This window comes from Panthera onca, chromosome B2 (genome assembly GCF_046562875.1).
Source record: "Panthera onca isolate mPanOnc1 chromosome B2, mPanOnc1 haplotype 2, whole genome shotgun sequence".
Classification (NCBI taxonomy): domain Eukaryota; kingdom Metazoa; phylum Chordata; class Mammalia; order Carnivora; family Felidae; genus Panthera; species Panthera onca.
In genome coordinates, this window is record NC_138343.1 from 2362648 (window position 1) to 2434736 (window position 72089).

Genomic DNA, 72089 nt, shown 5'->3' on the forward strand with positions numbered 1-72089 from the left:
TTCTAGGGCTGAGAGGAAATAGATGAGTCCAGAGCATCTTATGGTTTCAGAAATAAGTAGTTCAAAAACAAACACAAAACAAACAGTTAAAACCAAAATGATGAGTTACATCAAAGTTACTCAGGAGCCAAGTGAACTTCCAATGGCAAAACCTGCATAATTTGAGCAAAAAGCTAAGTGGTTTTGGATTATAAGCCAAAAGATAAATATCCATGAGCACATACTGATACAAACAAATGATTGGATAAATAAACAAATGGCAGAAGATAAGCAAATGTCTTGTGAAGAATAATTAATTTATGCAGATACTCTGCTCTCTTTAAATGTGGTTGTGTGTAAAGACTTCCTGCCCACAAGCACAGTAGGAAAAAGGAGGAAGAGTACCTTGACAGTGGAGAAACTTGACAAACACTACTTAAGCCATCTGATCAAAGTTAATATCAACCGTGATATGTCATGTTGATACTATATGCCCTTGAAACAATGTGGTAAGGATGGCACTTTACCTCTGTGGTCTTCGTTCCAAAACACCATAGCTCCATTCTAATCATGAAAAAAAAACTCCACATGATATAAATCCCAGTAGATGGACATTCTACAAAACACCTGCGTAGTACTCCTCAAAACTGTAAAAACAAGGAAAGTCTGAGAAACTGTCACAACCAAGAGGAACCTGAAGAGCCTAATGTGGTATCCTGGATGGGGTCCTGAAACAATACAAAATGTTATACAAAAACTCAGGGACCCTGAGTCAAGTATAGACTTTATTTAATAATAATGTGTTAGCATTGATTCATCAACTACAACAAATGTACCATACTCTGTAAGATGCTAGTAATAAGGGAATCTGATATACAGGAAGTCTTTGTAATTCTTCTGTAACTCTAAAACTATTCTGAAATAAAAAAGTTAAATAAAAAATGTGCTCTTTGTTTTAATATTCCTTTTTTCATAAAGCAATTTTATTTCTCTCAAGACATTTGAGGTTTATATTTTCCATTGCCATCTCAAATTTTAAGCCTGGGGATTGTTCATCATTACTTAAACAGGAACTCTATGAATAAATAAAATCCCATGTCAGTGATATCAGGAAGATTCTCATAGAAACTGTAACAAAGATTCAAGTTTGGAAAAGTCAAGGACTATGAAATGTCCTTATTCAGAAACAGCTAAATCATAGGAAGGACAATTATCAGCAATCTTTCCCCCATATTTCAAATTAACAACCATCATTAGTGAGAGTTCCTATGGAAAAGGCCATGACAGTGATTACTATGAATAAATTGGTACAGTTTTGTGGAGTGCTATTTGATAATATATATTCAATTTGTCCATTGACCCAGCAATTACATTTGGGGGAAATTCCTGCAGATATATTTGAACATTTTAAACATATTGCATGTATAAGATAATTCATTGGAGCATTTATGACAAAAAATGGAAACAACCCAAAAGTCCATCAGTAAGGGACTGGTAAGAGACAGTCCATACAATGAACTACTGTGGAGTGACTCCCTTTTTTAATTTTTAAATTTAAATTTTATTTTAATTAATTTATTTTTAAATTTACATCCAAGTTAGTTAGCATATAGTGCAAAAATGATTTCAGGAGTAGGTTCCTTAATGCCCCTTACCCAGTAACCCCGCACCCCTTCCATAACCCCTCCATCAACCCTGTTTTCATTCTATTTGAATCTCATGTTTTGTCCCCTCCCTGTTTTTATATTAAATTTGCTTCCCTTCCCTTATGTTCATTTGTTTTGTATCTTAAATTCCTCATATGAGTGAAATCATATGATATTTGTCTTTCTCTTACTAATTTTGCTTGGCATCATACCCTTCAGTTCCATCCATGAAGTTGCACATGGCAAGATTTCATTCTTTTTGATTGCCAAGTAATGCTTCATAGTATATATTTGCCACTTCTTTATCCATTCATCCACTGATGGACATTTAGGCTTTTTCCATACTTTGGCTATTGTTGATAGTGCTGCTGTGAACATTGGGGTGCATGTGCCCCTTTGAACAACACACCTGTATCCCTTGGATAAATACCTGGTAGTGCAATTGCTGGGTCTTAGGGTAGTTCTTTTTTTAGTATTTTGAGTAACCTCTATACTGTTTTCCAGAGTGGCTGCACCAGTTTGCAATCTGATCAACAGTGCAAAAGATATTCTTTCTCCACATCCTCGCCAACATCTGTTGTTGCCTGAGTTGTTAAAGTTAGCCATTCTGACAGGTGTGAGGTGGTATCTCATTGTGGTTTTGATTTGTATTTCTCTGATGATGAGTGATGTTGAGCATTTTTTCATGTGTCTGTTAGCCACCGGATGTCTTCTTTGGAGAAGTGTGTATTAATGTCTTTTGCCCTTTTCTTCACTGGATTATTTGTTCTTTGGGTGTTGAGTTTGATGAGTTCTTCATAGATTTAGTATACTAAAACTTTATCTGGTATGTCATTTGCAAATATCTTCTCCCATTCTGTCGGTTGCCTTTTAGTTTTGCTGATTGTTTCCTTCGCTGTGCAGAAGCTTTTTATTTTGATGAGGTCCCAGTAGTTCCTTTTTGCTTTTGTTTCCCTTGCCTCCGGAGACGTGTTGAGTAAGAATTTTCTGTGGGTAAGATCAAAGAGGTTTTTGCCTGCTTTCTCCTCGAGGATTTTGATGGCTTCCCATCTTCCATTGAGGTATTTCCTCCATTTTGAGTTTATTTTTGTGTATGGTGTAAGAAAGTGGTCCAGGTTCATTCTTCTGCATGTCGCTGTCCAGTTTTCCCAGCACCACTTGCTGAAGAGACTGTCTTTATTCCATTGGATAGTCTTTCCTGCTTTGTCAAAGATTAGTTGGCCATATGTTTGTGGGTCGATTTCTGGGTTCTTTATTCTGTTCCACTGATCTGAGTGTCTGTTCTTGTGCCAGTACCATACTGTCTCAATGATTACAGCTTTGTAATACTTCTTGAAGTCTGGTATTGTGATGCCTCCAGCTTTGGTTTTCTTTTTTAAGATTGCTTTGGCTCTTTGGGGGTCTTTTCTGGTTCCATACAAATTTTAGGATCGTTTGTCCTGGCTCTGTGAAGAATGCTGGTACTATTTTGATAGAGATTGCATTGAATATGTAGATTGCTTTGTGTAGTATTGACATTTTAACAGTGTTTCTTCTTCGAATCCAGGAGGATGGAATATTTTTCCATTTTTTGGTGTCTTCTTCAATTTCTTTCATAAGCTTTCTATAATTTTAAGCATATAGATTATTCACCTCTTTGGTTAGGTTTATTCCTAGGTATTTTATGGTTTTGGTGCAATTGTAAATGGGATCAATTCCTTGATTTCTCTTTCTGTTGCTTCATTATTGGTGCATAGGAATGCAACCACTTTCCCTGCATTGATTTTATATCCTGTGACTTTGCTGAATTCATGGATCAGTTCTAGAAGTTTTTTGGTGGAATCTCTTGGGTTTCCATATACAGTGTCATGTCATCTGTGAAGAGTGAAAGTTTGACTTCCTCCTGGCCGATTTGGATGCCTTTTATTCCTTTGTGTTGTCTGTTGAGGCTAACTAAGCCTTCCAATACTATGTTGAATAACAGTGGCGAGAGTGGACATACCTGTCATGTTCCTTCCCTCTCAGTTTTTCCCCACTGAGGATTGTATTAGCGTTGGGTCTTTCATATATGGCTTTTTTGATCTCAAGGTATGATCCTTCTGTCCCTACTTTCTTGAGGGTTTTTATAAAAAAAACAATGCTGTATTTTGTCAAATGCTTTCTCTGCATCTATTGAGAGGATCATGTGGTTCTTGTCCTTTCTTTTATTGATGTGATGTATCACATTGATTGATTTGTGGATATTGAACCAGCTCTGCATCCCAGGTGTAAATCTCACTTGGTCATGGTGAATAATTCTTTTAATGTATTGTTGGATCTTGTTGGCTAGTATCTTGTTGAGGATTTTTGCATCCATGTTCATCAGGGAAATTGGTCTGTAGTTCCCCTTCTTAATGGGGTTCGTCTGGTTTTGGGATCAAGGTAATCCTTGCCTTATAGAATGAGTTTGGAAGTTTTAATTCCATTTCTATTTTTTGAACAGCTTCAAAAGAATTGGTGTTAACTTTTTAAACATTTGGTAGAATTCCCCTGGAAAGCGATCTGGCACTGGGCTCTTATTTTTGGGGAGATTTTTTATTACTAATTCAATTTCTTTGCTGGTTATGGGTCTGTTCAAATTTTCTATTTCTTCCTATTTCAGTTTTGGTAGTTTATGTTTCTAAGAATTTGTCCATGTCTTCCAGATTGCCCACTTTATCAGCGTATAATTTCTCACAATATTCTCTTATCTGTTTTTATTTCTGCTGTGTTGGTTGTGATCTCTCTTCTTTCATTCTTGATTTTATTTATTTGGGTTCTTTCCTTTTTCCTTTTTCTTTTTGATCAAACTGGCTAATGGTTTATCAATTTTGTTAATTCTTTCAAAGAATCAGCTCTTGGTTTCATTGATCTGTTCTTTTTTTTTTTTTTTTTTTTGGGTTCGGTAGCATTAATTTCTGCTCTAATCTTTATTATTTTCTGCCTTCTGCTGGTTTTGGATTTTATTTGCTGTTTTTTTCCATCTCTTTAAGGTGTATGGTTAGGTTGTGTATCTGAGACCTTCCTTCTTAGGAAGGCCTGGATTGCTATATACTTCCTTCTTATGACCACCTTTGCTGCATCCCAGAGGTTTTGGGCTGTGGTTTTATCATTTTCATTGGCTTCCACGTACTTTTTAATTTCCTCTTTAACTTCTTGGTTAGCCCATTCATTATTTGGTAGGATGTTTTTTAGTCTGGAAGTATTTATTATCTTTCCATTTTTTTTTCTTGTGGTTGATTTCAAGTTTCATAGTGTTGTGGTCTGAAAATATGCACGGTATGATCTCGATCTTTTTGTACTTGTTAAGGGCTGATTTGTGTCCTGGTATGTGATCTATTCTGGAGAACGTTCCATGTGCACTGGAGAAGAATGTGTATTCTACTACTTTAGGATGAAATGTTCTGAGTATATCTGTTAAGTCTATCTGGTCCAGTGTGTCATTCAAAGCCATTGTTTCCTTGTTGATTTTCTGTTTAGATGATATGTGCTTTGCTGTAATTGTGGGTGAAGTCCCTTACTATTATGGTATTATTATCAATGAGTTTCTTTGTGTGTGTGATTAATTGATTTATATTTGGGTGCTATCACGTTTGGACCATAAATGTTTACAATTGTTAGATCTTCTTGGTGGACAGACCCTTTATGATATAATGCCCTTCTTGATCTCTTGTTACAGTCTTTATTTTAAAATCTAGGTTGTCTGCTATAAAAGTATGGCTACTCCGGCTTTCTGTTGGTGACCATTAGCATGATAGATGGTTCTCCACCCCCTTAACTTTCAATCTGAAGGTGTCTTTAGGTTCAAAATCTGTCTCTTGTAAACAGATATCAATGGATCTTGTTTTCTTATCCATTCTGTTACCCTATGTCTTTTGATTGGAGAGCTTAGTCCATTGACGTTTAGAGTGAGTACCGAAAGATATAAATTTATTGCCATTATGTTGCCTGTAGAGTTTGAGTTTCTCGGGGTGTTCTCTGGTCTTTTCTAGTCTTTGTTGCTTTTTTTTTTCTGTCTTTTCTCCCCTCAGGGAGTCTCCCTTAAAATTTCTTGCAGGGCTGGTTTAGTGGTCACAAACTTCTTTAATTTTTATTTGTCTGGGAAACTTTTTATCTCTCCTTTTACTTTGAATGACAGCCTTGCTGGATAAAGAATTCTTGGCTGCATATTTTTCTGATGCAGCACACTGAATATATCCGGCCATTCCTTTCTGGCCTGCCAAGTATCTGTAGATAGGTCTGCTGCAAACTTGATCTGTCTTCCCTTGTAAGTTAGGGACTTTTTTCCCCTTGCTGCTTTCATGATTCTCTCCTTGCCTGAGTGTTTTGTGAATTTGACTATGATATACCTTGTTGATGATTGGTTTTTGTTGAATCTGATGGGAGTCCTCTGTGCTTCCTGGATTTTGATGCCTGTGTCTTTCCCCAGGTTAGGAAAGTTTTATGTTATGATTTGCTCACATAACCCTTCTACCCCTGTTTCTGTCTCTTCCTCTTCTGGGACCCCTATGATTCTGCTGTTCCTTTTTAATGAGTCACCGATTTCTCTAATTCTTTATTATTTATTTATTTGTTTTTATTTTTATTTTTTAATTTATTTTATATTTTTTTCTAATTCTAAAATTGTCCTCTTTTGCCTTAATCTCCCTCTTTTTTTCTGCTTCATTATTCTCTATAAGTTTGTCCTCTATATCTCTGATTCTCTGGTTTGCCTCGTCCGTCCTTGCCACCGCTGCATCCATCTGTGATTGCAGATCAGTTATAGCATTTTAAATTTCATTCCTGCTATTTTTTACTTCTTTTATCTCTGCAGAAAGAGATTCTAATCTATTTTCAACTCCAGCTAGTATTCTTATTATCGTGATTCTAAATTCTGGTTCAGACATCTTGCTTGTATCTGTGTTGGCTAAATCCCTGGCTGTAGTTTCTTTGTGCTCTTGCTTTTGGGGTGAATTATTTCGTTTTGTCATTTTGAAGGGAGAAAAGGAATTAATGAGATAGAAAAATTGAAATAAGAAAAGAAAATTAAAAAAGTGTTAAAATTAAAAATTAAAACACGCACACAAATCGAATAGATGATGGTAGATCCTGGGTGTGTTTTCATCTGGGTGTTGAAAGTGGTTTGAGAGATTAGAGAAAATAAAGGGGGGGGGGAAGACATAAAAAGGAAATCATTTGAGAATTTGAAAAAATGAATACACTGAAGTAGACTAAAATGAGATGATGGGGGTAAAATAGAATTTGAAAAAATATATACAAAAGTAAAGAATTTAGAGGGAAAAAATTAAAGAAATATATTTTTAATAAAAATTAAAAATAAATACGAATTTTTTCTTTTCCTGTATTTAAGAAAAAAGAAAAGAAATGAAAAATGGAAAAAAGATAAAAAAAGAAAAAAGAAAAGAAAAAAATAGAAATCATTTGAAAATTTGAAAAAGTGAATACACTGTAGTAGACTAAAATAAAGTGATGGAAGTAAAATACAATTTGAAAAAATTTACATAAAAGCAAAAAATATGGTAATAAAAATTAAATAAAAATATTTAATAGAGATTGAAAGTAGAAATGAAGTTTTTCTCTTTCTGCATTCAAGAAAAAGAAAAGAAATGAAAAAGAGAAAAAAGAAAAAGAAAAAAAGGAAATTGCTTGAAAATTTGAAAAGGTGAATACACAGAAGTAGACTAAAATAAAATGATGGAAGTAAAGTAGAATTTGAAAAAATTTACACAAAAGTAAAAAATATAGTAATGGAAATAAAATAATATTTTTAATAAAAATGAATTTTTTCTCTCTATTCAAGAAAAAGAAAAGAATTGTAAAAGAGAAAAAGAAAAAAAAGAAAATTGAGTAGATAAACATGCTAACAGATTGAGGTAGGACTGAAATTGCTTCGTTTTGCTCTATAAGTCAGTCCATGTAGGTCTTTATAGTCCATAAATTAAGCCGGTGGTGAGGTTTGTGTTCTTGAAGAGCGAAGTTGGCTCAGTTGGGCGGGGCTCAGTGTAACAGCTCCACTCTCCCCTAGATGGCGCTGTTAGCCTACTGGGGTGGATTGCTATGGTGCTTGTAGGTGCGTATACGCCTGCGCGGTAGCGGTGAAAATGGCATCACTCACCTACCTGGTCTGTTCTCCCGGATCAGCAATCGCGCACCCGTCCTCCGTCTTCAGCCCTCGTCCACTCCCTGCTTTTTCACTCTACGTAAACAGGCCCCAGGCAGTACCTCTCTCCTGAGTTTTGTCTCAGATGTGGCTGTTTTCCTCGGCCCCTTACTTCCGAAGGACTGCGGCTTTGACCCGTTCAGCCCCTCTGCTGGAGGGTCTCATCGAGCAATGGCTGAATGAGCAGTGGCCGAATGTCGGCTGCACCCAGGAACGCCCGCTGGACCCTGCTGCTGCCGGTGCCCTGAGACTGTGGCCAGGTGCCAGCCCGCCACAGAGAAAGTTCCCGAGATAGTATAGCAGCAGCGTTTCAGGGACTATGGAAAATCACAGCACACATCTGGCACCAGGCTTCACCCTTAACGACCTTGCCCCAGCACCAGCGAATGTGGCCACCTTCCAGGGTCTGCTGGGGCCAGGTGGCCTCAACATTCTCTACCAAATGTCCTTCCAGCAGTGGAACCACTTTTCCCCGTGTGGCCCAAGAACCTCCTGGACCCCATTCTGTTCCTGGGGATTCTTCCTTCCCACCAGAGCACCGCCAGGTATCTAGCCGCGGAGTTTCACACTCTGTGCCCCACCCTGTTTATTAAGTCTTGATGGAATTTAAACCCTTTCCTTTTCCTTTCTCCCTTTTTAGTTTAGACCCTGCGGCTGTTTCCAATTTTCCACTTTCTCTCCAGGTGCCTTCCCATATTCTCCCCCGTGCCCCCCCCTCCATGTCCCGTCTCCATCCTCTCTCTGCCCGCAAAACGAGCTCCCTGCCTGCTGCGGCTTCTCGCTCCCCAAGTTCACCTCTCCGCGCCATGTACCTGCTGATTCTGTGGTTCAGGTTGTGCAGATTGTTATGTTAATCCTCAAGTCAGTTTTCTAGGTGTGCAGGATGGTTTAGTGTGGGTCTGGCTGTACTTCATGGATGCGAGACATGCAAAAAAACTTCCATGCTGTTCCACCATCTTGGCTCCCCCTTCACTTCTCATTTTTATCTACCAACTTTACTAAGGAAGAAAGAGTATGTTGGGGCTTCTATTTACTCAAATCTTTTCTATTATCTGGCAATAAAATTCATTCCTCTGCTTCCATATATTTTAAAATTTCTTCTTTAACTGTCTAGTTGACCCATGTATTCTTTAGTAGGATGTTCTTTAACCTCCATGCATTTGCATGTTTTCCAATTTTTTTCTTGTGGTTGATTTCAAGTTTCATAGCGTTGTGTTCTGAAAATATGCATGGTATGATCTCAATTCTTTTATATTTATTGAGGGCTGTTTTGTGACCCAGTACGTGATCTATCTTGGAGAATATTACATGTGCACTCGAGAATAATGTGTATTCTGCTGTTTTTGGATGAAAAGTTCTGAATATATCTGTCAAGTCCATCTGGTCCAGTATAACATTCAGGGCCTTTGTTTCTTTATTGATTTTATGCTTAGATGATCTGTCCATTTCGCTAAGTGAAGTATTAAAGTCACCTGCAATTACCATATTCTTATAAATAAGATTGCTTATGTTTGTGATTAATTGATTTGTATATTTGGGTGCATGCAAATTGGGGGCATAAGCATTTATAATTGTTGACTTTTCTTGATGGATAGACCCCATAATTATGATATAATGCCTTTCTTCATCTCTTGTTAGTTTCAAATCTAATTTTCTGATATAAGTATGGCTACTCCAGCTTTCTTTTGACTTTCAGTAGCATGAGATAGTTCTCCATCCCCTCACTTTCAATCTGAAGGTGTCCTCAGGTCTAAAATGAGTCTCTTATAGACAGCAAATACATGCGTCTTGTTTTTTTATCCATTCTGATACCCTATGTCTTTTGGTTGGAGCATTTAGTCCATTTACATTCAGTGTTATTGTTGAAAGATATGGGTTTAGAGTCATTGTGTTATCTGTAGGTTTCATGCTTGTAGTGGTGTCTCTGATACTTTGTGGTCCTTGCAACATTTCAATAAATGTTTGAACTGCAACAAACGTTACAGTTATGATTTGAAACAATTGAAGTGCAGGCTCCTAGGTGAGTCAGTTGGTTAAGTGTGCAGCTGGCTCAGGTCAAGATCTTGCAGTTCATGGGTTCAAGCCCTGCATCAGGCTCTGTGGTGACAGCTCGGAGACTGGAGCCTGCTTTGGATTCTGTGTCTCCCTCTCTCTCTGCCCCTTCCCTCCCTTGTACTCTATCTCTCTCTCAAAAATAAACATAAAAAAGAAAAAATGATTAAGCATTTTATTTATTTTTCTTACCAACTTTAAAGAGATGTTTTGGATAGTATGACTTAATATATGGGACATATGGCATATGGGCTCTAGGTGATAACACGGACACAGAAAACAATCTGTTACATAAGCTATGAGTTCCAAATCAAAGATCACAGAGGCATATGCTCTGAATTGCTGGTGTGGTTGCTTCTCCCATAGACACCTCTAAATAACAGCACAGACTTTAAGTTTAAAAATGGTTAATAGTCTTCCAGGTAATTCTCTGCAGACCATCATGAAGGTTTATACAGATTTCAGAAGGATGATATAAATGCTGCTTTTCACACAAGGGATAAAGATAGGTTATAGGGAATTCATATGATACAATTACAAAATGTGACTAAATATAAAAAACATTAGGGTAAGAAATAACAACCGATCCCTCATTCCTCACAATCCCTCATGTGGACACTTCACCCATTCAGATTAGTTTATTCAGTACATTTACTCACTCACACACACCATGCTCCTTCTTACCTACAAGGCTTCCTTAATGGATTTGGCATATTCTCATTGTTTCTATGTAAAAATAAAATTGATTTCTATTTCTTTGCAACTAGGACCCAGACCAAGTGTGGCTTGTCTTGAACTTTACCTGACCTCTTACACCCTCATCAATATCTTTTCTCTTTAACCTCTCATTGCAGTTATGATTTAAAAACCTTTATTATACAGTAATTTTATTCTCTACTGTTTTTCATGCACAACAATGTGGTTACATCCCTCCTGCCTACTCTACGAAGGCAGGCCTGGGGGGAGGTGCTCCATTCTGCACTCCCCATGTATGTTTCCGTGTTGATCTGAGCCATCTGGAAGTTCTTAATGATGCAATTGAATGTTGATTTCATATTTTTTACTGTGATTTTCAGGGACTTTATTGTCCACATGTTTGCCAACAACAGTAATACCTTTGGGAGCTCAAATAGATAAATCCTGTGATTAGGTAACAAATTTAGGTCGTTGCCAACTTTAGTTAGGTACTTGATAACAGCTTTGTAACTGTGACTGGAATATCAATGATCTCATGAGGACTTGCCTCCTGTTTAATGCCTTTCAATCAGTGCAAATTACTGGGAGAAGATTTTGGTCTGGCTCACAGCTTTCTTTAATGCCCCCTTTAGCTCATTGTTCCTTAGACTGTATATGAAGGGGTTCAACATAGGGACTACAACCATGAAGACCACTGATGCAGCTGAGTCTTTTTCAGTTGAATGGTTGGATGAGGGACTCATATAGACCCCTGTGATTGTTCCATAGTAAAGAATGACCAAGGCAAGATGAGATCCACAGGTGGAGAAAGCTTTGAGTTTTCCTTGGGTGGAAGGGATTTTCATCACAGCAGAGATGATGAGGCTGTAGGATGCCAGGATACACCCCGAAGGTACCACAAAAATAAGCCCCACTGCAGCCAGAACTATGAACTGATTGAGACTGGTGTTGGAGCAGGAGAGGGGGAGGAGAGAGTTGATATCACAGAAGAAATGGTGGATGATGTTGTTAGAGCAGAAGTGCAGACGGGCGAGCATAAGGGTGTGCAAGAGGGGATTCAAAGTGGCAAGGATCCATGGCACAGCCACCAGAGAGGCACAAAGGCACTGGGTCATGATGGTGGAGTAACGCAAAGGATGACAGATGGCCACAAAACGGTCATATGCCATCACTGTGAGAAGGAAATCGTCCATGTTGGCAAACATCATACAGAAATACATCTGAGCCAGGCAGCCAGGATAGGAGATGGTCTGAGTCTGTGCCCGGATGTTCAGCAGCATCTTGGGAACTGTAGATGAAGGCAGGCAGAGGTCTACTGCAGACAGATTGGCAAGGAAGAAATACATGGGTGTGTGGAGGCGGTGGTCTGAGACAATAGCCAGCAAGATGAGCAAGTTTCCAAGCAGCCCTGTTAAGTAGAGGCACAGGAAAAGTACAAAGAGGAGAGCCTGCCACTCTGGCCATCTTGAAAAGGCCAAGAGGAGAAATTCGGAGGCACTGGTTTGGTTTCCTTGTTCCATTGCTTGGGTATCTCTGCGTGAAGACCCAGAAGATGAAATATTTTTGACATAAAAAAAAATTTCCCTTTTTATTTTTTGTCTACTCCCCTAGTCCCGTTTACTAAATATTTTCTCTTTAGGCCATCCTGCCTCCTCTCTGGTAGTCTCCCCCGAGCTTCACTGATCATGGATATGTTCTTCCATTTTATCAGTTGACTTTTTATTTATCCTCCCTTGCCAGGTGCTGCCTGGCTGCCTGCTGTGTGTTGGAAAACATCGGTGAGTCTGACACACTAAGTAACTCTGTGTTGAACTTTGAGATTTAATGAGAAAAATTTTCCAGATATTTATCCAACACCCTATGAACCATCCCTCTTGAAAACTAGTCAGGCATAAACACTTAGGATTTATAAGAAGAAGGTAAACCATCTTATCTTTTTAAGATTCAAAAGAAAAATATGGTAACATGGTTGACAAGTGTAAAAAGTTAAGCCTCCTAAAAATAGTTGACATGAAGGCTATGAGCAACATAGGAAAATATTTACAAGTAAGGTAAAAGTTCTATAACACATGTAGTATAACTACATAATATAAGTGGATAAAACTAAAAGATAACAGAGAAAAAGTTATGGCAAAATACAGGGCAGGTTTAAAAGAGTCCTTTTAATGGTTTTGTATTATTTTAACCATAGCTACAAAAAAGGGGGTTCATGTTTGTAACGTATCATGATTACTTTGGGTCCTGTTTGTCTTGGAGTTGTAGAACACACAATGGAATGGGAGGATTCCTGAAACTTGGATCAGGATGTGGACAAAAAATACTATCCTGGACACCAATTAAGAAGACAAACATTGGGGGGTTCCTGGATGGTTCAGTTGGTTGAGCATCCAATTCTTGATTTTGGCTCAGGTCACGATCTCATAGTTTGTGAGATGGAGCCCCGTGTCACGCTTTGTGCTATGGCACAGAGTCCCACTTGGGAATCTCTTTCTTCCTTTCTCTCTGCCCTTTCCCCCACCCCCCACAGGTGTGCACATGCTCTCTCTCTCAAATTAAATAAATAAATAAATAAATAAATAAATAAATAAGAAGACCAGCATTCACATACACAGATGAGATAGTTGCACAGAAATGGAGGGGCTCCTTGGGAGACAGAAAAGGTCTTGTAGTGTGTGGGCTCTGGTTGGCCCAGCTGGAACCAGATCCAATCATTTCAAGGCTGGAACATTTAGCCACTGCAAATCTTAGTTCTCCCCTGTATAATAATAGCACCTGCTTTAGTCCTAAGAGGAAAATATGTTGCCATCCAGGCCTATCTTGAGAAGCAAGATAAATCCCAAATACAAAACCTAACCTCACACCTAAAGGAACTAGAAGCAGAGCAGCAAAGAAGCTCCAAAGCCAGCAGAAGAAGAGAAATAATAAAGATTAGAGCAGAAATAAACAATATAGAATCCACCTCCCCCCCCCCAGTAGAACAGATCAGATTCTTTAAAAAAATTTTTTTAATGTGTATTTTTGAGAGAGAGAGACAGAATGCGAGCAGGGAAGGGGCAAAGAGGGAGACACAGAATTCAAAGCAGGCTCCAGCCTCGGAGCTGTCAGCACAGAGCCTGATGCGGGGCTCAAACCCACGAACCGTGAGATCATGACTTGAGCCAAAGTCGGACGCTTAACTGACTGAGCCATCCAGGCACCCTGCAGATCAATGATTCTAGGAACTATTTTTTTGAAAAAAATAAACAAAATTGATAGACCCCTAGCAAGACTTCTCAAAAACAAAAGAGAGAGAACCCAAATAGATAAATTCACGAATGAAAGAGGAGAGATCACAGCCAACACCACAGAAAACACCACTATGAAAAATTCTGTGCCAATAAACTGGACAACCTTGAAGAAATGGACAAATTCCTAGACACCCACACACTATCAAAACTCAAATGGGAAGAAATAGAAACTTTGAACAAATGCATAATCAGTGAAGAAATTGAACCAGTTATCAAAAATCTCCCAACAAATAAGAGTCCCGGACCAGATGGCTTCCCAGGGGAATTCTACTAGACATTTAAAGCAGAGTTAATACCTATTCTTCTCAAGCTGTTCCAAAACATAGAATCAGAAGGACAGCCTCCAGACTTATTCTATGAAGCCGGCATTACCTTTATTCCCAAACCAGATAGAGAACCTACAAAAAAGGAGAATTACAGGTCAATATCCCTGATGAACATGGATGCAAAAATTATCAACAAGATACTAGCAAATTGAATTCAACAGTGCATTAAAAGAATTATTGACCATGATCAAGTGGGATTCATTCCTGGGCTGCAGGGCTGGTTCAATATTCGCAAATCAATCGGTGTGATACATCACATTAATATAAGAAAGGATAAGAGCCATATGATCTTGTCAATAGATGCAGAAAAAGCATTTGACAAAATTCAGCATCCTTTCTAAATAAAAACCCTCAAGAAAGTTGGGATAGAAAGAACATATCTTAACATCATAAAAGCCATATATGAAAAGCCCGCAGGATATATCATCCTCAATGGGGAAAAACTGAGAGCTTTCCCCCTGAGATTAGGAACACAACAGGGATGTCCACTCTCACCGCTGCTGTTTAACATAGTGTTGGAAGTCCTAGCCTCAGCAATCAGACAACAAAATGTAATAAAAGGCATCTAAACTGGCAAAGAAGAAGTCAAACTCACTTTTCACAGATGACATGATACTCTACATGGAAAACCTGAAAGACTCCACCAAAAAACTGCTAGAACTGATACATAAACTCAGCGAAGTTGCAGGATACAAAATCAATGTACAGAAATCGGTTGCATTTCTATACACCAATGATGAAGGAACAGAAAGAGAAATCAAGAAATCGATCCCATTCACAAATGCACCAAGAACCATAAACTACCTAGTAATAAACCTAACAAAAACGTAAAAGGTCTGTATGCTTAAAACCATACAAAACTTATGAAGGAAATTGAAGAAGACAGGAAGAAATGGAAAAACATTCCAGGCTCATGGATCGGAAGAACAAATATTGGTAAAATGTCTATATTGCCCTAAGCAATCTGCACATTCAATGAAATACCAATCAAGATTGCACCGACATTCTTCTCAGAGCTAGAACAAACAATTCCCAAATTTGTGTGGAACCACAAAAGACCCTGAATAGCCAAAGTAATGTTGAAAAAGAAAACCGAAGTGGAAGGCATCACAATCCCAGACTTTAGCCTCTACTACATAGCTGTTATCATCAAGATAGTATGGTATTGGCACAACAACAAGCAATAGAACAATGGAATAAAATAGAAAACACAGAATTGGACCCACAAATATATGGCCAACTAATCTTTGGCAAAGCAGGAAAGAGTAACTAATGGAAAAAAGTCTCTTTAGCAAACAGTGCCAGGAGAACTGGACAGCAGCATACAGAAGAATGAACCTGGACTGCTTTCTTACACCATACACACAAACTCAAAATGGATGAAAGACCTAAATGTGAGACAGGAAATTACCACAACCCTAGAGGAGAAAACAGGCAAAAACCTCTCTGACCTCAGCTGACACATCTATGAAGGCAAGGAAACAAAAGCAGAAATGAATTATTGGGACCTTATCAAGATAAAAACTTCTGCACTGGAAAGGAAACAATCAACAAAAATGAAAGGCAACCGATGGAATAGAAGATATTTGTAAATGATATATCAGATAAAGGGTTAGTATCCAAAATCTATAAAAACTCACTAAACTCAACACCTGAAAAACAAGTAATCCAGTGAAGAAATGGGCAGAAGACATGAATAGACACTCCTCCAAAGAAGACATCCAGATGATCAACAGACACATGAAAAGATGTTCAACATTGCTCATCATCTGGGAAATACAAGCCAAAATCACATTTGGATACCACCTCACACCGGCCAGAGTGGCTAAAAGTAACAACTCGGGAAACAACAAATGTTGTCCTGGATGTGCAGAAATGGGAACCCTCTCGCAGTGTTGGTGGGAATGCAAACTGGTGCAGCTGCTCTGGAAAACAGTGTGGAAGTTCCTCAAAAAATTAAAAATAAGTTACCCTACCACCTAGCAAGAGCACTACTAGGAATTTATCCAAAGGATACAGGAGTACTGATGCAAAAGGGCACATGTACCCCAATGTTTATAGCAGTGCTATCAACAATAGCCAAATTATGGAAAGAGCCCAAATGTCCATCAACTGATGAATGGATAAAGGAGATGTGGTTTATATACAGAATGGAATACTACTTAGCAATGAGAAGGAATGAAATCCTGCCATTTGCAACAACATGGATGGAACTGGAGGGTATTATGCTAAGTGAAATAAGTCAGTCAAAGACAGATATCCTATGTTTTCACTCATATGTGGAACTTGAGAAACTTAACAGAAGACCATGGGGGAAGCGAAGGGGAAAAATAGTTTCAAACAGAGAGGGAGGCAAACTATAAGAGACTCTTAAATACAGAGAACAAAGTGAGGTTTGACTGGGGGTGGGGTAGAGGGGAAAACGGGTGATGGGCATTGAGGAGGGCACTTGTTGGGATGAGCACTGGGTGCTGTTATGTAAATGATGAATCATGGGAATTAACTCCTGAAGCCAAGAGCACACTGTATACACTGTATGTTAGCTAACTTGACAATAATATATATCAAAAAAAGGAACGAAAATAATAGCACCTGCCTTAACAGTTTTGTGAAACTGAAATGAGTTAATGTGTGCAAAACTCTCAGCAAGTAACGGTTACTCAATAAATGCAAACTGTTGGTGATCAGGCCAGAACTGGTAGGTCAGGTTTCCTCCTTAGTCTCCACAGTGGCTGTTTTAAATTTTCCCTTCTTGAATGTCCAGCATGTGCCTTCACATCACTTCCCCTATTTTCACAGAGAAAATAGAACCAGGGTTTAATGGATGTGTCCAACTTTCTGCTATCAGTGCAAGAAACTTACCTGTGCCTCCACTCATCCTTCCTTCTTTCCTTTCGTTGTGCCCCACTTCTCCAGAGCCTCAGCTGCTCCTTTTTTTTTAAAATAGGTAAACTCTACCGCTAACGTGGGGCTCTGACCCACAACTCCAAGATCAAGAGCTGCATGCTCTTTGGACTGAGCCAGCCAGTCACCACCAGCTGCTCCTTTCTGTAACTTAAATGTTTTCCTGCTCTGTTGGATCTTGACTTTCAGCTGACGTCTCTCCTTCCTTTGGCTTCCCTTTCCAGATACATGTCTACCTCTGGCCATCCTCCTGATTCTCTCTCCACTGCCCAACCCCTCACAGACTTCATTTCCTCACACCCCCATGCCAATTTGCTGTTGCCCCAGCCACTCCAATGAATTGCTATTTGGAGTCTTGAAAAACCCAATGTTCACTTCTCAGTCCTTATGTTTTTAGAATTCCTAGAATTCTTCCCTTGAGAAACTCTTTTCCTTGGGTTTATTTTCAGATTTCCTCACATCTGTCTGGCCATTCCTTTTCAATTGCCTTTGCAAAATGCACTTCCTTTGACAGCCGGTTAAATGTTGACATTTCTCTGTTTCTTTGGTTTGTTTTTATTGTTGTTTTGTCTTATGCTTTCTTTCTTTTAATGTTTATTTATTTATTTGAGAGGAAGAGCACTAGTGGGGGCGAGGGGCAGAGAGAGAAGGGGACAGAGGATCTGAAGCAGGCTCCACGCTGGCAGCAGACAACTCGATGTGGGGCTTGAACTCACAAACCATGAGGTCATGACCCCAGCTTAACCAACTGAGCCACCCAGGTGCTCCTTATGCTTTCTTTTCTTTTCATCCTACACATGTTCCTGAATGATTCTATTCACTCCCATGGCTTTCATACTATCTGTATGCCAATCTCTCCTAAATTATTTCTCTAGACTCATTCCTGGTGCTGTCTGGATGTTTCTACTTGGATGTCACAGACATCTTATGCTACTACTTCCCAAACTGTATCCATCACATTCTCCTCCCTGCTCAAAGACCGTTCATCCCTCCATGTGCCCTTTATCAATGAACAGCACCACAATGTATCCAGTCGTTCAAGAAAAGAAAACTTGGGAGTCAGCCCAGACTACTCCCTCTCCTTTACCTCTTTACCTGCACATCCAGTCAATAATTAAACCCCAGCGATGTTATTTTTTGGGAGTCAGAATATTATTATTAAACAAATAGATTCTTAAAATCTACCATGAAAAAAATAATAAAATTTATCACCATGAAAGCGACTGTTTTAGGCATTGAGAACAATGAATAAGAGAGACATGGTCTCTACCCTTGAGGAGCTTTAAATCAAAGCCAGAAACTTTAGAGTTATCCTTGACTCATCCAGTTCATGACCAAGCCCTGTTGATTCTGACTTTTCTCACACCCATACTGCTTTTCTTTGTTCCTGATTGTAATGACTGTGTCAGACCCTCATCATGTCTTGTGTGGATACTTGCAATAACCCTCAAATTGGTCTTCCTTCCTACAGTTTTCCCCCTTTCAGTCCTCCTTCATACTTATTAAAGAATTATCACTCTAAAACAAGAATTTCCTCCTTCCCTTAAAAATTTCCAAAGGTTTCAATTGCCTTTAACCCAAATTCCCAGTTATCATGGCACACAAGTTTCTTCATTACCCCTTTCTTACCTGTCTAGTCTTATCTCTTGCTGTGACTAATTTCCCACCCTTAGAAGTTCCTGACACAACTGAAACTTTATGATTCTCTGGCTTTTCTCACTTTGAAATACTCTGACCACCATACCTAAAGCTTCTCTTAAGACATTCTCTACTGCATTGCCCTGAGGCCATATAGCATTTAAGAATACATACATAGATAGATACAAATATTTATAATTTTTTTCTTGTTTTGCTTTCATGGCTCTTCCTTGCTTACAAGTTATTTTGGAGAGCACATGGACTAATGACAACATGGGGTAAGAATGAATCTTATTCATCTTTGCGTAGGGAAACCCAGTTTTATGAACAACGATTTATATTTGCCTGTGAATACAAACTGATTTTTTAGGCGCGATGAACTGCATGCCAGAGGATGCAAGACAATACGAACTGGGATTCTATTCTTGCTTCTACACCTAGCCCTGTTGTTCTGTATGTTAGCTGAAGTGGTGGAGAGTCTGGTGGAAGAAACAAGAAAATGGAGGAAATCTGTTGGACTACTTTTCCAGTGACCAGATAACAGAAGCGTGAAAGTGAGTGGAAGAGAAAGGCATTCTACACACTAATGCGAATGAGTCCTGGGTTCTCTGGATCCAAAGTGCCATGACTTTCTCCACTTTGCACAGAAGTTTTCGAATGCCTCTCTCTCTGCCTTGACAGTTATTACTAGTGTATAGGTCTTTCATTTCTACCTAAAGAGAAACCCAAAGAGAAAATGGCCCCTGTAATTTCTTCTCTTCTTCCATCGGAGTTTCTGCCCTGTCACTTTCAGTAGCTTTGGAGGTGGTGGGGAAATGGCCAGGTGAAGTGACTTAGTTCTTGGACATAGGAGATATAAAAATTTAGAACGGGGCTATTGCTACTTTATGCTATGTGGACTGAATAACAAAGGAAACCTGTTTGCAGAGAGGGAAGAATAAAGTAGATTTTCAGAAAAAGGGGGAGAGTCACATAGTACTTGCTTTACTTCAACTTTGACTTATTTCTTAATTGCTTTTACCATCTAAAAGGATGTCCCCTATTTATTTTCCCTTTCACCTTTGCACCTTCCATACCTAGCAATTCTTCCTAAACTCAGTTCTGAAGACACAGATTCCTGCTTTTTTGTTCCTACCTTGGGCCAAGTTCATACCCTTTGGCATTTTGGTCCTCATTTATCCAACCCTTTGCAGGTACATATTTTTTTAGGATTCTTTCATTTTGACCCAAGCCTATTGTTAACGGTTATCCTAAGCTCTTTATATGATTCTGATAAAGAACTGATCTGAATATTGAAACATTCATTTATAGAAAATATACGAAAGAATATTCCAGAAAATAGATATTCTGGAGGGAGCAGAAAGAGCTTTTCAACAATATATAGGAGACATAAAGAAGGAGTTATGGGCATGTGAAAATATACTCTGGATGCATAACCATAGATTTTATTGATTTCATCCATGCATGAAGGTGGGGCAGTGGTGATAATGTTGAGGACCCCATCCCTCCCTGCTTTGATAGGACCAAATGTTTTCACTCTTGGAAACATCATAAAATGATGAAAAGTACATGAAATCAGCTGAGTAAATTCTATAATTTTGTAAAAATAATACAATTTTCATAAAAATAGAAAAACTATGAAGACAAGGCTTACCACTATCAAATACTCTATGCCACACTACATGTTTCATAGTTTGCTAATCCCCATAACACCTCTATAATATGGTCACATATCCTCATTATGTAGACACTGAGTGTTAGCAGAGCCAGTATCTGAGTTAATTGATTTGAAATCTAGTCAACTTTTCACTAAGCCACTACTAAATCTCAGATTTTACACCTTCACAGGGAGGGCTTTCATTCATTCATTCATTCATTCATTCATTCCACAAATAGTATTAGTCACTACTGTATGTTAGACAATGCTTGGTGACCTTGAGTAGAACCTGAACTTGTTTTACTTACCTAATAAAGACATGCTTCCTCCATTTTTCTCAGATCTGCTCACTTTCCACAACACTTACCAGATGCTCACATCAGGAATCTTCTGAGAAGAGACTTTAGCTTATAAGTCAAAAGGTAATGGGAAAAATGAAGGAAAAAAAAAAAAAAAAGGATGTTGTCCCTCCTCCGGGATGTACAAGGATGAGGGATGGGATGCTTCTTGGGGAAGGTGTATCTGGTGTAGTGAGGGCTGGAATGACCTCAGGACTCCCCAGCACTGGAGTTTACAGCTTCTTTGCATGCCTGGGAACCCAATCTTGCCAAGCTTTCTCAATTCGAGTAACAATTACTTTATCCCCTTTGTGGGTTTCCCAATTGCAACCCTAGGGATAATGTACCTGGCAGATAATCCTCCAGGGAGATCCAAGGAATTAAAAGATCTGGAAGTTGTTCACAGTCTCCCAGGAAGGGTTCTAACACGCATCTCCTCCCCCTTCCAAGAGGCCCCCAAACATCAACTATCAAACATTACACCAATAACAAATAATCTTTTCTAGCATGAGTTGACTTATTCTCTGAATATAGGATTTGTCCTCCCTGACTGTACTACTCTGTCAACAACACCACCTCTCTGGGTTTCCAAATGCTTGATTTATCAATGTTGCCTGAGATAAGAAGGTCCATTTTTTTGGCAAAGGAGGTGAGACAATGGGCACATGGTCATTTTGTCATGTACCCTAACCCCACAAAGTGTTCAGCCTGATACAGCAGTGAAATGCCTCCTAAAGCCTCAGTTCATATGTCAGTTTGGGGATACCACCCAGAAGTTTTGGGATTCTAAACTCAAGGACGCTGTATGTGCATGGAAAAATGACCACGTGTGGTAGTGTGTCCCCAGTGCCAACCTATGTGTCTAGATGCCAAAGGGTGTGTAACTGTTAGCTTTTTCTTATTTATGTCACACTTATGTGGGTCAGCAATTTGGGCTAGGCTCAGATGGGTCGTTCTTCTGGCTTTGGTTAGGCTCATTCTAATCCCTGCAGTTAGCTACTGGGTTCATTTAGGGCTTACTGTTCTAGAATGTCCATAGCTGGTATGACTTCTATGTGCTTGATGTGATCTCTCATCCCCCAGAAGGATAGCTTGAGTTGTTCTATGGTGTAGGCAGAGAGAGGGGTGGGGGAGAGAGTAGAACCATGAAAAGCCTCTGAAGTCTAGGTTTAAAGTGGCACCATGTCACTTCGACTGCATTCTGTTGGCCAGTGCAAGCCATGAGACCAACATAGTTTCAAAGAATGGGGAAAGGCTCTCCCTCTTGGTGGAGGAGCTTCAGAGCCACACTGCAAAAAGGCATAGATTCAGGGAGGAGTGCAAAACTGTGGGCAGTTTTGCAATCAACCAAGGGTGGAAGTACTATATCTATATCTATATCTATCTGTATCTATCTATCTATCTATCTATCTATCTCTCTATCTCTCTATATATTTTAACATTCCTCCAAATGATATGCTTTATGATGACAGCTTTGTAGTAGAGGCTAAAGTCTGGGATTGTGATGCCTCCTGCTTTGGTCTTCTTCTTCAAAATTACTTTGGCTATTCGGGGCCTTTTGTGGTTCCATATGAATTTTAGGATTGCTTGTTCTAGTTTCGAGAAGAATGCTGGTGCAATTTTGATTGGGATTGCATTGAATGTGTAGATAGCTTTGGGTAGTATTGACATTTTGACAATATTTATTCTTCCAATCCATGAGCAGGGAATGTCCTTCCATTTCTTTATATCTTCTTCAATTTCCTTCATAAGCTTTCTATAGTTTTCAGCATACAGATCTTTTACATCTTTGGTTAGATTTATTCCTAGGTACTTTATGCTTCTTGGTGCAATTGTGAATGGGATCAGTTTCTTTATTTGTCTTTCTGTTGCTTCATTGTTAGTGTATAAGAATGCAACTGATTTCTGTGCATTGATTTTGTATCCTGCAACTTTGCTGAATTCATGTATCACTTCTAGCAGACTTTTGGTGGAGTCTATCGGATTTTCCATGTATAATATCATGTCATCTGCAAAAAGTGAAAGCTTGACTTCATCTTTGCCAATTTTGATGCCTTTGATTTCCTTTTGTTGTCTGATTGCTGATGCTAGAACTTCCAGCACTATGTTAAACAACAGCGGTGAGAGTGGGCATCCCTGTCGTGTTCCTGATCTCAGGGAAAAAGCTCTCAGTTTTTCCCCGTTGAGGATGATGTTAGCTGTGGGCTTTTCATAAATGGCTTTTATGATCTTTAAGTATGTTCCTTCTATCCCGACTTTCTCAAGGGTTTTTATTAAGAAAGGGTGCTGGATTTTGTCAAAGGCCTTTTCTGCATCGATTGACAGGATCATATGGTTCTCCTCTTTTTTTTTGTTAATGTGATGTGTCACGTTGATCGATTTGCGAATGTTGAACCAGCCCTGCATCCCAGGAATGAATCCCACTTGATCATGGTGAATAATTCTTTTTATATGCCGTTGAATTCGATTTGCTAGTATCTTATTGAGAATTTTTGCATCCATATTCATCAGGGATATTGGCCTGTAGTTCTCTTTTTTTACTGGGTCTCTGTCTGGTTTAGGAATCAAAGTAATACTGGCTTCATAGAATGAGTCTGGAAGTTTTCCTTCCCTTTCTATTTCTTGGAATAGCTTGAGAAGGATAGGTATTATCTCTGCTTTAAACGTCTGGTAGAACTCCCCTGGGAAGCCATCTGGTCCTGGACTCTTATTTGTTGGGAGATTTTTGATAACCAATTCGATTTCTTCGCTGGTTATGGGTCTGTTCAAGCTTTCTATTTCCTCCTGAGATACAATCTTTATTTTAAAGTCTAGATTGCCTGCTATAAGTATGGCTACTCCGGCTTTCTTTTGTTGACCATTAGCATGATAGATGGTTCTCCATTCCCTTATTTTCAATCTGAAGGTGTCTTTAGGTATAAAGTGGGTCTCTTGTAAGCAGGATATAGCTGGGTCTTGTTTTCTTATCCATTCTGTTACCCTGTGTCTTTTGATTGGAACATTGAGTCCATTGACGTTTAGAGTGAGTTTTGAAAGATATGGATTTATTGTCATTATGATGCTTGTAGAGTTGGAGTTTCTGGTGGTGTTCTCTGGTCCTTTCTAATCTTTTGTTGCTTTTGGTATATATATATATATATATATATATATATATATATATATTTTTTTTTTTTTTTTTTTTTTTTTTTTTTTTTTTTTTTTCATCTTTTCTCCCCTCAGAGAGTCCCCCTTAAATTTTCTTGCAGGGCTGATTTAGTGGTCACAAAGTCCTTTAATTTTTGTTTGTCTGGGAAACTTTTTATCTCTCCTATTCTGAATGACAGCCTTGCTGGATAAAGAATTCTTGGCTGCATATTTTTCTGATTCAGCACACTGAATATATCCCGCCACTTCTTTCTGGCCTGCCAAGTTTCTGTGGATAGGTCTGTTGCAGACCTGATCTGTCTTCCCTTGTAGGTTAGGGACTTTTTTCCCCTTGCTGCTTTCATGATTGTCTCCTTGCCTGAGTGTTTTGTGAATTTGACTATGATATGCCTTGTTGATGGTCGGTTTTTATTGAATCTGATGGGAGTTTTCTGTGCTCCCTGGATTTTGATGTCTGTGTCTTTCCCCAGGTTAGGAAAGTTTTCTGCTGTGATTTGCTCACATAACCCTTCTACCCTTATTTCTCTCTCTTCCTCCTCTGGGACCCCTATAATTCCGATGTTGTTCCTTTTTAATGAGTCACTGATTTCTCTAATTTTTAAATCGTGCTCTTTTGCCTTAATCTCCCTCTTTTTATCTGCTTCATTATTCTCTATAAGTGTGTCCTCTATATCGCTGATTCTCTGTCCTGCCTCATCCATCCTTGCCACCGCAGCATTCATCCGTGATTGCAGCTCAGTTATAGTGTTTTTACATTTCATTCTGACTAGTTTTTACTTCTTTTATCTCTGCAAAAAGGGATTCTAGTCTATTTTCGACCACAGCTCATATTCTTATTATTGTGATTCTAAATTCTGGTTCAAACCTCTTGCTTGTATTTGTGTTGGTTAGATCCCTGACTGTCATTTCTTTGTGCTCTTTCTTTTGGGGTGAATTCCTTCGTTTTGTCATTTTGGATGGAGAAAAGGAACTAATGATGTAGAAAAATTGAAATTAAAAAAATTAAAATTAAAAAAATATTAAAAGTAAAAATTAAAAACACACCCACTGAAAAAATTGAATAGATGATTCTAGACACTAGGTGTGTTTTGGGCTGTGTGTAGAAAGTGGTTGACAGATTAGAGAAACAAACAAACAAACAAACAAACAAACAAAAAAGGGGTAGGAGAGGAAAAAAGAAGGAAATTGTTTGAGAATTTGAAAAAATGAAGACACTAAAGTAGAGAATATAGTAGAAAAAAGTATAGAAAAATATTTTTAATAATAATTTAAGAGAAATATGAAGTTTTTCATTTCTGTATGTAAGAAAAAGGAAAAGAAATGAAAAGGGAAAAAAGATAAAAAAGAAAAAGAAAAGAAAAAATAAATCATTTGAAAATTTGAAAAAGTGAATACACTGTAGTAGACTGAAATAAAATGATGGGATTATGATAGAATTGGAAAAAATTTACATAAAAGCAAAAAATATAGTAATAAAAATTAAATAAAAACATTTTAAAAATAAATTGAAATGAGAATGAAGTTTTTCTCTTTCTGCATTCAAGAAAAAGTAAAGAAATGAAAAAGAAAAAAGAAAAAGAAAGAAAAAAGGAAATTGGTTGAAAATTTGAAAAGGTGAGTACACTGAAGTAGACTAAAATAAAATGATGGAAGTAAAGTAGAATTTGAAAAAATTTACAAAAAAGTAAAAAGTATAGTAACAAAAATTAAAGAGAGATATTTTTAATAAAACTTGAAAATAAAAGCGATTGTTTTCTTTCTGTATTCGAGAAAAAGAAAAGAATTGTAAAAGAGAAAAAGGAAAAAGTGAGAGAAAAAAATTGAATGATGAACCTGCTCACAGATTGAAGTAGGAGTGAAATTGCTTCGTTTCCCCTAAAGGTCAGTCCATGTAGCTCTTTATAGTCCATAAATTAAGCTGGCGGTGAGACTTGTGTTCTTGAAGAGTGAAGTTGGCCCAGTTGGGCAGGGCTCGGTGTAACAGCTCCGCTCTCCCCTAGATGGCGCTGCCAGCCTACTGGGGTGGATTGTTGCAGTCCTGGTTGGTGCTCATGCGCATGTGCGGAGCGGTGAAAACTGGCGCTACCCAGCCACCCGGTCTGTTCTCCCGAATCAGCAATCTCGCACCTGTCCTCGGTCTTCAGCTCTCATCCACTCCCTGCGTTTTCACTCTCCGTGACCAGGTCCCAGGCAGTACCCCTCCCGAGTTTTGTCTCAGATGCGGCTGTTTCCCCCCCCCCCCCCCCCCCCCTTACTTCTGAAGGACTGCGGCCTTGACCTGTTCTGCCCCTGTGCGGGAGGGTCTCACTGAGCAATGGCCAAATGAGCAATGGCCGAATGTCGGCTGCACCCAGGAACGCCCGCTGGACTCTGCTGTTGCTGGGGCCCCGAGACTGTGGCCAGGTGCCAGCCTGCCCCAGAAAAAGATCACAAGACAGTGTAGCATCAGCGTTTCACGGATTATGGAAAATCACAACACACATCTGGCACCAGGCTTCACCCTCAACAACCTTGCCCCAGCATCAGTGAATGTGACTGCCTTCGGGGGTCTGCTGGGACCAGGTGGCTTCAACAGTCTGTACCAAATGTCTTTCCAGCAGTGGAACCGCTTTTCCCCGTGGCCCGAGAACCTCCCGGACCCCACACTGTTCCTGGGGATTCACCTTTCCCACCAGAGCACTGCCAGGTATGGAGCTGCGGAATTGCAGCCTTTGCGCTCCCTTTGTTTACAGTCGTAATGGAAATTTAAACCTTCTCCTTTCTCCTTTCTCCCTTTTTAGTTTAGTCCCTGCAGCCATTCCCAATTTTCCACTTTCCTCCAGCTGCTTTTGGGGAGGGGGGCTTTTCCCGTATTCTCCGCCCCCACCCCCTGCAGTCTCCATCCTCTCTCTGCTCGCAAAAGCACCTCCCTTCCTGCACCTTCTCGTTCCCCAAGTTCACTTCTCCGTGCCGCGTACCTGCTGAATTCTGTGGTTCAGGTTGTGCAGATTGTTGTGTTAATCCTCCAGTCAGTTTTCTAGGAGTGTAGGATGGTTTAGTGTTGGTCTGGCTGTATTTCATGGACTTGAGACACACTAAAAGTTTCCATGCTGTTCCGCCATCTTGGCGCCTCCCCCTGATATCTTTTTCAACATGACTTTGACTATTTGGGGTCTTTTGTGATTCCATACAAATTTTAGAATGGATTGTTCTAGCCCTGTGGAAAATGCTGGTGTTATTTTGATAGGGATTGCACTGAATGTGTAGATTGCTTTGGGTAGTATCAACATTTTAACCATATTTGTTCTTTCAATCAATGAGCATACAATGTTTTCCTTAAAAATGTTTAAAAATGTTTATTTATTTCTGAGAGAAGGAGTGACAGAGTGTGAATGGGGCAGGGACATAGAGAGAGACACACACAGAATTTGAAGCAGACTCCAGGCTCCAGGCTGTTAGCACAGAGCCCAATGCGGGGCTCAAACTCACGAACCATGAGATCATGACCTGGGCTGAAATTGATGCTTAACCAACTGTGCCACATAGGTGCCCCATGAGCATAGAATAGTTTCCCATTTCTTTGTGCCTTCTTCAATTTATTCATAAGCAGTCTATAATTTTCAGCATGCAGATCTTTTACCTCTTTGGTTACATTTATTCCTGTTTCTTATGGTTTTTGATGTAATTGTAAATGGAATCAATACCTTGATTTCCCTTTCTGCTGCTTCCTTATTGGTGTATAGAAATGCAGCTGATTTCTGTATGTTGATTTTATACCCTGAGACTTGCTGAACTCATGTACAGCTCTAGCAGTTTTTTGGTGGGGTCTTTTGGGTTTTCCATGTAGAGTATCATGTCATGTGTGAAGAGTGAGAGTTTGACTTATTCTTTGCCAATTTGTATACTTTTTATTTCTTTTTGTTGTGTGATTGCTGAGGCTAGGACTTCCAGTACTATGTCGAACAACAGTGGTGAGAGTGGGCATCCCTGTGGTGTTCCTGACCTTAGGGGGAAAGCTCTCAGTTTGTCCCCATTGAGGATGATATTAGCTGTGGGCCTTTTCATATATGGCTTTTTTGATGTTGAGGTATGTTCCTCGTACCATGAATTTCTTGAGGGTTTTGTCAAGAAAGATTATGTATTTTGTCAAATGCTTTTCCTTCAACTATTGAAAGGAGCATATGGTTCTTATCCTTTCTTTTATTAATGTGGAGTATCATGTTGATTGATCTGTGAATTTTGAACCAACCCTGAAGCTGAGGAATCAATCCCGCTTGATCATGGTGAATAATTCTTTTAATGTACTAATGGATTAGATTTGCTTCTATCTTGTTGAGAATTTTTGAATCTGTTTTTCCAGGGATATTGGCCTGCAATTCTCCTTTTTAGTGGGGTCTTTGTCTGGTTTTGGAATCAAGGTAGTGCTGGCTTCATAAAATGAGTTTCGAAGTTTTCCTTCCATTTCTATTTTTTTGGAACAGTTTGAGAAGAATAGTATTATCTCTTCTTTAAATGTCTGGTAGAGTTCCCCTGGGAAGTCATCTGGCCCAGGACTCTTATTTGTTGGGAGATTTTTGAATAACTGATTCGATTTCTTTGCTGGTTATTGGTTTGTTCAAATTTATTATTTATTCCTGTTTGAGTTTTGGTAGTGTGTATCTAGGAATTTGTCTATTTCTTCCAGATTGTCCAGTTTGTTGTCATATAATTTTTCATAGTATTCTCTAAAATCGTTTGTATTCCTGTGCTGTTGGTTGTGATCTCTCCTCTTTCATTTGTGATTTTATCTATCTGGGTCCTCTTTCTTTTCTTTTTGAGAAGTCAGGCTAGGGGTTTATTAATTTTGTTTATCCTTTAAAAAATGAGCCCTTAGTTTTATTGATCTGTTCTGTTTTTTAAAAAATTCTTTATCATTTATTTCTGCTCTACTCTTTATTATTTACCTTCTTCTGCTGGCTTGAGCTTTATGTGCTGCTCCTTTTCTAGCTCCTTTACATGTAATATTAGGTTGTGTATTTGGGACCTTTCTTGCTTCTTGAGATAAGCTTGAATTGCAATGTATTTTCCTCATTGGACTGCCTTTGCTGCATCCCAAGGAGTTTGGTCTTTTGTTTTCATTTTCATTTGCTTCCACGAATTTTTAATTTCTTCTTTAATTTCCTAGCTAACCCATTCATTCTTTAGTAAGATGTTCTTTAACCTCCATGTATTTGAGGGCTTCGAAAGTTTTTGTTGTGGTTGATTTCATGTTTCATGGCATTGTGATCTGAAAATCTGCATGGCATCATCTTAATCTTTTTGTACCTTTTGAGGTCTGATTTGTGACCCAATATGTGATATATTCTGGAGAATGTTCCATGTGCACTCGAGAAGAATGTGTATTTTTCTGCTTTAGGATGAAATGTTCTGCATATATCTGTTAAGTCCATTGGTCCAGTGTGTCATTCAGGGTTGTTTCATTGTTGGTTTTCTGCTTACATTATCTGTCCATTGTTGTCAGTGGAGTATTAAAGCCACCTACAATTATGGCATTATTACCAATAAATTTGTGTATGTTTATTATGAATTGCTTTATATATTTGGTGTTTCACGTTGGGGGCATATTTACAATTGTTAGCTCTTGTTGATGGATAGACCCCTTAATTATATTATGCCCTACTTCATGTCTTGCTATAGTCTTTGTTTTGAAATCTAGTTTGTTGATATAAGTATGGCTACCCTGGCTTTGTTTTGACGTCCATTAGCATGGTAGCTGGTTCTTCATCCCCTCACTTTCAATCTGCAGGTGTCCTCAGGTCTAAAGTGAGTCTCTTGTAGGGATTATATAGATGGATATTGTGTTTTTTTATCCATTCTGATACCCTATGTCTTTTGATTGGGGCATTTAGTTTATTTACATTCAGAGTGATTATTGAAAGATATGAATTTAGTGCCGTTGTGATATCTGTAGATTTCATGTTTGTGGTGATGTTCTCTGGTCCTTTGTAGTCTTTGCTGCTTTCCATGCACAGTATACCCCTTAGAATCTCTTGCAGGGGTGGTTTGGTGGTCATGAACTCCTTTAGTTTTTATCTGTCTGGGAAAGTCTTTATCTCTCCATCTGTTCTGAATGACAGCCTTGCTGGATAAAGGATTGTGAGCTGCATATTTTTCCTATTCAGCACATTGAATATATCCTGCCACTCCCATCTGGCCTGCCACGTTTCCGTAGACAGGTGTGCTACTAACCTTATGTGTCTACCCTTGTCAGTTGAGGACCTTTTGTCCCTAGCTGCTTACAGAATTCTCTCTTTATTGTTGTATTTTGCCAGTTTTACTATGCTATGTCATGGTTTTGACCTGTTTTTGTTGATTTTGAAGGGAATTCTCTGTGCCTCTTGGACTTGGATGCCTGTTTCCTTCCCAAGATTAGGGAAGTTCTCAACTACAGTTTGTTCAAATAAACCTTCTGCCCCTTTTTCTTGCTGTCTTCTTCTGGGACCTCTATAATAATGATATTGTTTAATTTCATGGAATCACTTTGTTCTCTAATTCTCCCCTCCTGGTCTAGTAATTCCCTTTCCCACTTTTTCAGCTTCATTATCTTCCACAAGTTTATCTTCTATTTTGCCTATTCTCTCCTCTGCTCCTTCAATCCTCACCATCATTGTATCTAGTTTATTGTGCATCTCAGTTATAGTATTTTAAAATTCATTCTGACTAGTTCTTACGTCTTGATCTCTGAAGCAAGAGTTTCTCTGGTGTCTTCTATGCTTTTTTCAAGCACAGCTGTTAGTCTTATGACTCTTATTCTAAATTCTTGTTGAGATATATTGTTTATATCTGTTACTAGCTGTTCTCTTGCTGTGGCTTCCTCATGATCTTTTTTCTTTGTTGCAGGGGGAGTACCTCTGTTCTGTCATTTTGGCTAAATTTCTGTCTTTTGCATGTTTTAAAAGCTTGTTTTTTGTCCCTCACCTGAGAGTACTACTACATTAAAAAGGGTCATGCACTGTCCAGGGCCTAGCATTCCAGGAAGTGTTTCTGGTGTATGTTGTGTACACTCTTTTGTTGCATTTTGGCTACTGTTTTCCACTGGCCAGTCGTCTGCAGAGCTCCTCCTTGCTGCAGTGGGGAGTGCTGGGACCTTTACCTAGGTGTGCTTCGATTTGTTTGTTGAAGTAAGCCTGGAACAAAGAAAGGGCAGGGTGGAGCTTGATCCCATAAAAAGAGAAAAAGTAAAAGGGAGACAGGAAAACCAAACAGAGAATTTAAAAACTATAAGTCTAATTCCATAGAAAGAGAGAGATAAATAAACAAGAAGAAAGCAGAAAGATGGAAAAGAATGGACAAAGAAAGCCTAATTAAAAAAAATATATGATAAGAATTGAAAAAAAAACAAATCAGAAACCACGAGCCTTATCCCAAAAGAAAAAAAGAAGAGGGAGGAAACAAAAGAAGCAAAAGAATTGTGTGTTGGTGTCTGGGGCTGGGGCCATGCTGGTCTGGAGGAGAGGTCGGCTGCATTGGCTCAGGCGGTCTCGCTCCAATAAATAAGCAGTTACCAGGCACGGAGGTGCCGGGTTTGGTGTAAGAGGGTCCCACCTCCACCGGGGCCCCTGTGCTGCTCTCTGAAGTCCTACTGTGCTAGTGTTGAGGGGAAAATCGTGTCACCCCAGTCTCTCTTATCCAGAGCAGGGATCTCAACCCTTGCTGTTCAGGCAGCCCTCACAGAATAGCCCTCATGTGTCGGCCTGCCCACAGTCTTCCTGTGCCTTCTTCAAGGCTCTTGGCTGGGATTCAAAACCTGATGTCTTAAAGGACCCCCAGCACCGCCTGTATCTACTCCCTGCTCCCGAGTAGAGCCTCTATACCCTGCTGATGAAAGGCCTTAGACTGGCACTTGTAGGGTCATTTGTCCTTGGGGAAGCAATAAACCCACTTCCAGAAGTGCTCCAGGAAGGGCACTGTTCTCTCCCAGTGCACCATGGAGATAGCTACACCATGCTATGCACTCTGGGGCCAGCTGCGTCTTCCCCAGGAGCACATGCCACCGCTCAAATTCAGAGGAAGTTGCCACTTCATGTTCATTATTTTGAGCGAGAGAGAGACAGTGTGTGAATGGGGGAGGGGTAGAGAGAGGGAGACGCAGAATCCGAAGCAGGCTCCAGGCTCCGAGCTGTCAGCACAGAGCCCGACGTGGGGCTCGAACCCGCGGACCGCGAGATCATGACCTGAGCCTCAGTCGGTCGCTTATCCACCTGAGCCACCCAGGCGCCCCAAGAGTTGCCACTTCGAAAGCCTCAAGCTCCAAAGGCAGTTTGCAAAAATCTGTGGCGCAGAGAGGTTTTCCTCTTGTGCTAATTTGATGCTGCACTTTCACAACCCCTCTCTCTTTCTTTCCCCTTGTCTCTCCATGGAAAGGGTGCCCTCGCCTTCATAGCTCCACCATTTTATTTCCCCCAACACACATACACGCACCCGGCACCTGCCGAGTTGTCTCCCTCCAGCTGCGGGATCCTTCTGCCATTCCACAGATCGATTGCCTGGGTGTTCCAAGACCTCAGTTCATCTCTGTGTGAGGGATGAGGAAGGTCCAGGTGCCCCTACTTCCCCACCATCTTAACACCCTCCAGAAAGGTTTAGCTGTAGTTTTATTCATGTTGTTCTAGAGAACTCTTTTTTTCCTAACACTATTTGCTCAGTTTGCTGATAGTGGGCATTAGGATTGTTTGCAGATTTCGGTTAATATGAACAGTGGTGCATTTGAGCTTTCTTACATGTGTGTCTTCAGATGGGTGACCAAGCATTGCTCTAGATGTGTGGCATCTGGGAGTGTCAGTGTGGGTCAGTGTCTCTAGATAATGTCACACTATTATCAAAGTGATTTGAGCATGTAGACTGGCAGCAGTGAGTGAGGCCAGGGAAGGAAAGTGTGATTAGCAGGTCTGTAATTCCCTCCATCTTCGGGACACCCAGAGTACAGCGTCTTTGCCAGTTATCCCCATAACTCTCAGGATGGGATCTAACTGGTATGGGAATAGCTGAGAAAGTTGAAATCTAAGAATGTTTTTTAGCAGGAGGGAGCGTATCTCTTAAGGCTGAACATGGTAAATTAAACTTAAAGTACGGATCTATGAGAAGAGCCACAAACCACCCATCAACTTCTTTCCATTTTTCTTAATGATTATTTTAACTCTCCTGGTAAAGCCAAAATCGTTTGGAACTTAAATGCAAAGACTAGTTGAATTTAAATAAACCATGTACATTTTAATGAAGAGAGATAATTTTTTAAATTGAGTACATCATTAAAACCTGTGGATATAAACTGTACAGTGTTTTAGAGGATTTGAGTTTTTTCCCCTTAGCCACAATAGAAGTTTGGTAGAATTAGGTTGCTCTCCTTTATATTCAAGCTAAAGATTAGAAAGTGCCGAAAAAACCCCCAATATTAGAATGTGCCTAATTATTAGCACTGTGATCCCATATAACTTGGTTATGAGTGAAATTAATGAGGAATTCATTCACATATTAACATTTCAAATTAAGTAACTGAATGGAATCTTCCTTACATCTTTATATGTAAATATTTTGGATAGTTGTAAGGGAAAAATCTTAAGTGCTTTGCAAAACATCTAGGTCATTCACAGATGGGAGCTAAGGTAGCTGGGAAGGCCTAGGGAATTATTGTCCTCCGACAGATATGTGAACTAATAGGAGACACAGATTAGGTCTCCTCTGACATTGTCTTCCATAGTCATTCTCCCTGAGGATTGCCATCTCTCTACAGCTCAGTGACATGGGCTCATTAAGAGTGTGGGGCACCTGTTCCCCAGAGATGTCAGCAGGGGAAGGGATTTGGTTCTCTGTGCCAGCCCAGCCCCAGCTCAGAGTCACGGCACCCTCTCACCTGCTCATAAGGGTCTCAGTGTCACACAGGCAGGTCATTGTATTTGGGAAACCATACTGAGAGTTTGTGACTGCCTTCATCTTCTACCTCCTTGAGGCAAAGTGCAGATCTCTGGTACCACATGAGGATCTGTGAAGTCATCCTGAGAAAGTGTCCTTTTGCTTAAGAAAAACATATGGATGACCCAGTGCTGGTATAGTCAACCTTTGCATTTACTGCAGACACTGATTACACATGGCCAAATTATAATTTCCAGTAGTATATTTAGGCAGTAACTTGGAAATGAGGCAGGGAAATAGCTTAGATCCCACAGAGAAGGTCAGTTAAGGTGAATGAAAAGGAACAAGGCTCTGTGTTGCTTTTAGAATTGGGAAGTTAAATTATTTTCCGTTGCAATTGTTCTTGAAATAAAAAGGGTGTATTGGTTTGCATATGTGATGAATTGTTTAAAGGAATAGACTATGAAAATTCACCAAAGAGAAGAACTAAAATTAATTATTTAGTATAGACATCAACACATCGTTCCTAGACATTTCCTTCTATGTAGTACATTCATTACACCTCTGTAGGCACATGTGGGAATTAATTTAAATATGCATGTGCAGTGGTAATAAAATATGCTCTTTATGCATATGTGTGAAACTATTAGACTATATGTTTCCATGCTATCCCTTGGTTCCTTATTGGCTGTGAAATGACATAATATTTGTTGTATAATTAGAAACTCGTAAATGCTCATTTTCTCCATTATTGCCAAAATATCTAAAATATGTTGGGAGTTTTGAAAATGCTATCTTGAAAATTACAACAGGGAAGTTCCATTTGGTGAATATTGTGTCAGTGCATCTTGTTTTTAACTTTATTGTTAACAAGAAGTGATGATCTTTCATGTGAATACATACACCAATATGAAGAAGACAAATGTAGGAAATCTGAATGTTTACTTAATTGGTGAGTTAAGCCAATGACAAGTTGTGTGTGTGTATGCATGTGTGTGTGTGATTGCACTGAGGTGTTGTGTAAAGTACACTAGGTTCTGTCCCTCTGTCCTTGCACACAATCATGAATGGATAGTGCTTTGATCTGTCATTGCTTTTGAGAATGTTTCTGTCCTTATATCCGTGTGTGTATCTATTTACTTATTTTATCATAGGAAGTGATGCAAAGCATTACAGTCTGTCAAAATTATATGGTTGGATAACTTTTAAAAGTTTATTCTGATTAGAATGTTGATACTGAATAATCCTACATCTTTCAGGAATTTTACAGAGTCTAGTTGGTGTAATGTGTGAAACAGAAATCTGAAGGAGGAAGAGGAAAATGTTGGGCACTGGATTTTGGAGTTCTGATTCCAACAGACTCTGTACAGCCACTGAAATTTTGGAGTTTTATTAATTGGTATGCTAATTTTAAGCATCTTTAGGACAAAAGTTAAGCACTATAATTGAATGGTGCTATTTTCTGGTTCTCTCTGGTTATTTATTTTATTGCCATAGGGGAAAAAACCCCAATGTGTGTTTATATGCAGATCTAGTACTGGTATTTTGAATGTAGTTGAATTTCTTTGTATAAGTATATTGCAGGTCATCAATTCCTATATCTGGATGCATTTGGACATTATGTTGTATTATAAAGTACTGCATGTGAGGTGTGTGCAAATCTAGTTGTGTGGAATTATGAGATACATATTTAAAATAATGAATCTCCCTCTGTATGCATCTCTTTCCTATTCTTTCTGATTGTTCTCTCTCTTTTTCATTGATCCCCATTTTCTCTAAAATGTAGCTACATTTTCATGGTAGTTTCAGTCCTATTATGATCAGATTGAGAGAACTTTTATACCTATGACTGACACAAGCACAAGGTTCATTATTTGATTTTTCTTATATGAAATATTAATGATTTACTTTTTTGATAATGTGGAACTAAATTGGTATGAGCTATGGCAATTCCAATGAGTACACCATTTATTCAAATAGTTAGTGATAAAATTCTCTGGCTATGTCTTTTAACATGATAAATCCACCCCCTGCCTCCTTTTTATTTTTTAGAACATTTCTTTAAAAATTGCTAAATGCTTGGTCTTGACAGGAAACACGTGGTAAGAAAGGATGGACCCGAAAAATGGAAGTTCTTTCACTGGCTTTATCCTGCTGGGTTTCTCTGACCGGCCTCAGCTGGAGCGAGTCCTCTTTGTGGTTCTTCTGATCTTCTATCTGCTCACCCTCCTGGGAAACACGAGCATCATTGCATTGTCCCGCCTGGACCCACACCTGCAGACTCCCATGTACTTTTTCCTCTCCAACCTAAGCTTTCTGGACCTGTGTTACACGACCAGCACTGTTCCTCAGCTGCTGGTTCATCTCAGGGGAACAGACAAGTCTATCTCCTTTGCTGGCTGTGTAGCTCAGCTCTTCATCTCTCTATGGTTGGGATGCACAGAATGCATTCTGTTAGGGGTGATGGCATTTGACCGCTACGCAGCCGTCTGCAGGCCCCTGCACTACACAGTGATCATGCACCCCCGTCTCTGTGCCCTGATGGCTTCTGCGTCGTGGTTCACTGGTTTTGCCAACTCCTCATTGGAGACGGTGCTCATCTTTCTTGTACCACTTTGTGGGAAGAATAAAATAGAGCACTTCTTTTGTGAGGTCCCCCCATTGCTCAAGCTTGCCTGTGTTGACACCACTGTGTATGAGTCTGAGATCTTATTTTTCAGTATGATCTTTCTTTTCATACCTGTGGCATTAATCACATTCTCCTATGGTCATATTGTCAGGGCAGTGTTAAGAATAAAGTCAGCCGCAGGACAGAGGAAAGTGTTTGGGACATGTGGGTCCCACCTCACCGTGGTCTCCCTGTTCTATGGCACAGCCATCTATGCTTACCTGCAGCCCAGCAACAACCATTCCCAGGATCAGGGCAAGTTCATTTCTCTCTTCTACACCATCGTCACCCCCATGGTCAACCCTGTCATATATACCTTGCGGAACAAGGATGTGTTGGGCGCGATGGAGAAGGTGTTCTGTCGGGGCTCCATATGACTGGGGGGAAGAGCCTTTGATGGAGGCTCAAATGTCAGAGGCTTTAAGATTTTGTGTCCTTCATGTGTCGTCCAACATTCTCCTGATGACTCTCAAGGGAATTTCCTTACCTCGTTCATTTTTTTAAAGTAACATTTTCTTTTTTTAAAAAACTTTTTAAAAAAAGTTTGTTTATTGAGAGAGAGCAAGAGTAAGTGGGACAGAGAGGGTGAGAGAGAGAGAGAATAAGCAGAGAGAGACAGAAACGATTCCAAGAAGGCGCTGCACTGTTAGCAGTAAACCTGATGCAGGGCTCAAACTCACGAAGTGTGAGGTCATGATCAGAGCCAAAATCAAGTGTTGGATGCTGAACCAATTGAGCTAACCCAGTTCTCCCCCTATACCTCATTCTTTTATGCGATGAATGTTCCAAGCTCGTGGATTCATTGCAACCTCCGGAGAGGCTGGTTTAGTGTCCCAGTGCGTCTCCATCATATTAATATTTAAAAAATCCTTTTCTTATTTCATCCTCTTTTGGGAGTACCATTCTAATTGCAAAAAGACATTTATGTGCATATGATAAAGGCGTGCACAAAATAAGAATAGGAACCACAAAAACAGTGTAAGAAATATTAACATTTTAGCACTTTCTAGCAATTTCCGGAGGCATATCATTTATTCTTGCATTTGATCATGGCTCTGTTAGAAGGTCTGTAAGTTGACTGTGTCACAGCTTCTTCACAGAATTGGTGGGCAACCACGGGATAGATGAAATTTAGCTCAGAGGAAATCCTGGGAGCACCAATCCTGACAGTCATTCAGATATTAGGCCCCAGTGTGACCGTACCTGTGTGACAGTAATTTTATGTAGCCTTCCTGTCACAGGGGGCGATGGCATGATGAACTCATCCCAGGGACAATGGGAGCATCAGGTAGCAATACAGCAGGCGGTGCTTATGTGTAATGTGTGCAATGTTGTGCGATGTGAGGTGTGCACCTCGCTTGAATTTATGATGAGCCACCTCATTCATTAAAAATGACTTTTGAGTGGGCACCTGAGTGGCTCAGTCGGTCGGGTGTCTGACTTCAGCTCAGGTCATTATCTCATGGTTCGTGGGTTCAAGCCCTGCGTTGGGCTTTGTTCTGGCAGCTCGGAGCCTATAGCCTGCTTCAGATTCTGTGTCTTCCTCTCAATCTGCCCCTCCTCCGCTCTTGCGCTCTCTCTCTCTCTCTCTCTCTCTCTCTCTCTCAAAGATGAATAAATATTAAAAAAAATGACTTTTGAGGACATTGAATGACACAAGTCTTATTTTATATTCTTTTTTTCCCCTATAGTAATGCAGCAAATGTAATGCAGCAAATATATTTTGATCCTTTCTTCATACCAATTTACAAATTGTCTGATCCAGGCATGAAGTGATTAAGGCTTTTGTATCTCACATCTGCCAAAGATTCCATACAATTTGAATGCATGGATATATTATAAAAATATGAAAAATGACCTCCATTTTCCAGGAAATCCCATGTTCTATGGTGCTTGTTTGGATTCACCAGGAGAAAATTTAAGGAATAAATAAAATGTATATTAAGTATTAAAAATCTCAATATGTCTAAGCTTTACATATAGCCATCACACTATGAAATAACACAATTCTGAATTATGAATAATAAATATAAACATCTCATAACAAGTGAATGTGACATTGTAGAATTTAGATCTTAACTAAAGCTCAGTTTGCATATAAATATGTTTTGTGTTATGGATCTGGGTTTTTGTATACATTTCTTGTCATGAGCAGTACATTTTCTCATGGAGGTTGAAGTTTTGACTATGCCACCGTAAAAGAAATGTTTATGTTTTTCTTGGTAGGTTTTCCCAGTGTGTAGCTCAGTGCAGGTAAATGTATTTGTGTCTTTGGACACATATTCATAACAATCACACTGTTCCCTCTTCTGACAGCTAACTGGCATTATCCTGGGTCTTGAACCCCCTGAGGGTCTCATGCTCATGACCGGTAATCTTGCAACATAGACAGCATTAGGCAGGTTGGAAATGAGAGCTTAGTGGAGATTATCACATGGTCATGGTTCTGTCTGGATCCCTAAAGGCATCACAGTGTTCACGTTTGAAATCAACACCTGGGATATATTTTGATGCCGTACATGTGGTAATGCTGAATGAACACCAGTACAGAAACAGTTTTGTAATAATGTTTATCCCCAATGGTGACAAATTTCCTTCTCTCCATTATGTTTCCACTACATTCTGACAGTTATACCAGTCACTCTAAAATCCCTCAAAGGAACTTTCCATGGTGTGGTGTAAAAACCCTCAAGGTCTCTCGAAACCACACAACACAACCTTATGTTCTGGCTGAGCAACTACTTCTCAGTGATTAAGGACACAGAACCCTGTGGAAACAGATGTATTTCCTCTAAGTGAATGTTTGATAGTATTTGAATGTTCATGTTACATAGGAATAAATTACAGATAGTAAAGATCCGTAGGGTCCATGCTAAATAAAGAAGGAATCACTTAAGAGACCAAACAGATTGAATGTTGTTCTGTAACATTTTTCTAATGTTGGGAATGTGCCTCCCCACGGTCTCCATGCTTTGTATATTACAGGCTGCTGGGTTGTGTAAATTGCCACCAATATTATTTGAACCATTTCCTTTATTTTTAAAAATTTTTTAAAAAAAATTTTCAACGTTTTTTTCATTTACTTTTTGAGAGACAGAGACAGAGAATGAGCTGGGAAGGGGACAGAGAAAGAGGGGGAGTCACAGATTCCGAAGCAGGCTTCAGGCTCGGAGCTGTCAGCACAGAGCCCAACACGGGGCTTGAACCCATGAACCATGAGTCATGACCTGAGCTGAAGTCGGCCACCCAACCGACTGAGCCACCCAGGTGCCCCGAACCATTTCCTTTAAATGTTCACCAATAACTCTGGCATGGCTACAGGGATTGTACCCAAGATTTGGCTAAATTATTTTATTCCATCTGTCTCTGGTGTTTGGAGCTTTGGACTATCATTTTGCTCTAGAGCAGGTCATGGATTCTTCCAGGCCTTTTGCCTCTGAGGAACACAGTACACACCGTAGCTCAGGTACCCAAAGTGACCCAAGTGTCAGTCCGACTGACATGAAACACAATTCTTTTTTTTAAAGTTTATTTATTTTTGAGAGAGAGAGGGAGAGGGAGAGGGAGAGAGAGAATCCCAAGCAGGATATGTGCTGTCAGGGCAGAGGCCACATGGGACTCCATCTCACGACATGAGATCATTACCTGAGCCAAAAATCTCGAGTCAGAGGCTTACCCAACTGAGCCAACCGGGTGCACCTGGGATATACTTCTTAACCAGAAGATTTACTACTAATTAGCAAATATACAAAATAATGAAGGTGCATGCAGTATCCCAGAAGCCCTAGACCGGCCAGACATAGCTTTGGGGTCCCCCTCACTGCAATGGACAACGTTTTGTTTTGTCATATGTGGGGCTCTATTGTGTGGTCCAAGTCAGCACAGAGAAGTTATGGGGTTCCTCAGTTCATGGGTCCCTACCTCCATAGCCCTGTCTTGGCCTTAGGACTGTCACACGTTAGCATAATGGCAGGGTGTGCGGTGTAGGGTGACTGCACTCTGAACATGCCCTCTGCATCCTGCTAAACTCACTCCTGGGTCAGTCATCAGAGCACAGTCACCCCTGTGAGACTCTCCTGTACCTCCTAGTCTGCACATTTCGCAGCTACTGTTTGCCAGAGTCCTGCTCTGACCAGGCTCACGGAGGAGGCAGGAACAGGTCACAGACCCCTGCCAACTCCACCCTTCACAGGTGACTGCTTTTTGGATGCTTGTTTTGTGATACGGGTGAGAGCCTTCTTTCACCGCAGTGGTGTTGTGGCATGTTTGAGCCCTGATGGTGCAGTGGGAACCACCGTGTGTGGACCCGTGGTTTCCTGGGAAGGAGGGGCTGGGTGTAAAAGTGGAAAGGAGAGGGTGAATGACTGGAGATCAGAGGGTTCAGAGGAAGGGGTCCCTGAGGTGGCTTTAAGGACAGGACACTGGCTTAAGGGAGGAGACATTTCCTTCTTTCCCCCAGGGTTCTCCCAGCTGTTTGGAATTCAAGTGACAAGACAGAGTAACAGGAGGAAAAAAAAATCCAAAGTGGTAGTACCTGAAGGAATCTTGCCCCACTCAGCCCCATGGAACAAACTAGACCCTATTTTAATGTTGTTAGAGAGACGCACAAGGTAAACATTTAGAAATGCCTTCTTTCAGTCTCTGCATTGAAATTTGGATCACAATGAGAGGGTTGTGTTTATAGTTGGTATAATGAAAGAACACTATTTAGTAACTTTGCAGGGAGATTTTTTATTAAGCAGCAATAAAAATGTGAACTTAGGAGAGTAAGTTTAAAAGAAAGAAATATAGAAATGATAAAAGAAATGAATGATATCTCTAGTGTTTATTTTTTCTTATATATACTAAGATATGACAGATGCATAACATTCAGCAAACCTAAGAAGTACAAATGTGAAAATATACATAATGAAATTATTGCCACCATTGTGTCAGCTAACATCTGCATCACATCACATAATTACCATTTCTTCTTCATGGTGAGAACATTTGAGATATACTCTCTAGGCCACCTTCAAGTTGAGAATATAATAATATTAACTGTAATCACCATGCTGTACGTTAGATGCTCAGGAAGTATTCCTCTTCAAACTGTAAGTTTGATCTCTTTGCCCAACATCTCCCACTTCTATCCCTTAGCCCCTTGTTTTTTTTTCCCTTTACCCCTTGTAACCACCTTTCTACTGTCTGAATCTATACACCTTTTCTGGTTTCCACAAATATGTGAAATCACATAGTCGTTGTCTTTCTCTTCTGACTTCTTTCATTTAGCATAATGCACACAAGGTCCATCCATGTTGTCACAAAAGGCAGGATTTCCTTCTTTCTCATGGCTGAATAATAATCATTTGATATGTATGCCACATCTTTTTTTTAATTTATTATTTAAATTCACATTTGTTAACATATGGTGTATTACTGATTTCAGGAGTAGAACCCAGTAATTCATCACTTACATTTGACACCCAGTGCTCATCACAAGTGCCCTCATTCTGCCCATCACCCATTGAGCCTATCCCCCAACCTTCCTCTCCTCCAATAACTCTCAGTTTTAACTCTGTATTTAAGAGCCTCTTACAGTTTGCCTCTCTCTCTGGTTTTATTTTTCCTTTCCTTCCCCTATTTTCATTTGTTGCATTTCTTAAATTCCATACATGAGTGTAATCATATGATATTTGTCCTTCTCTGCATGACCTACTTTGCTTAGCATAATACACTTTAGTTCCATTCAGGTTGTTGCAAATGGCAAGATTTCATTCTTTTTCATCACGTTGTAGTAAGTATTCCATTGTAGCAATATATGACATCTGTATCCATTCATCTGTCAGTGGACATTTGGGCTCTTTTCATAATTTGGCTATTGTTGATAATGCTGCTATAAACATTGGGGTGCATAGGCCCTCTTCGAATCATCATTTTTGTATCTTTTGGATACATACCTAGTAATGCAATGGTTGGGGCGTAAGGTCTATTTTTATTTTTTTTGAGGAACGTACATACTGTTTTCGAGTGGCTGCACCAGTTTGTATTCCCACCAATAGTGTAACAGGTTCCCTTTCTCCCCATTCTTGTCAACAACTGTTGTTTTCTGAGTTTTTCATTCTAGCCATTCTGACAGGGGTGAGGTGGTATCTCATTGTGGTTTGGATTTGTATTTCCTTGATGTGATGTTGAGCATCTTTTCATGTGTCTATTAGTTATCTGATTGTCTTCTTTGGAAAGGTGTCTATTCAGGTCTTCTGCCAATTTCTTTCCTGGATTTTTTGCTATTTGAGTTTGATAAGTTCTTTAGAGATTTTGTATACTATCCCTTTATCTGATATGTCATGTGAAAATATCCCTTCCAGTTTTCAGAAGCTTTTTAATTTTGTTGATTGTTTCCTTTGCTGTGCAGAAGCGTTTTATCTTGATGAGGCCCCAATAGTTCATTTTTGCTTTTGTTTCCCTTGACTCCAGAGACGTGTCTAGTAAGAAGTTGTTCCAGCCGAGTTCAAAGGGGTTGCTGTCTGTGTTCCCCTCTAGGATTTTGATGGTCCCTGTCTTACATTTTGGTGTTTCATCCATTTTGAGTTTATTTTTTAGCATGGTGTAAGAAAGTGGTCCAGGGTCATTCTTCTGCATGTCACTGTCCAGTTTTCCCAACACCATTTGTTGAAGAGAATGTCTTTTTTCCATTGGATGTTCTTTCCTGCTTTGTCCAATATTAGTTGGCCATACACTTATGGGTCCATTTCTGGTTTTCTGTTTTGTTGCATTGATCTACATTTCTGTTCATTATGGCAGTACCATACTGTACTCACGACTACAACTTTGTAATATAGCTTGAGTCTATAATCATGATACCTCCAGCTTTGCTCTTCTTTCTCAGGATTGCTTTGACACATCTGAGTCTTTATGGTTCCGTAGCAATTTTAGGATTGTTCTAGCTCTGTGAAAAATGCTGGTGATATATTTATAGGGGTTGCATTAAATGTGTATGTTGCTTTTGGTGGTGTGGCTATTTAACAATATTTGTTCTTCCGATCTATGAGCATGAAACGTTGTTCCCTTTCTTCGTGTCTTTCTTTCATTTCTTTCGTAAGTGTTCTATAGTTTTCAGGGTACAGATCTTTTACCTCTTTAGTTAGGTTTATTCCTAGGTTATCTTATGGTTTTTGGTGCAATTGTAAATGGGATCCATTCCTTGATTTCTTTTTCTGCTACTTCCTTATTGGTGTGTAGAAATGCAACCGATTCTTGTATGTTGATTTTCTATGCTGTGACTTTCCTGAATTCAGGATTAGTTCCACTAGCTTTTGTTGGAGTGTTTTTCAGGTTTCTACATAGAATGTCATGTCATCTGCAAATAGTGAACGTTTGACTCCTCCCTTGCTGATCTGTATACCCTTTATTTCTTTTTGTTGTATGTTGCTGAGGCTAAAAGTTCCTGTCCTGTGTTAACTCGTAATGGTGGGACTGAGTATCCTTGTCTTATTCCTGTCTGTAGAAGAAAGGCTCTCAGTTTTACCCCATAAAGGATGATATTAGCTGTGGGTCTTTCATATATGGCCTTCATAACGTTGAGGTATGTCCCATCTATTCCTATGTGGTTGATGGTTTTTATTAAGAATGGATGCTGGTGCTTTCAACAATAGGTAAACTATGGAAAGAGCCTAAATGTCCATCAACTGAGGAATGGATAAAGATGTGGTTTATATATACAATGGAATACTACTTGGCAATGAGAAAGAATGAAATCCTGACATTTGCAGCAACATGGATGGAACTAGAGGGTATTATGCTAAGTGAAATAAGTCAGTCAGAGAAAGGCAGATACCATATGTTTTCACTCCTATGTGGAAGTTGAGAAACTTAACAGGAGACCATGGGGGAAGGGAAGGGGAAAAATAGTTACAGAGAGGGAGAGAGACAAACCACAAGAGACTCTTAGCGAAAGAGCACAGACTGAGGGTCTATGGAGGGAGGTGGGTGGGAGATGGGCTAGATGGGTGATGGGTACTAAGGAGGTCACTTGTTGCGATGAGCACTGGGTGTTGTATGAAAGCGATGAATCACTAAATTCTATTCCTGAAACCAATATTGTACTGTATGTTAACTGACTGTAATTTAAATTAAAAAAAAGTGGGTGGATGTAGGAAGTATAAAGCTAAATGAAATAAAGAGAGCCAGAGAAAGACATATATTATTTGAGTTTACTAATATGTGGAATTTAATAAACAAAAGAACAAAATAAAAAGAGGCACATCAAAAGAAACCCAACTCTTAAATATTAAGAATAAACTGATAGTTACCAAAGGGAAGGTGGGTGGGGGGGAGGGTGAAATAGGTGAAGGGGATTGAGTACACTTACCATGAGGAACACTGAGTAATGTATAGAATTGTTGAATAGTAATCTTGTATACCTGAAAGTCATACCACACTGTATGTTAATTACTGGAATTAAAATTTACATGTAAAAGTAAATAAAATAAATATAGTTTTCCTCCTCCCCCATCAAAAAAAAGATGGATGCTGTGTTTTGTCAAATGCTTTTTCTGCATCAATTGACAGGATCATATGGTTCTTTTCTTTTCCTTTATTAATGTGATGTATCTCATTGGTTGATTTGCAAATATTGAATCAGTCCTGCAGCCCAGGAATGAATCCCACTTGATCAAGGTGAATAAATCTTTTTATATGCTGTTGAATTCAATTTGCTAGTATGTTGTTGAGAATTTTTGCATCCATATTCATCAGGGATATTGGCCTGTCGTTCTATTTTTCTGCTGGGTCTCTGTCTGGTTTGGGAATCAAAGTAATGCTGGCTTCATAGAATGAGCCTGGAAGCTTTCCTTCCTTTTCTATTTTTTGGAACAGCTTGAGAAGGATAAGTATTATCTCTGCTTTAAATGTCTGGTAGAATTCCCCAGGGAAGCCATCTGGTCCTGAACTCTTATTTGTTGGGAGATTTTTGATAACTGATTCAATTTCTTTGCGGTTATGGGTCTGTTCAAATTTTGTGTCTTCCCATTTGAGTTTTGGAAGTGTGTGGGTGCTTAGGAATTTGTCCATTTCTTCCAGGTTGTCCAGTTTGTTGGCATATAATCTTTCATAGTATTCCCTGATAATTGCTTGTGTTTCTGAGCGATTGGATGCAATAATTCCATTCTCATTCATGATTTTATCCATTTGGGTCCTCTTCCTTTTCTTTTTGAGAATCCTGGCTAGAGTTTTATTAATTTTGTTTATTTTTTCAAAAAAACCAAGTCTGGTTTCATTGATCTGCTCTACAGTTTTTGTTAGATTCTATATTGTTTATTTCTGCTCTGATCTTTATTATTTCTCTTCTTCTGCTGGGTTTGGGGTATCTTTGCTGTTCTGCTTCTATTTCCTTTAGGTGTGCTGTTAGGTTTTGTATTTGGGATTTTTCTTGATTCCTCAGATAGGCCTGGATTGCAATGTATCTTCCTCTCAGGACTGCCTTCGCTGCATCCCAAAGTGTTTGGAATGTTGCATTTTCATTTGTTTTCATATATCTTTTAATTTCTTCTCTAATTGCTTGGTTGTCCCATTCATACTTTAGTAGGATGTTCTTTCCCCTCCATGCTTTTGGAGGTTTTCCAGACTGTTTCCTGTGGTTGATTTCAAGCTTCATCGCATTGTGGTCTGAAAGTGTGCACGGTATGATCTCAATTCTTTTATACTTATGAAGGGCTGTCTTGTGACACAGTATGTGATCTATCTTGGAGAATGTTCCATGTGCACTTGGAAAGAAAGTATATTCTGTTGCTTTGGGATGCAGAGTTCTAAATATATCTGTCAAGTCCATCTGATGCAATGTATCATTCAGGGCCCTTGTTTCTTTATTGATTCTCTGTCTAGATGATCTATCCAATGTTGGAAGTGGAGTATTAAAGTCCCCTGGAATTACCACATTCTTATCAATAAGGTTGATTATGTTTGTGATTAATTGTTTTATATATTTGGGGGCCTCCGTATTCGGCACATAGACATTTATAATTGTTAGTTCTTCCTGATGGATAGACCCTGTAATTATTATACAATGCCCTTCTTCATCTCTTGTTATAGCCTTTAATTTAAAGTCTAGTTTGTCTGATATAAGTAAGACTACTCCAGCTTTCTTTTGACTTCCAGTAGTATGACAGATAGTTCTGCATCCCCTCACTTTCAATCTGATGGTGTCCTCAGGTTTAAAATGAATCTCTTGTAGACCGCAAATGATGGGTCTTGTTTTTTTTTTAATCCATTCTCATACCCTATGTATTTTGGTTGGAGGATTTAGTCCATTTACATTCAGTGTTATTATAGAAAGATATGAGTTTAGAGTCATTGTGATGTCTGTAGGTTTCATGCTTGTAGCGATGTCTCTGATACTCTGTGGTCCTTGCAACATTTCACTCACAGAGTCCCCCTTAGGATCTGTTGTAGGGCTGGTTTAGTGGTGATGAATTCCCTCTGTTTTTGCTTGTTTGAGAAAACCATCTCTCCTTCTATTCTGAATGACAGACCTGCTGGGTAAAGGATTCTTGGCTGCATATGTTTTCCATTCATCACATTGAAGATTTCCTGCCATTCCTTTCTGGCCGGTCAAGTTTCAGTAGCTAGGTCTGCTGCTTCCCTTATGTGTCTACCTTTGTATGGTAGGGCGTGTTTATCCCTAGCTGCTTTCAGAATTTTCTCTTTATCCTTGTATTTTGCCAGTTTCACTATGATATGTCATGCAGAAGATTGATTCAACTTACATCTGAAAGGAGTTCTCTGTGCCTCTTGGATTTTAGTGCCCATTTTCTTCCTCACATAGGGGAAGTTCTCAGGTATGATTTGTTCAAGTATACCTTTAGCCCCTTTGTCTCTCTCTTCTTCTTCTGGAATTCCTATGATATGGATATTGTTCCATTTTACTGCATCACTTAGTTCTCTAATTCTCCCCTTGTACTCTTGGAGTTTTTTATTTCTTTTTCTCAGCTTCCTCTTTTTCCATAATTTTGCCTTCTAATTCACCCTTTCTCCCCTCTGCCTCTTGAATCTGTGCCCCTCGCCTCCATTTTATTTTGCACCTCATTTATAGAATATTTTAATTCCTTATGATTATTTTTTAGTCCCTTGGTCTATGTAGCAATAGATTCTCTGCTGTCCTCTATGCTGTTTTCAAGCCCAGCGATTAATTTTATGACTATTACTCTAAATTCTTTTCTTTTAATTTTTTAAAAATGTTTTTATTTATTTTAGACGCAGAGAGAGACAGAGTATGAGGACGGGAGGGGCAGAGAGAGAGGGAGACACAGAATCTGAAGCAGGCTCCAGGCTCTGAGCTGTCAGCACAGAGCCTGATGAGGGGCTCGAACTCACAGACTGCGAGATCATGATCTGAGCTGAAGTCGGACGCTCAACCGACTGAGCCATCCAGGCGCCCCTGTTATTCTAAATTCTTGTTCCTTTATTTTCCTTAAATCGGTTTTGATCAATTCATTAGCTGTCGCTACTTCCTGGAGTTTCTTTTGAGGAGAATTCTTCTGTTTCATCATTTTGGCTAGTTTTTTGTCCTTTATGTGTTTTAAAAGCTTGTTGTGTGCTCTGCACCTGTGAGCACTGCTCTATTAAAAGAGGACCATACAGTGTCCAGGGCCTGGCCCTTCAGGAGGTGTTTTTTCCGAGATTGTACTTGCTCTGTGTTGTTGTGACTTTGGTTATTTTATTACCCTGCTCGTAGTGGTATTTTGGATCCTCCACAAAGTGTGCTTTGATTTGTTCCTTGGCGTAGCCCTGTAAAGGAAAACAGATAGACAAACCGGGGCCAAAAACACTCAAACACATAAAGAAATAACAGAAAGAAACAAATAAACGAAAACAAAAAACTAAGGAGTAAAACAAAAGCCCCCAAGCACCGACTACACATACAGAAGGGGTGGAGGCGGTGCTGTTGGAAGAGCAGATACAAAGAGAGGAATGACCGGAGGAGGGGGGAGAAGAAAAAATTAGCATTGACTAGGCAGAGAGACTAAGGCTTAATGCAGAGAGAGAGAAAGGAGTGTAAAGAAGGAGGTGTAGAACATGTATCAAGGGAATGGATTAAATATGTCTGTTTAGAGAAACCAGTAACCAGAGTAACCAGCTGAGGGGAGGGAAGAGATAAGGAGGAGAAATGGGGGGAAGAATATATATATATCCAGAATTGACCTAGAGTGAATCCGGGCAATGCTGCTGCACTTGTGGGGAGTAGCTGTCCGCAGGGTCTGTGCCTCTCTGGTGGATAGACAGTTTCCCAGTGCAAAAGGGTGTGGTTTGGGGCAACTGGACCCACCTCCACTATGGGCCCAGGGAGTGATCCCTGAGTCCCCGTCTTGGTGGTGCGTTGGTGGGGGGAGGGAATGGTGATCCCCCAGTCTCTTCTTCATGGAGCCAGACCTGGTGGACTCTGTTTGAGTCGCCCTCACTGTGCCGCGGGTGCAGACAGGATTTAAAGTCCTTCTGTGTGAACTCTGGCACTGGGGGAGCGCCTCTCAGTATGGCCGATATGTGGTCCCAGCTGGCTTTGTCTGTGTTGCCCGCACTTCAGGGAGGATTGCCTTCTTCTACTGCCGACTGAGCCGCTGCCCTCACCGCTGAGGCCCGGGGTGGCAGACACAGGCTGACACAGGCAGGCTTTGTCTTTTCCCACAGCACTCCAGGGAGACGGCTGCCTTTTCCTTTTCTTTCTCTTGTCCAGATGCAGTCCTACACTTCCCTAGCTGCTCTTTCTTTTCCTTTTGTCTCTCTGCAGAAGGGGGTCCCTCCCCTCCATACCCACTCAGTCTTTTTTGTTGATCTCCCCTTGTTCACAGCCACCCACCCATCTTTTCTCCAGCTTTCCCATGTTCTTCCTGGTAGATTTAGCCTCTTTTCCTCCCAGGTTCTGGTGTTCAAAGTCCTTTGCCCTCTACACTTCATTGTTTGAGAGTCGCAGGAAGTATGGATCCCACTACTTCTCTGGCATGTTGCAGATCTTGTAGTTTGTGAGTTTCTAGGAGTTTTTCAATATCTTCCAGATCGCCAGTTTGTTGGCAAGTCGGTTTTCATAGTATTCTCTTATAATTGTATTTCTACAAAGCTGGTTATGATCTCTCCTCTTTTATTCATGATTTATTTATTTGGTTCCTCTCTCTTCTTTTTGAGAAGTCTGGCTAGAGGTTTATCAATTTTGTTTATTCTTCCAAAGAACCAGCTCTTAGTTTCAATGAACTGGCCTACTGTGTTTTTTTTTTTTTTTCTATATCATTTATTTCTGATCTAATCTTTACTATCTCCCTTCTTCTGCTTGCCTTAGGCTTCATGCAGTTCCTTTGCTAGCTTCTTTAGGTGAAAGGTTAGATTATGTATTTGGGGCCTTTCTTCCTGTTGAGTGTGGCCTGGGAACAGGCAGGTCTGTCATTCTCTCCCTCCTCAGGACATCCAGAATGTCAGTTCTCCCTATAACTATCAGGATGGGATCTACCTGGTATGTGAATACCTGAGAACACCAAGTCTAAGAAAGTTTTAGCAAGACGTGGTTTATCTGCTTAGGCAGAACATGGTAAATGAAACTGGAAGTTATGGATCTTTGAGAAATGGCCACAAAGTACCCATCAATTTTCTTCCATTTTTCTTATTGAGTATTTGTTAGTCTCCTGATAAACTCAAAATCAATTTGAGCTTAAATGCAAATACTAGCTGAATTTAAATAAACCATGTACACATATTAACAACACAGGTAATTTTTTAAATTATTTGAGGACACCATTAAAACCAATGGTTATAAAATATACAGTGTTTTATAGGATTTCAGTTTTTTCCCCCTAACCACATTAGAAGTTTGATAGAATTTGGTGGCCCTTTTTTATATTCATGCTAAAGATTAGATGTGCTTAATTATTAGCTCTGTGATCCTGTATAATTGGTTGTGAATGAAATTAAATGAAAAATGTATTTACATATTTACATTTAAAATTAAGCAAGTGAATGGATTCTTCCTTACATATTTATATGTATATATTTTGGGCAGTTGTGAGGAAGAAAATCTTAAGTGTATTGTAAAACATGTAGGTCATTCACAGATGGGAACTAAGTTAGCTGGGGAGGTCTAGGGAGTTACTTGTCCTCTGTCAGATATGTGACTAATAGAAAAGACAGATTAGGTCTCCTCTGGCATTGTCTCCATAGTCATTGTCCCTGAGGATTGCCATGTGTGGGCAGCTCAGTGACATGGACTCATTAAGAGTGTGGGGCATCCGTTCCCCAGAGATGTCATCAGGGGAAGGGACTTGATTCTCTGTGCAAGCCCAGCCAGAGTTCAGAATCAAGGCACCCTCTCACATGCTTGTAAGGGTCTCACTGTCGCACAGACAGGTCATTGTACTCGGGACACTATACTTTGAGTCTGTGACTGCCTTCATCCTCTACCTCCGAGAGGCAAAGTGCATATCTCTGGTGCCACATGAAGACCTGTGAAGTCATCCTGAGAAGGTGTCCTTTTCCTTAAAAAAAAGTTATGGATGAACCAGTGTTGGTATAGTCAACCTTTGCATTTACTGCAGACACTGGTTCTACATGTCCATGTTCCTATCTCCAGAACTGTATTTAGGCAGTAACTTGGAGAGGAGTTAGGGAAACAGCGTTGAATACACAAGGAAGGTGAATACAGGTGAGTGAAACATAACTTGGTCTCTGTGTTGCTGTAGGAATTGGCAAGTTAATTTCCAGTTGCAATTGTTCTTGCAAATTGCAAGACAATTTTTTTTTCTAACGTTTTTTTATTTATTTTTGGGACAGAGAGAGACAGAGCATGAATGGGGGAGGGGCAGAGAGAGAGGGAGACACAGAATCGGAAGCAGGCTCCAGGCTCTGAGCCATCAGCCCAGAGCCCGACGCGGGGCTCGAACTCACGAACTGCGAGATCGTGACCTGAGCCGAAGTCGGACGCTCAACCGACTGAGCCACCCAGGCGCCCCAAGACAATTTTTTTTTTTAGCAAAAAAACGCTAAATGGTTTGCATATGGTCAACTGTCTAATGCAACAGACTGTGGAAGTTCACAAAATTTAAGAACTAAATGTAATTGTTCATTATTGATGCCACCCAGTCATTCCTAGACATTTGATTCTATTGTAGTACATGCATCGCCCCACTCTGCACATGTAGAAAATAATCAGATATGCATGTTTAGTGGGAATAACATTTGCCTTCAGTAACAGGTTAGTAGAGATTGCATATGTGTAAAACTAACAGACTGTATGCCTCCATGCTTTCCCTTTGTTCTATATTGTCTGTGAAATTAGATAATATTTCCTCTCTATGCTAATATCATATCAATATTTATTAATTTAAATATTTATTTTCTCCCTTACCAGTTACCAATATATCTAAAATATGTATGGAGTTTTTAAATGCTATGTTGAAAATTACATCAGGGAAGTTCCATTTGGTGTATATTCTGTCCATGAATCTTTAGTTTGATTTTATCGTTAACAAGAAAGCTGATCCTTCAAGTGCATATAAGTAACCAAATGATGAGGAAAAAAGTAGCAAAAAACCTGAATGTTTTACTTGACACAGTGTGTTGTGTGTGTGTATGTGTGTGTGTGTGTGGGGGGCACGTGTGTTTCTCTGTGTGTGGTTGCATTTAGGTGATGCATAAAGGACACGAGTTTCCATCCTTCTATCCTTGCACAGGATCATGAATGGACTCTCATATGAACGCTGTTGGTGACCTGCTCAGATGCTCTTTACCTGCTGGGGCTCCAATCCAAACCCTAGTTGGTATGAGTGTGGGCTCCAAGGTTCACAGCCATTCCCTTCTTGAGAGAATTGTCCTCAGCTGAAAGGGAGCCACATAGCCAGGCAGTCTGGGTAAACAGGTGGGGGCAGCTCACAGCCAGTGACAGACTGTGGGAGGTACAAAAGGTGCCAATGCCAAGGTAGGCCTGAATCTGATGCAATTCATGCTCCAGAGTCATGTTGTCCAATTCAGTAGTAAGTACACACAGGAAGCTATTTAAATTTAAATTTATTAAAATTAAGTAAAGTGTAGCATTCAGTTTCTTAGCTAGGATATTTTATTTTAATTTATTTACTTAAATAATTTTTAAAATGTTTATTCTTGAGAGAGAAAGAGAGACAGACAGACAGATAGACAAGAGTGTATGCAGGGGAGGGACAGAGAGGAGATACAGAACCGAAGCAGGCTCCATTCTCTAAGCTGTCAACACCAAGCCGATGGGTTGTGGCTCTAACCCACAAATCATGAGGTCATGCCATGAGCCAAAGTTGGATGCTTCACGACTGGGCTTCCCAGGCACCACGATTTCTCGGATAGGACATTTTAAATGCTCAGGTATGACAGATAGAGAGTGGGCGTAGTATTGGGCAGTGAAGACAGAGTATTTCTACCATCACAGATGGATGGTTCTGCTGGAGAGTTCTGGCCAGCTTCTCATGGGATCAGGCTCCTGCTCTGTTCCACTGGAGACCACATCCTTGCTTAGCAACATCCTCTGCTGTTTTCCTTCCCTCACCCCGTTTATCCCGAGAGCATTCCCTGAATAAACAACACGCCATGGAAATCCTACTTCATTGTCTTCTTCCACAGAACCTACCCTACAGCCCTGTCAGTGTTCATCACATCTGTCATTTCCTATGTAGTGATGGCCGTATCCCCTCATTTGCTCATCCTCCCTCATCATCGGGGACCTGTTCTCATGTGTCTGAGGTCAACTCAGACCCGTGAGACAGAAGCATCAAGCAAGCAACAGCGATTCAGTCGTAGCACTGAGGCTGCGGAAATCTTGCCTGCAATTTTTCAGGATTCATTCAGGAACCAGATAGGGCAGCATGTGTATGTCAAATATATCAGTGAATGTTATATATTTGAAATATCTTAAATGGAGATATTATATTGAAGTCTTTTGTCTTTAAACTGTGTAGTATGCGTACTGAGCATCTGGTTTTGTGGACATATGTATTCTTCCACCAAAACGTTTAGAGTTACATGTAGCATTGAACACTTAGGGTAATTGCTCTATTACCTTATGTCTGTCTGTAGTAAGCATTTAACGTCTTTCATTTGATGCTTGTTTTCTCGTTATTGTAAATTGAGTTCTTGTGAGATGTTCTTTCAATTATATACTTTTTTGACGGTAATTATTGTATAGAATGCCACTTTTTTTTGCAAAATCTGTTTTTATTTTAACTAATATTTTTTCCTCTCTTTCTATATATAACATGTCCTTTTAAAGTATTTTTTTGTGTGCAAAGTAATAATTTGTGTGTAATTTTTAGAACTGGATTTCCTGTATCAGATTATTTCATGAGAGCTGCTTTCTACATTCTGCATATACGTCATATATATAAATATATATTTATATAAATATAAATTTATATTTAAATATAAATTAATATAAATATATTAAAACCCATTCATACACATATAACATTTTGAAGCAGCAAGAAATTTGTACAAGTTCATTTCACCACCTCTTTATCTTTTCTCAACTGTCTTCCTAGTCCTTATCCATATGGACTATTAAAATATATCATTATTTTATTCTAATGGTGCAGTATTATACTGGTATTTTGTTTGGATGAGTTAGCATTTTCTGTTTGCTCTCCTTCACTTTCATGAGTGTTTCCTTTATCAGGAAAATTAAATAGTTTGTCAGTTGGGCTCTTTGTGGCTAAGTTGGTTAAGCCTCCGACACTTGATTTTGGCTCAGGTAATGGTCTCAGAGGTGTGAGGTTGGGCTCTGTGCTGACAGTGAGGAGCTTGCTTGGGATTATCTTTCTGGGTCTCTCCCTCTCTCCCTCTACATCTCACTCTGTCCCTCCCCTGCTTGTGCTCACTCTCTCTCTCACACAAATTAATAAATAAACTGAAAAAATGAAAGCAATAAAAATGTGTCAGCAATGTGTTTCAGATGTATGTATGTATATTTGTGCACGTGTGCATGAGAACGAACCATGGTTTGTTTTTATTTGCTCTTCTGAGAACGTGTAAGTGTGGGGATATTCCCCGTTGTTGCACATTTAGACTGTCCCTGATACATTTATAATTAATTCTATTAAGAAATTGTTGGTGCATAGATATTGTTTTGTGGATACCACTGGTCACATCTTCATAGGAAATCAAAGGAGTTCTAAAACAGTGTGAATTACCACATCCTTTATTCCATTTCTATGAACATTTATTTTATGCCAGATTTGTACCCGTTTCTTTCACACATTGGTTTGAAAGAAACTTGCTTCATATTTTAAATCTCTTGGAAGAGTTAAAAATGTGCTGGATGGCTACCCTTCTGAGTATGATGGAACTGAAATACTCGTGTCCTGACGCCTCTTCAGTTGGTATGTTACTATGCTCATTCAGTACTGCGCAGCTGGATGGAAATGGTCATCAGACGAGCCTTAGAGCCTTAGAGCTGGCATTGTGTTTGATCTAGAGTGACTGTCTCTGCAGGCTACCTTCCAGAATGGTGATCATTCATATAATATAGATGGGTGTTGGAGAGTTTGTATACTACCAATATATCCTTTCCTTTAGGCCTTTCCTTGTACTACATTAAGGTTTGCATTATAGCTCTGCGACTTGTCATGGCTTTGAGAATGTATCTGTGTTTATCTCTATATATTTAACCAAGTAATTATTTTATCCTAGGAAGTGATGCAAATCATTACATTTTGTGCATAGATTACCCATTTGGATAATACTTTAAAAAGTTCTGATTAGAATGGTGATATGGAGTAATCCTACCTCTTTGAGGAATTTTATGAAGGTTGGTGTAATTACTCTAATGGAGTAATGTGTGAAACACAAATCTGCAGAAGGAAGAGTTAAGTGTTGGTCCCTGGATTTTAGAGTTCTGATTCCAAAGGACTCTGCACAGCCGATGAATTTTCAGAGTTCCTGTTAAATTGGCATGGTAATTTTAAGCATCTTTGGGGTTAACGTTAAGCACTGTTTGAATGGTGTTGTTCTCAGGTTTTCTCTCATTATTTGTTTTACTTCCACACACACACAAAGACACCTCATATTTGTTTGTATGCAGAACTAGCAGCGATGTGTTGAATGTAACTGAATTCTTTGTAGAAATATATTCCAGGGCATAGATTCGTATAACTGAATTTATTTTCGAGATCATGTTGTATCATGACCTGTGCCATGTGGTATGTGTATTCCAGTTGTGTGCAATTATGAGATACATATGAAAAATAATGAATCTGGGGTGCCTGGGTGGCTCAGTCGGTGAAGGGTCTGACTTCGGCTCTGGTCAAGATCTCACTGTTTGTGAGTTCAAGCTCCATGTTGGGCTCTGTGCTGACAGCTAGGAGCCTGGAGCCTGGTTCAGTTCTGTGTCTTCTTCTCTCCCCCATTTCCCCACTTCCACTCTGCCTTTGTCTCTCTCTCAAAGATAAATAAACATTAGAAAAAATTTTAAAAATGCTGACTATCACTCTGTGTGCATCACTTTCCTATTCTTTCTGATTTCCCTCCCTTTTTTCCCTTATCCCCATTTTCTCTGAAATGCACACATATTTTTATTTTATTTCATTTATTTTATTTATTTTAAATTCTCTTTTTTATTTTTTTTGAATTTACATCCAAATTAGTTAGCATATAGTGCAACAATGATTTCAGGAGTAGGTTCCTTAAGCCCCTTACCCATTTAGCCCTTCCCCCTCCCACAATCCCTCCAGCAACCCTGTTTGTTCTCTGTATTTAAGAGTCTCTTCTGTTTTGTCCGCCTCCCTGTTTTTATATTATTTTTGCTTCCCTTCCCTTATGTTCATCTGTTTTGTCTCTTAAAGTCCTCATATGAGTGAAGTCATATGATTTTTGTCTTTCTCTGACTAATTTCATTTAGCATAATACCCCCCAGTTCCATCCACGTAGCTGCAAATGGCACGATTTCTTTTTTTTTGATTGCTGAGTAATACTCCATTGTGTATATATATATACAAAATTCTTTATCCATTCATCCATTGGTGGACATATGGGCTCTTTCCATACTTTGGCTATTGTTGATAGTGCTGCTATAAATATGGGGGTGCACACACATATTTTTATAGTACTTTCAGCCTACTAGGCTGAGAATGAATTACATTTTGTACCTATGACCGATGCAGACACAGGTCAATTATTTGATTTTTTCTTACATTAAATATTATAATTTTCTTTTGTGACAATATAGAATTAATTGGTATGACCTATGACAATTTCATGAGTTCATGATTTATTCAAAGAGTTACTTGTACAATGCCACGCCCTGTCTTATAACATGCTAAATTCACATCCTGCCAACATTTTATTGCTTTGAAGATTTCTTTTAAAAATTGCTAAATACTTGGTCTTGACAGGAAGCATGTAGTAAGAAAGAATGGACCAGAAAAATGGAAGTTCTTTCACTGGCTTTATCCTGCTGGGTTTCTCTGACCGGCCTCAGCTGGAGCGAGTCCTCTTTGTGGTTCTTCTGATCTTCTATCTGCTCACCCTGCTGGGAAACACGAGCATCATTGCATTGTCCCGCCTGGACCCACACCTGCAGACTCCCATGTACTTTTTCCTGTCCAACCTAAGCTTTCTGGACCTGTGTTACACGACCAGCACTGTTCCTCAACTGCTGGTTCATCTCAGGGGACCAGACAAGTCTATCTCCTTCACTGGCTGTGTAGCTCAGCTGTTCATCGCTCTAGGGTTGGGATGCACAGAATGCATTCTGTTAGGGGTGATGGCATTTGACCGCTATGCAGCCATATGCAGGCCCCTGCACTACACAGTGATCATGCACCCCCGTCTCTGTGCCCTGATGGCCTCTGCATCATGGTTCACGGGTTTTGCCTACTCCTCATTGCAGACGGTGCTCATCTTTCTTGTACCACTTTGTGGGAAGAATAAAATAGAGCACTTCTTTTGTGAGGTCCCCCCATTGCTCAAGCTTGCCTGTGTTGACACCACTGTGTATGAGTCTGAGATCTTATTTTTCAGTATGATCTTTCTTTTCATACCTGTGGCATTAATCACATTCTCCTATGGTCAGATCATCAGAGCAGTGTTAGGAATAAAGTCAGCCGCAGGACAGAGGAAAGTGTTTGGGACATGCGGGTCCCACCTCACCGTGGTCTCCCTGTTCTACGGCACGGCCATCTATGCTTACCTGCAGCCCAGCAACAACCACTCCCAGGATCAGGGCAAGTTCATTTCTCTCTTCTACACCATTGTCACCCCCACAGTCAACCCCTTCATATATACCCTGCGGAACAAAGATGTGACGGGTGCAATGAAGAAGGTGTTCTGTTGGGACTATGACTCCAGATGACTGGGGTGAAGACTCTTTGATGGAACACTTTGAATGTCAGAGGCTTTAAGATTGTGTGTCCTTTACGTGTCGTCCAACATTTCCCCTGACAACTCTCAAGGGAATTTCCTTACCTCATTCTTCTTTTTAAGTAACATTTTCTGTTTTAAAACTTTTAAAAAAAGTTTATTTATTGAGAGAGAGAAAGAGATAGATAGAGAGAGAGAGAGAGAGAGAGAGAGGAAGAGAGAGTGGAGGAGGAACAGAGACAGAGGGAGAGAAAGAGAGAGAATCCCAGTCAGGGTCTGCATTGTTAGTAGAAAACCTGATGCAGGGCTTAAACTCATGAAGTGTGAGATCATGATCAGAGCCAAAATCAAGTGTTGAATGCTGAACAAATTGAGCTAACCCAGTTTCCCCCTTACCTCATTCTTTTATGAAATGAATGTTCAAACTCCAGGCTCATGGATTCATTGCAACCTCCAGAGAGGCTGATTTAGTGTCCCAGTGCATCTCCATCATATTAATATTTTAAAAATCTGCACAGGTTTTTCTTATTTCATCCACTTTTGGGTGTACTATTCTAATGCCAAAGACATTTAGGTCCATAGCATAAAAGGCGTAGTCAAAATAAGAATAGGAACCACTAAAACAGTGTAAGAAATATTAACATTTTAGCACATTCTAGCAATTTCCGGAGGCATATCACTTATTCTTGCATTTGATCATGGCTCTGTTAGAAGGCTGTAAGTTGACTGTATCACAGCTTCTTGACAGAATTGGTGGGGAACCACAGGATAGATGAAATTTAGGTCAGAGAAAATCCTGGGAACACCAATCTTGACACAGTCATTCAGATATTAGGCCCCAGTGTGACCATACCTGTGTGACAGTAATTTTACATAGACTTCATGTCATAGGGGACGATGGCATGATGCACTCATCCCAGGGACAATGGGAGCATCAGGTAGCAATACAGCAGGCGGTGCTTATGTGTAATGTGTGCAATGTTGTGCGATGTGAGGTGTGCACCTCGCTTGAATTTATGATGAGCCACCTCATTCATTAAAAATGACTTTTGAGTGGGCACCTGAGTGGCTCAGTCGGTCGGGTGTCTGACTTCTGTTCAGGTCATTATCTCATGGTTCGTGGGTTCAAGCCCTGCTTGGGCTTTGTTCTGTCAGCTCAGCCTGGAGCCTGCTTCAGATTCTGTGTCTCCCTCCCCTGCTCATATGATCTCTCTCTCTCAAAAATGAATAAACATTAAAAAAATGAGTTTTGAACACATCGAATGACAAAAGTACTATTTTATATTCTACTTTTTTTCAAACCTACAGTAATGCAGCAAATGTTTCAAAGGTAAAATATATTTAGATCCTTTCTCCATACCAATTTACAAATTGTCTGATCCAGGCATGAAGTGATTAAGGCTTTTGTATCTCACATCTGCCAAATATTCCATACAATTTGAATGCAGGGATATATTATAAAAATATGAAAAATGACCTCCATTTTCCAGGAAATCCCATGTTCTTTGGAGCTTGTTTAGATTCACCAGGAGAAAATTCAAGGAATGAATAAAATGTATATTAAGTATTAAAAATCTCAATATGTCTAAGCTTTACATATAGCCATCACATTATGAAATAACATACAATTCTGAATGATGAATAATAAATATAAACATCTCATAACAAGTGAATGTGACATTGTAGCCTTTAGATCTTAATTAAAGCTCAGTTTGCATATAAATATGTTTTGTGTTATGGATCTGAGTTTTTGTACATATTATTGTCATGAACAGTACATTTTTTGTAGTTCCAAACAAATTTTAGGATTGTTTGCTCTAGCTTTGAGGAAAATGCTGGTGCAATTGTGATTGGGATTGCACTGAATGTGTAGACTGCTTTAGGTAGTATTGACATTTTAACAATATTTATTCTTCCAACCCATGAGCATGGAATGTTTTTCCATTTCTTTTTATCTTCTTCAATAACTTGGTTATTGTTGATAATGCTGCCATATAAACATTGGGGTGCATGTGTCCCTCTCGAATCAGCATTTTTGTATCTTTTGGATACATACCTAGTAATGCAATGGCTGGGACATAAGGTCTATTTTTAATTTTTTTGAGGAACCTACATACTGTTTTCGAGTGGCTGCACCAGTTTGTATTCCCACCAATAGTGTAACAGGGTCGCCTTTCTCCCCATTCTTGTCACCAGCTGTTGTTTTCTGAGTTTTTCATTCTAGCCATTCTGGCAGGGGTGAGGTGGTATCTCATTGTGGTTTGGATTTGTATTTCCTTGATGAGATGTTGAGCATCTTTTCATGTGTCTATTAGTCATCTGATTGTCTTCTTTGGAAAGGTGTCTATTCAGGTCTTCTGCCAATTTCTTCTCTGGATTATTTGTTTCTTGGGTTTATTATTTGAGTTTGATAAGTTCTTTAGAGATTTTGTATACTATCCCTTTATCTGATATGTCATGTGAAAATATCCCTTCCAGTTTTCAGAAGCTTTTTAATTTTGTTGATTGTTTCCTTTGCTGTGCAGAAGCGTTTTATCTTGATGAGGCCCCAATAGTTCATTTTTGCTTTTGTTTCCCTTGACTCCAGAGACGTGTCTAGTAAGAAGTTGTTCCAGCCGAGTTCAAAGGGGTTGCTGTCTGTGTTCCCCTCTAGGATTTTGATGGTCCCTGTCTTACATTTTGGTGTTTCATCCATTTTGAGTTTATTTTTTAGCATGGTGTAAGAAAGTGGTCCAGGGTCATTCTTCTGCATGTCACTGTCCAGTTTTCCCAACACCATTTGTTGAAGAGAATGTCTTTTTTCCATTGGATGTTCTTTCCTGCTTTGTCCAATATTAGTTGGCCATACACTTATGGGTCCATTTCTGGTTTTCTGTTTTGTTGCATTGATCTACATTTCTGTTCATTATGGCAGTACCATACTGTACTCACGACTACAACTTTGTAATATAGCTTGAGTCTATAATCATGATACCTCCAGCTTTGCTCTTCTTTCTCAGGATTGCTTTGACACATCTGAGTCTTTATGGTTCCGTAGCAATTTTAGGATTGTTCTAGCTCTGTGAAAAATGCTGGTGATATATTTATAGGGGTTGCATTAAATGTGTATGTTGCTTTTGGTGGTGTGGCTATTTAACAATATTTGTTCTTCCAATCTATGAGCATGAAACGTTGTTCCCTTTCTTCGTGTCTTTCTTTCATTTCTTTCGTAAGTGTTCTATAGTTTTCAGGGTACAGATCTTTTACCTCTTTAGTTAGGTTTATTCCTAGGTTATCTTATGGTTTTTGGTGCAATTGTAAATGGGATCCATTCCTTGATTTCTTTTTCTGCTACTTCCTTATTGGTGTGTAGAAATGCAACCGATTCTTGTATGTTGATTTTCTATGCTGTGACTTTCCTGAATTCAGGATTAGTTCCACTAGCTTTTGTTGGAGTGTTTTTCAGGTTTCTACATAGAATATCATGTCATCTGCAAATAGTGAACGTTTGACTCCTCCCTTGCTGATCTGTATACCCTTTATTTCTTTTTGTTGTATGTTGCTGAGGCTAAAAGTTCCTGTCCTGTGTTAACTCGTAATGGTGGGACTGAGTATCCTTGTCTTATTCCTGTCTGTAGAAGAAAGGCTCTCAGTTTTACCCCATAAAGGATGATATTAGCTGTGGGTCTTTCATATATGGCCTTCATAACGTTGAGGTATGTCCCATCTATTCCTATGTGGTTGATGGTTTTCATTAAGAATGGATGCTGGTGCTTTCAACAATAGGTAAACTATGGAAAGAGCCTAAATGTCCATCAACTGTTGAATGGATAAAGAAGATATGGTGTATACATACAATGGAATACTACTTGGCAATGAGAAAGAATGAAATCCTGATATTTGCCGCAATGTGGATGGAACTGGAGGGTATTATCCTAAGTGAAATAAGTCAGTCAGAGAAAGATATATGTTTTCACTCATATGTGGAAGTTGAGAAACTTAACAGAAGACCATGGGGGAAGGGAATGGGAAAAAATAGGTACAAATAGAGAGATATGGAGGCAAACTGTAAGAGACTCTTAAATACAGAGAACAAACTGAGGGTAATGGGGGGGGATGTTTGGGGGAGAGAGGAAAATTGGTGATGGGCATTGAGGAGGGCACTTGTGGGATAAGCAGTGGGTAAGTGATGAATCACGGGAATCTATCCCCCATATCAAGAGCACACTACACACAGTATATTAGCCAACTTGACAATAGATTATATTAAACAGAAGATGTGGATATGTATATATATATATATATATATATATATATATATATATATATATGCGCCATGGAATATTACTCAGCCATCAAAAAGAGTAAAATCTTGCCATTTACAATGATGTGGATAGAGCTAGAATGTATTCTGCTAAGTGAAATAAGTCAATCAGAGAAAGACAAATACCATATGATATTACTCATATGTGGGATTTAAGACACAAAACAGATGAACATATGGGAAGTGTTGGGAGAGAGAAGATGGGAAATAAATCACAAGTCACTCTTAATGATAGGGAACAAACTGAGGGTTGGTGGAGGGAGTTGGGTGGGAGATGGGCTAGATGGGTGATGGGTACAGGAGGGCACTTGTTGTGATGAGCACTGGGTATTGTATGAAAGTGATGAATCACTAAATTCTATTACTGAAACAAATATTGCACTGTATGTTCACTAACTAAAATTTAAATTAAAAAAATGTGGATGCATGTAGGAAGTATAAAGCTAAGTGAAATAAAGACAGAAAAACATATAACATTTGATTTCACTCATATGTGGAATTTAATAAACAAAACAAAAGAACAAAATAAAAAGGCAAATCAAAAGAAACCCGACTCTTAAATATTAAGAATAAACTGATAGTTACCAAGGGGTAGGTGGGTGGGGGGAGGGTGAAATAGGTGAAGGGGATTGAGTACACTTATCATGAGGAACACTGAGTAATGTATAGAATTGTTGAATAGTAATCTTGTATACCTGAAAGTAATACCACACTGTATGTTAATTACTGGAATTAAAATTTACATGTAAAAGTAAATAAAATAAATATAGTTTTCCTCATCCCCCATCAAAAAAAGGATGGATGCTGTATTTTGTCAAATGTGTTTTCTGCATCGGTTGACAGGATCATATGGTTCCTATCCTTTCTTTGATTAGTGTAGTATATCATGTTGATTGACATGTGAATAGTGGATGGCTATGCAAATAGTGAACCAGCCCTGCAGCCCAGGAATAAATCACACTTGATCTTGGTGAATAATTCCTTTAATTTACTGTTGAATTCAGTTTGCTATATCTATCTGGTTGAGAATTTTTGCATCCAGGTCATCAGGGATACTGGCCTGTTATTCTCCTTCTTAGGGGGCAGGGGGTTCTTTGTCTGCTTTTGGAATCAAGGTAATGCTGGCTTCATGGGATGAGATTGGAAGCCCTCCTTCCATTTCTGTTTTTTGCAACAGTTTGAGAAGAATAGGTATTAACTGTTCCTTAAATGTCTGGTAGAATTCCCCTGGGAGGCCATCTGACCCAGGACTCTTGTTTGTTGGGAGATTTATGATTACAAATTCCATTTCTTTGCTGGTTATGGTCTGTTAAAATTTTCTATGTGTTCCCATTTCTGTTTTGGTAGTTTGTGAGTTTCTAGGAATTTGTATCTTCCTGAAGGCCAGTTTGTTGGCATATCATTTTTTATAGCATTCTCTTATAATTGTATTTCTACAATGTTGGTTATGATCTCTCATCTTTAATTCATGATTTATTTATTTGGTTCCTCTGTCTTCTTTTTGATAAGTCTGGCTTGATGTTTATCAATTTTGTTTATTCTTCCAAAGAACCAGCTCTTAGTTTCAGTGAGCTGGTCTACTGTGTTTTGTTTGTTTCTTTTGATATCATTTATTTCTGCTCTAATCTTTATTATTTCCCTTCTGCTGGCCTTAGGCATTTTTAAATTTTAACATTTTTATTTTTAAATATATATTAATTTACATTCAAGTTAGTTATCCTATAGTGCAACAATGATTTCACGAGTCGATTCCTTAATGCCCCTTACCCATTTAGCCCATCCCCCTCCCGAAATCCTCCAGTAACCCTCTGTTTGTTCTCCATATTTAAGTGTCTCTTATGTTTTGTCCCCCTCCCTGTTTTTATGTTATTTTTGCTTCCTTTCCCTTATGTTCATCTGTTTTGTATCTTAAAGTACTCATATGAGTGAAATTATATGATATTCGTGTTTCACTGACTGACTAATTTCACTTAGAATAATACCCTCTAGTTGCATCCACATAGTTGTAAATGGCAAAATTTCATTCTTTTTGATGGCTGAGTAGTACTCCATTGTGTGTGTGTGTGTGTGTGTTTGTGTGTGTGTGTGTGTGTGTGTTTGTGTGTGTGTGTATGTGTGTGTGTATATATATATACATATATATACATATGTATATATATATATATGTATACATACATACACACACACACCACATCTTCTTTATCCATTCTTCCATCGATGGACATTTGGACTCTTTCCATACTTTGGCTATTGTTGATAGCTCTGCTATGAACATTGGGGTGCATGTGTCCCTTTGAAACAGCATACCTGTATGCCTTGGGTAAATACCTAATAGAGCAATTGCTGGGTCATAGGGTAGTTCAATTTCAATTTTTTGAAGAACCTCCATACTGTTTTCCAGAGTGGCTGCACCAGTTTGCATTCCCACCAGCAATGCAACAGAGATCCCCTTTCTCCACATCCTTGCTAACATCTGTCGTTGCCTGAGTTGTTAATGTTAACCATTCTGACAGGCGTGAGGTGGTATCTCATTGTGGTTTTGATTTGTATCTCCCTGATGATGAGTGTTGTTGAATATTTTCTAATGTGTCAATTGACCATCTGGATGTCTTCTTTGAAGAAGTGTCTATTCATGTCTGTTGTTCATTTCTTCACTGTATTATTTGTTTCTTGGGCGTTGAGTTTGATAAGTTCTTTACAGAACTTTGGATACTAACACTTTATCTGATATGTCGTTTCTTCCTCCATTCCCTTGGTTGCCTTTTAGTTTTGCTGATTGTTTCCTTCGCTGTGCAGAAGGTTTTTATTTTGATGAGGTCCCAGTAGTTCATTTTTGTTTTTGTTTCCCTAGCCTACAGAGATGTGTTGGGTAAGAATTTGCTGTGGCCAAGGTTGAGGAGGTTTTTACTGCTTTCCTTCTAGGATTTTGATGGCTTCCTGTCTTACATTTAGGACTTTCCTCCATTTTGAGTTTATTTTTGTGTGTGGTGTAAGAAAGTGGTCCAGGTTCATTTTTCTGCATGTTGCTGTCCAGTTTTCCCAGCACCACTTGCTGAAGAGACTGTCTTTATTCCATTGGATATTCTTCCCTGCTTTGTCAAACATTAGTTGGCCATACATTTTGGGTCCATTTCTGGGTTCTTTATTCTGATCCATTGATCTGAGTGTCTGTTTTTGTGCCAGTACTGTACTGTCTTGAAAATTAAAGCTTTGTAATCAGCTCGAAGTCTGGGATTGTGATGCCTCCAGCTTTGGTTTTCTTTTCAAGATTGCTTTGGCTATTTGGGGTCTTTTCTGGTTCCATACAAATTTTAGAATTGTTTTTTTTCTAGCTCTGTGAAGAATGCTGTTGTTATTTTGATAGGTATTGCATCGAATATATAGATAGCTTTGGGTAGTATTGATATTTTAGCAATATTTTTTCTTCCTATCCAGGAGTATGGAATATTTTTCCATTTTTTGGTGTCTTCTTGAATTTCTTTCATAATCTTTCCATAGTTTTCAGCATATGGATTTTTCACCTCTTTGGTTAGGTTTATTCCTAGGTATTTTATGGTTTTTGGTGCAAGTGTAAATGGGATCGATTCCTTGATTTCTCTTTCTGTCGCTTCATTGATGGTGTATAGGAATGCAACCAATTTCTGTGCATTGATTTTATATCCTGCAACTTTGCTGAATTCATGGGTCAGTTGTAGCAGTTTTTTTGTGGAATCTTTTGGGTTTTCCATATAAAGTATCATGTCACCTGCAAAGAGTGAAAGTTTGATCTCCGTCTGGCCAATTTGGATGCCTTTTATTTCTTTGTGTTGTCTGATTGCTGAGGCTAAGACTTCCAATACTCTGTTGAATAACAGTGGTGAGAGTGGACATCCCTGTCTTGTTCCTGCCCTTAGGGAGAAAGCTCTCAGTTTTCCCCCATTGAGGATATTAGCATTGGGTCCTTCATATATGGCTTTTATGATCTCAAGGTATGCTCCTTCTATCCCTACTTTCTTGAGGGTTTTTGTCAAGAAAGGATGCTGTATTTTGTCAAATGCTCGCTTGGCATCCATTGAGAGGATCATATGGTTCTTGTCCTTTCTTTTATTGATGTGATGAATCACACTGATTGTTTTGTGGATATTGAACTAGCCTGCATCCCAGGTATAAATCCCACTTGGTCGTGGTGAATAATTTTTTTAATGTATTGTTGGAGCCACTTGGCTCATACCTTGTTGAGGAATTTGCATCCATGTTAATCAGGGAAATTTGTCTATACTTGTCCTTTTTAGTGGGGTCTTTGTCTGGTTGTGGAATTAAGGTAACGCTGGCTTCATAGAAAGAGTTTGGACGTTTTCCTTCAATTTCTATTTTTTGGTACAGTTTCAAGAGAATAGGTGTTAACTCTTCCTTAAATATTTGGTATAATTCTCCTGGAAAGCCATCTGGCCCTGGACTCTTGTTTTTTTGGGAGTTTTTGATTAATAATTCGATTTCTTTACTGGTTATGTGTCTGTTCAAATTTTCTGTTTCTTGCTGTGTCAGTTTTGGTGGTTTATATGTTTGTAGGAATTTGTCCACTACTTCTAGATTGCCCATTTTATTGGCATATAATTGTTCATAATATTCTCTTATTATTGTTTTTATTTCTGTTGTGTTGGTTGTGATCTCTCCTCTTTCATTCTTGATTTTATTTGTTTGGGTCATTTCCTTTTTCTTCTTGATCAAACTGGCTATAGGTTGATCAATTTTGTTAATTCTTTCAAAGAACCAACTTCTGGTGTCATTGATCTGTTCTATGGTTTTTTTTCTTTTGGTTTCAATAGCATCTGTTTCTGCTCTAATCTTTATTATTTCCTGTCTTCTGCTGGTTTAGGGTTTCTGTTCTTTTTCCAGCTCTTTAACGTGTAAGATCAGTTGTGTATCTGAGACCTGTCTTCCTTCTTTAGGAAGGCCTTGTTTCCTATATACTTCCCTCTTATGTCTGCCTTTCTGTGTTCCAGAGGTTTTGAGCTGTGGTGTTATCATTTTCATTGTCTTCCATGTACTTGTTAATTTCCTCTTTAACTTCTTGGTTAGCCCATTAATTCTTTAGTAGGATGTTCTTTAGTCTCTAAGTGTTTGTTAGCTTTCCAAATTTGTTCTTGTGGTTGATTTCAAGTTTTAGTGTTGTGGTGTGAAAATACACATGGTATGATCTTGATCTTTTTGTACTTGTTGATGACTGATTTGTGTTTTTAGTATGTGGTCTATTCTGGAGAGCTTTCTATGTGCATTAGAGAAGAATGTATATTCCACTGCTTTAGGATGAAATGTTCTGAATATATCTCTCTAGTCCATCTCTTCCAATGTGTCATTCAAAGCTATTGTTTTGTTGATTTTCTGTTTATATGATCTGTCCATTGTTGTAAGAGGGGTGTTGAAGTCCCCTACTATTATGTTATTATTATCAATGAGTTTCTTTATGCTTGTGATTAACTGATATATATTTTTGGGTGCTATCATATTTGGAGCATAACTATTTACAATTGTTAAGTCTTCTTGGTGGATAGATCCCTTAATTATGATATATGTCCTCCTTTATTTTTTGTTACAGTCTTTATTTTAATGTATAGATTGTCTGATGTAAGTATGGTTACTCCAGCTTTTTTTTTGTTGACCATTAGCATGATAGATGGTTCTCCATCCCCTTACCTTTAATCTGAATGTGTCTTTAGGTCTAAAGTGGGTCTCTTGTAAACAGCATATAGATGGATCTTGTTTTCTTATCCATAATGTTTCCCTCTGTCTTTTGATTGAAGTATTTAGTCCATTGACATTTAGAGTGAGTACTGAATGGTATGAATTTATTGTCATTATGTTGCTTGTAGAGTTGGAGTTTATGGTGGTGTTCTCTGGTACTTTCTAGTCTTTGTTGCTTTTGGCCTCCCACCCCCTCCATCTTTTCTCCCCTCAGAGAGTCCCCCTGAAAATTTCTTGCAGGGCTGGTTTAGTGATCATGAATTCCTTTAATTTTTTTTGTCTGGGAAACTTTTTATCTCTCCTTCTATTTTGAATGACAGCCTTGCTGGATAAAGAATTCTTGGCTGCATAGTTTTCTGATTCAGCACACTGAATATATCCTGCCACTCCTTTCTGGCCTGCCAAGTTTCTGTGGATCCGTCTTCTGCAAACATGATCTGTGTTCCCTTGCAGGTTAAGGACTTTTTTATTTCCCTTCCTGCTTTCATGATTCTCTCCTTGCCTCAGTATTTTGTGAACTTGACTATGATATGCCTTGTTGATGCTTGGTTTTTGTTGCATCTAATAGGAGTCCTCTGTGCTTCCTGGATTTTGGTGACTGTGTCTTTCCTCAGGTTAGGAAAGTTTTCTGCTATGATTTGGGGAAGGGTTATCACATAACCCTTCTACCCCTTTTTTTTCTCTCTTCATTTTCTGGGACCCCTATGATTTTGATGTTCCTTTTTAATGAGTCATTGATTTTATAATTCTTAAATTGTGCTCTTTGCCATAGTCTTCCTCTTTTTTTCTGCTTCATTATTCTCCGTAAGTTTGTCCTCTATATTGGTGATACTCTGGTCTGACTAATCCATCCTTACTGCCTTGGCATCTATTCAAGATTGCAGCTCAGTTAGAGCATTTTTGATTTCATCCTGACTAGCTTTTATGTCTTTTACCTATGCAGAGAGGAATTCTAATCTGTTTTCAACCCTAGCTAGTATTCTTACTATTGTGATTCTAAATTGTGGTTCAGACATCTTGCTTGTACCTGTGTTGATTAAGTTCCTGACTGTTGTTTCTTGCTCTTTCACTTGGGGTGAATTCATTCCCCCCCCACCCCTGTCATTTTGAAGGGAGAAAAGGAACTAGTAAGGTAAAGAAAACTTAAAATTAAAATTAAAATTAAAAAATTAAAAACAACACACACAGACACAAAAATCCAATAAATGATGCTAGATCCTATGTGTGTTTTGGTCTGGTTGTTGAAGGGAGCTTGATAGATTACAGACAAAGGGGAAGGAAGAAAAAGGAAAACATCTGAAAATTTGAAAAAATGAATACAATGAAATAGAATAAAATGAAATGATGGAGTAAAATAGAATTTGAAAAATTTACAAAAATGTACAAAATATAGTAGAAAAAACTAAGTAAAATATTTTTAATAAAACTTCAAAATAAAAATAAAATTTTCTGTTTCTGTGTTCAAGAAAAAGAAATCAAAAAGAGAAGAAAAAAGGAAGAAAATTGAATAGATGGACCAGCCAATAGACTGGAATACGATTGAAATTATATCATTTTCCCCAGAAGTCAGACTATGAAGTAATTTATAGTCCATAAACTAAGTTGGCAGAGATATTGGTGTTCCTGAAGAGGGAGGTTGCTCAAATTGGATGGGGTTTATTGTAATGGCTCTGTTCTCCACTAGATGGTGCTGCTTAGCTGACTGGGGTGGATTCTTTTGGTACCTGTAGGTACCTATGCGCATGCATGGGAGGGGTGAAAATGGCATCACCCAGCTACCCAGCCTCTGGTATCAGAACTCTGTTCTCCTGGATCAGTAGTCACACACCCGTCCTTTGTCTCCGGCTTCCATCCACTCCCGGCTTCTATACTGTCCGTGAACAAGCTGTCAGGCTGCCAGGTGACACCTCCCTCTTGAGTTTTATCTTGATCTGCTCAGATCCCCTTTGGGAGGGGCTTGCTGAGCAATGGCCGGGTGCTGGCCCACCCCCAAGAATGTTCGTGAGACCGCGCTGCTGCCAATGCCCAGAGACTGCCGCTGGGTGCCAGCCCACCCCGGAAAATTTCCCGTGATTGTGTAGCAGCAGCGTTTCAGGGATTATGAAAAATCACAACACACATCTGGCACCAGGCTTCACCCTTAAGGACCTTGTTCTAGTACCAGCAAATGTGGTTGTCCTCCCAGGGTCCACTGGGACCAGGTGGCTGCACAGCCTCTACCGAATGTCCTTCCAGCGGGGGACTGCTTCTCCCCATGTGGCTCAGACCCGACTCTGCTCCTGGGGATTTGCCCTTCCCACCAGAGCACCTCCAGGTATCGAGCTGTGGAGTTTCAGACTCTGTGCCCCACCCTGTTTATAGAGTCTTAATGGAATTTAAACCGTCTCCTTTCTCCTTTCTCCCTTTTTAGTTCAGTTGCTCGGCTGCTTCCACTTTCTCTCCAGCTGCTTTGGGGGGTGCTTTTCCTGTACCCTGCCCTCAATTCCGTCCTCTCTCCGCACACAAAAATGGCTCCCTGCCCTTCGCAGCTTCTCTCTCCCCCAGTTCACCTCTCTGCGTTGTGTACCTGCCAAGTTCTGTGGTTCAGGTGGTGCGGATTGTTGTGTTAATCTTCAAATCAGTTTTCCAGGTGTGTAGTTGATTTAATGTTGATCTGGCTGTTGACCAGAGACCCAAGATGCCAAAAAAATCTTCCATGCTGTTCTACCATTTGTCTCCTGGCCTTAGGTTTTATGCTGTTCTTTTTCTAGCTTCTTTAGGTACAGGTTAGATTGTGTATTTGGGACTTTTCTTCCTCTTGAGTGAGGCCTGAGAAGAAAAGCATAATAGCAGGGTTGTAATTCTTTCCCTCCTCAGGACGCCCAGAGTGTCAGTTCTCCACATAACTATCAGGATGGGATCCTCCTGGAATGTGAATAACTGAGAAAATCCAAGCCTAAGAATCTTTTTTTTTTTTTTTTTAATTTTTTTTTTCAACGTTTTTTATTTATTTTTGGGACAGAGAGAGACAGAGCATGAACGGGGGAGGGGCAGAGAGAGAGGGAGACACAGAATCGGAAACAGGCTCCAGGCTCCGAGCCATCAGCCCAGAGCCTGACGCGGGGCTCGAACTCACGGACCGTGAGATCGAGACCTGGCTGAAGTCGGACGCTCAACCGACTGCGCCACCCAGGCGCCCCAGTAAGAATCTTTTTAGAAGGAGATAGTTTATCCCCTTAGGCAGAATATGCTAAAGGAAACTGGAAGTTACGGATCTTTGAGAAACAGCAACAAAATACCCATAAACTTCCCTCCATTTTTCTTATTGATTATTTGTAAGTCTCCTGATGAACTCATAATCAATTTGAACTTAAATACAAAGACTAGTTGAATTTAAATAAACCATGTACATTTTATTAACAACAAGATAATATTTTAAATTATTTGAGGACACCATTAAAACCAATGGCTATAAACTGTACAGTGTTTCAAAGGATTTGAGGTTTTTTGCCCCCAGCCACATTAGAAGATTGGTAGAATTTGGTGGCCCTCATTTATATTCACACTAAAGATTAGAATGTGCCTAATTATTAGCTCTGTGATTCCATAAAATTGGTTATGAATGAAATTAAATGAAGAACGTATTTACATATTTACATTTAATATTAAGCAAGTGAATGCATTCTTTTTTTTTCACTTTAGCAATAATTTATTATAGCCAGCATGAGTTACTTGGTAAATATGCTCTCATATGCTTTTATTTTTTATTTATTTAGTTTTTAATGAAATTTATTGTCAAATTGGTTTCCATACAACACCCAGTGCTCATCCCAAAAGGTGCCCTCCTCAATACCCATCACCCACCCTCTCCTCCCTCCCACCCCCCATCAACCCTCAGTTGATTCTCAGTTTTTAAGAGTCTCTTATGCTTTGGCTCTCTCCCTCTCTAACTTCCTTTTTTTTTTCTTCCCCTCCCCCATAGACTTCTGTTAAGTTTCTCAGGATCCACATAAGAGTGAAAACATATGGTATCTGTCCTTCTTTGTATGACTTATTTCACTTAGTATAACACTCTCCGGTTCCATCCATGTTGCTACAAAAGGCCATATTTCATTCTTTCTCATTGCCACATAGTTTTCCATTGTGTATGTAAACCACGATTTCTTTATCCATTCATCAGTTGATGAACATTTAGGCTCTTTCCATAATTTGGCTATTGTTGAGAGTGCTGCTATAAACATTGGGGTACAAGTGCCCCTATGCATCAGTACTCCTGTATCCCTTGGGCAAATTCCTAGCAGTGCTACTGCTGGGTCATAGGGTAGGTCTATTTTTAATTTTGTGAGCAACCTCCACACTGTTTTCCGGAGTGGCCTCACCAGTTTGCGTTCCCACCAACA

General features: G+C 39.4%; 3 protein-coding genes across 3 annotated transcripts; 2 read left to right on the forward strand and 1 right to left on the reverse strand.

The window, feature by feature from the left end:
• Window positions 1–11108: 11108 nt before the first annotated feature.
• Window positions 11109–12757, reverse strand: LOC132666244 (putative olfactory receptor 1F12P). Its single transcript, XM_060614188.2, has 2 exons — window positions 12751–12757; window positions 11109–12052 (listed from the first exon to the last, which is right to left on the reverse strand). Exons 1-2 carry the CDS (start codon window positions 12755–12757, stop codon window positions 11109–11111), a joined length of 951 nt encoding a protein of 316 aa, XP_060470171.2.
• A 23046-nt stretch (window positions 12758–35803) lies between these two features.
• Window positions 35804–36793, forward strand: LOC132666243 (olfactory receptor 2B8-like). Its single transcript, XM_060614187.3, has one exon. It carries the CDS (start codon window positions 35804–35806, stop codon window positions 36734–36736), a length of 933 nt encoding a protein of 310 aa, XP_060470170.2. The 3' UTR covers window positions 36737–36793.
• A 19946-nt stretch (window positions 36794–56739) lies between these two features.
• On the forward strand, window positions 56740–57678 carry LOC132674697 (olfactory receptor 2B8-like). Its single transcript, XM_060627261.2, has one exon. The coding sequence runs from the start codon at window positions 56740–56742 to the stop codon at window positions 57676–57678; it is 939 nt and encodes a 312-aa protein (XP_060483244.2).
• Window positions 57679–72089: the final 14411 nt, after the last annotated feature.

Bases quoted from the DNA above. Each gene is read 5' to 3' on its own strand.
- LOC132666243 (XM_060614187.3), top strand. From the start codon at position 35,804: ATGGACCCGAAAAATGGAAGTTCTTTCACTGGCTTTATCCTGCTGGGT.
- LOC132674697 (XM_060627261.2), top strand. From the start codon at position 56,740: ATGGACCAGAAAAATGGAAGTTCTTTCACTGGCTTTATCCTGCTGGGT.